The sequence below is a fragment of the Macrotis lagotis genome, chromosome 4, assembly GCF_037893015.1.
Source record: "Macrotis lagotis isolate mMagLag1 chromosome 4, bilby.v1.9.chrom.fasta, whole genome shotgun sequence".
Classification (NCBI taxonomy): Eukaryota; Metazoa; Chordata; class Mammalia; order Peramelemorphia; family Peramelidae; genus Macrotis; species Macrotis lagotis.
In genome coordinates, this window is record NC_133661.1 from 260,177,925 (window position 1) to 260,250,013 (window position 72,089).

The window sequence follows — 72,089 nt, forward strand, 5'->3', positions numbered from 1 at the left end:
TATGTACACATATAAAGATATGGATTAGATAGATAGAGATAGATATAGAGATAGAGATATAGAGATAGAGACAGAGATAGAGATAGACAGAGACAGAGATAGATGAAGATAGAGATAGAGATGATAGAGATAAAGATATATAGAGATAGAGATGATAGAGATAGAGATGATAGAGATAGAGATAGAGATGATAGAGATAGAGACAGAGATAGAGACAGAGACAGAGAGAGATAGAGATAGAGATAGAGAGAGAGAGAGAGAGATAGAGATAGAGATAGAGATAGAGATAGAGATAGAGATAGAGATAGAGATAGAGATAGAGATAGAGATAGAGATAGAGATACTACTCCAATCTGGTCTCTTTTAGCTTTAATAAATGAAAAATTTCTTTACATACCACTTTAAAACTTTGAATACCATAAACCTTCAGAGAAGTTGTTATATGATCTGAAAAATATGAATAGAAAAAGGGCTATAATTACTTGAAAAATCAAATGTTGAATTATGCAATATAATAACTGTCTTCAGACAGTATTTTGGTCTTGGATATTGAGCAGAATCTGAATTTAAAAGATTTTGGGGGGAAATAAATAGAGAAATTAATTCCCCTTTCTCGCCTGCCAGGTATTTCATTAGGCATTTATTTAGAGAAGGAAAATGACTGCCTAAGGAAATTAGAAAGGGTAAAAGAAAATAAAGAGGGTAGAAGAAGCTAAAATGGAGCAACTGAATTAATACAGTGATCTAGCTAATATTTATTTAAGCATAGAAAGTGGGAGATTATATCATATCTTAAACCAAAAATTAATTCATTACCTCTTATATTCATTACTACTGGACAAACCAAATAGAAAAAAGTGTCATGATTTTAAAAAAAACTAATGAATTAACATAATGTTATATTTTAAAATTTATCAAGTTCACTTTATTTTTTCCTTTGTTTATTATCTCTACAAAAATAATCAACCAATCAGCAAGCTTTTAGTAAATGCTTACTATATCCTAGCCACTGGATTATGCACTGCAAATACAAAAATAAAAATGAAATAATCTCTTCCTTCCAGGAATTTTTAGTACTTCGGTCATACTAGAGCTACTGAGTGTTTAATGATATTCATTTATTATCTTAAGTCATAAGATATTAATAAACACATTGACCTGAGAAATTGAAAAATTCCACCCATGCAAAAATCTACTAATGTAACTGTGAAGAATAAGAACATACACATTTTATAAAGACATTATCATTACCAAGATATGTCTCTTTATGTATTTTTGTCAGTTGTTATTGCCAAATGTTAATGAACTTTAATGACCAATCAGCATTTGTCCCTGTCTGCATTTTTTTCACTTTTCTTTCTCCATTTAAAAAAATACATAACATAAAAATAATTTACTTTGCTTGTGATCATTTATACAAACAGATTTGAATACTCTCTCATCTAAATACACTCAATAATCTTTCTAAAAAATAATAACAATAATTTTCAGGCTTTCCTCTAGGAAAATTACAAAACTCATACACCTACTTTTGATAGAATGCTTGGAACAGAAAACACCAGTAGACATTGTCATAATCAAGGACATGAATCTAATAAAATGAAGAAAGCATGAAATTCTAAAGTAGCAAATTAATCAGGAAAGAGAACAAACATTTTTATGGCAGGTACTGTAAAACTGTACCAGTTTTACAAATATTATTTCATTTGATCTTCATAGCAATCCTGGAAGGTAGTTACCATTATGATTTCATTTACAATTGAAAAAACTGAGGCAAACAGAGTTTAAATGACTTGCACAAAGTCACATAGCTAGTAAGCATCTGAAGCTAAATTTGAACTTGGGCCTTCTAGACTCCAAGACTCAGCATTTTATGTTTCTATGATGCCAAGTAGCTGCTTTTTGACAATTAAAGTTGATTAGCTGTTTTCAGTTGTATCTTACTCTTCATGACCCCATTTGGGATTTTCTTGGCAAACCTCCAGGAGTAGCTTGACATTTTTTTCTACAGCTTATTTTACAGATGAGGAAACTGAGGCAAACAGGTTTAAGTGACTAAATATTTGACTTTATAAGTGCATTAATATAATTCCTCATCTTGATAGATAAACTACCAAATTTTTATATATCCTATAGCTATTTTAATTAAACTTTCTCTATCACTAGGATTCATTGACAATATACAAAATGCTGACAATTCTGAGGATTGATTTTATATCCTACAAGTTTGCTGAAGTTGTTAATTTTTCCCAATAGTAATTCTCACAGATTCTCTAACATCTTATAGCACCTCTAATATCTCATTATATTTGCAAAAAATGATGATTTTGCTTCCTCATTGCTAAGGTCCTTTTCATTTCTTAAAATATGATCCTATAAAAGTATATTTCATATTTACTTTCACACACTCTTAACTTCTGCAATAAAAGTTGTTGAGATTTTTCAACCTGTAAAATGAGTACCTTGGTAAAAAATGCTATTTATTGGAGTAGGGAAATAATTCTAATCAATTTTATTTATGATGGTACAAATGTAGTTTGAGCTAAATACTTTTTCTCACAGTTTTATCTCAACTTTAACCAAATTCAATATATGAAAATTCAAATTAGTAAAAAATAAATGTAATTATGTTTTAAAAGATTCATCGTAGAATTCTTTTAAATAGTCTAAAAAAATCACAATTTCTTTGGGAATCAGTTTTCACATCTGGGAAAGCAGAAGATTAAACTGTGGAGATTTTTCCAATAAAATTAAAGCAAGAATGATCACTATCACAATTACTACTTGATAATAGTACTAAAAATGCTTTGTAGTTCACTCCTATCCAATTCTTTATCATTCTGTGGACCATCCTTGGCAAAATTACTGGCATGGGTTGCCATTTTCTTATCCAGTGGATTAAAGTAAACAGAGATTAAGTGACTTGTCCAGGGGTCACACAACTAGTTAAATGTCTGAGGTTAGATTTGAACTCAGGTCTTCTGGATTCAAGGCCCAGGGCTCTCTCCACTAGCTACCTCCTACTAGAAATGCTAGTTATAGAAATAAGGCAAGAAAAAGAAATTGAGATAAGACTAAGCAAAGAAGTAGCATGAGAATTAACTAAGAATTATTTGAAATAATTTACAATTTCAGCAGTTGTGGTGTCTAAAATTATTCCACATAATTCATCAGAAGTATTTTATATTATCAATGAAACAATAGAAAGAGAAATTCCAATTAAAATAACCATAAAATATATAAAATATTTGGGATTTTACTTACCAAGATTAGGAATTATATTAATATACCTACAAAACTGTTTGTGACCATAAAGACAGAGCCAAATAATAAGAGAAATATTAATTATTCATGGAAATGCCAAGCAAATACAATAATATGACAATACCATCTAGATTAGTCTGTTTATTTAGTGTCATATCAAGCAAACTACCAATGCATTACTTTATTGAACTAAAACAAATAGCAATCTATTTGAAAAAAAAGACCAAGAAATTCAAAGGAAATAATAAAAAAAAAGTGGGAAAGAATGTGGCCTGGAAGTATTAGATCTCAAACTATACTATAAAGCAATAATCATTGAAATAGTTTGGTAATGGCTAAAAAAATAGAGAGGTCACTCAAGGGAACACAATGCACAAAAGCAAATGAACCTCATGTTTGATAAGCCCAAAGGCCTCAGATAATGTTGTAAAGATTCACTAATGGGGTGGCTAGGTGGCTAGGATAGAGCACCAGCCCTGGAGTCAGGAGTCCCTGAGTTCAAATGCAGTCTCAAACATTTAATAATTACCTAGCTGTGTGGCCTTGGGCAAGCTATTTAACCCCATTTGCCTTGCAAAAACCTAAAAAAAAAAATAATAACCACCAAGATTCACTAATAGACAAAAACCTGAAAATAGTCCCATATAAATTATAAGGTAAGCTCCAAATGTATATGTGACCTATATTTATAAAAATGATACTTGATAAGCAAATTAAAGCAACAAGGAAGAAATTAACACTTAGCTCTATGGATAGAGGTCTTTCTATTACAAATCAAAAGACAGGATCAAAGAAAAGGATATGTGTCATTTTCTTAATGCAAAATTTAAAAGTTTTTGAACAAACAAGTCCAATGCAAGATTGGAAAGAAAGAAGTTAACTCAGAAGATAACTGCAGAAAGTTTCTCTGATTAAAGCCTCATTTCCAAAATATAAGGAGCTGATTCAAAATTAGAAAAATAAAAGCCATTCCTCCACTGATAAATTGGGCATAAAAGCATATAAACCAGAAATTAAGTGAAGAATTTCTAGTATTTTATAGCCATATAAAAATGCTCCACCTCACTGGAAACTGCAGAAATGCAAATTAAAGCAACTCTGAGGTTCTACCTCTCACTCAAAGAATTGGAAAAGCTAATCTGTTTGTGGATCGGTGAATTGATACAGAGATTATGAAAAGTAAATCAGAACTGTGATCAAATGATGCTAAATTAAGAATGAAATGAAAGAAAGAGAGAAAAACCCTTTGTATGCAAAAACTTCTTTTAAACAATTTTGAGGTCTTTTTGTGGTGTGAAAAAATCTAAACTAAGGGAATGTCCATCAGCTGGAGAATGGCTTAACAAATTGTGGTATATGAATAGTATGGATTATTTTACTGCAAAAAAAAAATAAGAAAAGCGATATAGACAGATTTGTCTAGCTGATACAGAATGAAATAAACAGAACCAAAAAGATTCAATTTATGCTATATTTTATAAGGTGTGAAATTGTAAAATTTGTAAAAATAAAGAATCTTGAAGACTTAAAAATTGATTGTAGAATGAATTAACTATGCTCATTTGTTATGTTTTGTTTTTCTTTTTTTCCAATGAGAAAGATAGAAATAAAAGCTCAACATTTAAAAAAATAAAATGGCCTAAAGAGAAAAACTATGTGCAGCTCTATCTCTTCCTCCCATTCAGATACATCACCTGAGATCCTATCAATTCTATCTTGTATTTTTGGTTGAGAGGAAGGGGATTTCTCACCTTCTCTTTGTAATGGCAACGAAAATATAGGACTATTCTAGGAAAGTCTGAGACCTTAAATCCCTTATTGCCTCTTCCTTTTTTTTTCTTTCCATGAGGATCACTGACACAATCCTAAGAAATGAATGTTTCTAGCTTTTTAAAATCAAAAGTTTGGGACTTTCTGAGTTACCACATAGGAGATGTTTCCTTAAACTATATTGCTTGTAGAAGAAGACAAAAACATTATTAGGAGAAATTGATAAGAGAATATTACAACTGAAAGTACTAAAGTCTAAGTCATGCACTGCCTGGCCAAAAATCTGGACTTGTATGTTGTGCAGTTAGAAAAACATCTGCTCAATAGTTACACATGTAGACCTCATATTAGATTGCTTTCTGTTATTGAGGGGAAGGGGAAGGATGAGGGGAGAAAAATATAAAACTCAAAACCTTTCCCAGAAAAAATGACTGGTGAAAACTACCACTGCATGTAGTTGAAAAAACAAATAAATTTAAAAATAAACTTTAAAACAATCTGCTCAGTACTCTCACAAAGTCAGACAGAAGACTCTAAGAGAGATGAACAAGTAGTAAAAATGACCTCAAAGGGAGGGACTAACTGAAGCCAAGTGTAAGAGTAAAATTCTTTATGGAGGATAATAATGAGAGTAATGGGTTATTGTTTTATGCTTAAAGTCTTTGTAAATGCTTACTTTTGAGTATTTTATATTTTAAGCATTTCTTTTGTGGTAGAGGAAATTGCTATACTGTCCAGGATGCCGTCTTTGGACAATGTCACTGAGTCATTTTTCAATTGTGACCAATTCTTCAAGAGTGCATTTGTGAGTTTTTTGGGAAAGATACTGGAGTGGCTTTCCATTTCCTCCTTCAGTTCATTATACAGATGAGGAAACTGAGGCAAACAGGATTACGTGACTTGCTTGCCCAAAGTCACACAACTAGGAAATCTCTGAGGATTTGAACTCGAGAAGATAAATCTTCCTGACTCTAGCCCAGAGTTCTATCCACTGCATCACTTAACTGCTCTTTTTCTACAACAAGCACTTTTTAATTTCTTTCGGAGGAGTCATTACATAGGAGCCATACCTAATCTTAATTGAAGAGATTTTCCCTAAATTCCAGGAAGGGGCCAACAACTCAGAGAAATAGAAATAAGCCTGACTACCTCTATTTAAACTAAGGTAAACGAAAGATAAAAATCTGGACTCTGTATGGGTATAAAGTAAGAGTCATTTTCTGGGAAGTCAGTCCCCCTGAACCAACAGTATTCTGCAGGTAACCCTTTTAAAAATGTTTTTTGTTGTCCTTGGTTTTTCTGCACTAACCTGAAATGAACTTCAGCATACCTGTCTGTGGGGGTCCAGCCTCCGCAGGGTCCTTGAACCTGACAGCAGGGATAGAGTCGGCAAAATGAGTTGAGTCAACAAGGGGGTAAAGGCAGGAGCAGGTTGACTGTCAGCTGCTTGGATTTATATAGTATTTTTATATTTTATATTTTATATTTTTATATTTTATATTTTATATTTTTATATTTTATATAGATTTTATATTTTATATAGATTTATATTTATAGTCTCAGAATCATGTATGTTTCAAGCAAGGTAAGATCATTTCCTTGGTTACAAAAGTGTACAATTTTCATCATCAATCATATAATTCATGCGGTTACAAGTTTTAATCATGTGATTACAAGTTTAATTAATAATCATATAGTTAATTGATTTCTTATCCCTACTCAGACCATGATGACCTCAACCTATCTGTTATGTTATTTATTACTACATTGTATAATTGTTGATTCATTTAAAGTTATTAAGCAATTCTTTTAATGGAAAGTTTTTTATATTTTCTGTGAAAGTAATATTTTTTGATACACTTCCTTAACAATCTATAGTGAGGGTCTTTATGCTTGTCCACCCATCCGTTAACTCTTACAATAACCAATTTTTCTTTCAGGCCTCATTGGTAGAAACCATGGTTTCTGTGACTTTTTTATTCTTTCCCATGAAACTAAGGCTGCTGGAGTTCACATATTGGTACTATTTTCTCACCATCTTTTTCATATATTCCTGTGTATGGTAAGGGGAGCAAAACTATTAATTTCCCTGGAATTCTATCTGACCCATCTTGTATCTGTTTTCTCTGTATATATTCTGACATCTCCTTGGAATTACCAGTGTTGGGTTTTCCAGAGATTTCATAATGTTGAAGCCTTTTGTATGCCTCAGGGAGAGGCAGTCCTGTTAAATTTGGACAGAGTTTACAATCTGTTTTATTCAAGGAATTTTTCTGAAATCCTTCCTTTATAGTTATTCCACTATTAGGGTGAGTAAATATTGCAATCAATAATAAACCTATAAATATGGGTATACATGGAATCCCTATATATATTGAAGAAGGAAATGTTGTTCCATCAGGCAGTGTGATTGCCTTGAGTCTTCTTGCTGCCACTGTGTCAAATGGCTTAGAGACCCTGGCTCCCAACACCTGTCCCAGTCTTACCCAACAGTTTTGGGAACATAGGGATCAATCACAAACAGTAGGACCAGTCAATGGTCCTAAGTGGTCCTTACTTGAAGGATTTCAGGGTACAGAGAATAATTAAAAGAGAGAATACAGAGGGAACAGTAGATACAAGAACTAGAGCAGGCAATTGTTCCTAATAATAATGGTCTACAGGTGAGTCTGGTTGAGGAAGGGAATTCAACAATCAAAGGAGTGTATGTTCTTTGGTACACACATCTCCAGATATCCAGTCTTTCTGAAAAAAAGATACAGAACATATCCCATGCAAAATATAACAAAAGCATTATTTAATAATAGCCTCCAAACACTCCTATTTGAATGTGACAATCTACCATGTTAAATATGCATTATTCAGACTGTGACACACATCAGTTAATGTAACTTGGAGAGTTTTAAAGAAAGATAATAAACTGAATCCAAAATTGAGAAGGTGGAGAAGATCAGCTTATACTCCATTTAGGAAATTATGAAGTGCTTTCAACAATACCAGACTGCTTACTGTTGCAAAAAAAAAAAACCCATCTCTTTAATGTTAGTATTTTCCTGGCAATACCATATGGTTGTAAATCATAAAACACAATGATTTCAAAAGCATAAAAATTACAAACAAACCAAAGGGTAATAGAAAAATCCATAGTAGACATAAGCAGACTGCAGCATGTTTCCAGCAACAACTTGTCAGTGAGAAATGGTGTAAAATAAATTACCAGCAGGATTTATACTACCAGAAAAGAAAATGGGTCAGTCACTTAATGAGAATGAGAGACAACAGATATATACCAAAGTGTTATATTGGTACCCCTAAGAAACTAAAAGAAAACACAAAAGGCTTTTTGATTATTTGTACTTACTTTATGTAGGATTTTGGGGGAAAACATAAACAGCAAACACATAGGATGTAGGCATACCTGGAGCTATGACCCATATCTGTGAAAGAAGAATTCACATCAACAAAATCTTGGATCTAGTAAAAACAAAACAAAATTTAAAAAGCAATAGAACAATGGCTGAGATTTATACTGAACTAAAGAAGTGATTGCTAAATAGAAGGATCTCATTTTATCATTTTAATCATTATTTTCTTTCCTTTTATGCATATAAAGGAGGATGTTAGAATTTGAATGTAAGAACATCTCCGGTTAGAATGAGATAGGTGCCAAAAGGGACACTCAGAGATAAACCTACCATCACCACTCACAAGTGCAATTCCCTTTTTAACTTTCTCCTTGGTTTCCAGATGGTCTAGTTGGTATGCCGTGGAATATACTTAGTGTAGCAAGACTGTTTCGATTTGACTTGCAGAGAAGCCAGAATAGATAGATATATCTGTAGGATCTTTTCCCCCTACTCTTTTCTAAGGGAGGCTGATTTTTGCCAAGAAAGGAAGGGGGTAGAGAGAGTCAACCCTCTGCCCTCCTCAGAGGAGAAGCTACTAGATTAGAATTATGTCTCTGTTCCCTTAAATGTAGTTTTCAGGTTCAAGTTAAGTTCCAATTTACTATTTCTTAAAGGGAGAAGGATGACTTCAAGCTTTACATCCAAGGCTTGACTCATTTCCCTGCATGGGTCTTTGGCAAAAGTTTTCTCGAGGCCAAAAACTCAAGCAGCCCAGATAAACTATAAGTAGTACATACGTACCTATTTGCGTATATGCCAACCTATCAAGCATATATGAAACCTGGGATTAAATTCATGGTAGACAATATTTTCCTGTGAAACAGAATTGATACAAAATCTCATTGATTTGAGTTTTACCATTTCAGAATCTGTGATAATTATGGCAATGGACAGCCTCAAGTTTTTCTAAATATCAATAAGAGAAAAATTAAATTAACAAACCAATAGTGAAATAAGCTTCCAGGGGGACTGTTTATTTTCTTTTAAAAATGAACTTCTCCCAAGTAAGTAACTTAATGGGATCCATTTCAATACAAATACTGTAACTTTAGTGTAAACTCAAAGGGCACTTTGGTATGCCAAATGTAAATCATTTTATCTGTTCATTATAGCAAGAACTATACTAAACATTTACTTAGAAGAATATATTTCTTTTAAAATGTTTTAAAAATCAGATCTCTCATTTATTCAAATCAGCTTTTCTCTCATTATTTCAAATTAGCAAAATTTCATTGTGTACTACAAAATTACTACTTTCCTGATAGAAATTTGTCTATTGTCCTATTACTTATCAAAAAGTTAGGCAGCTAGCTGCCATTCATTGTAATTAGTATTATGATAGTAAAAATGAAATCTTCAATAATAGGAAAATAAATCTTCATTTCCAGAATTCAAGAAAGAAAAAAATTTCTTCCTCAGCTAAAGGTATTGATCTACTCTCTTTACCTTACAATTATAGGCAAAACAAAGATTAATTATTATTTCAGAACAAGTAGGAAATTTACTGGATATTTTACTCAACTTGAATGTCAGGAAAATCTAAGTTGAAATCCTGACTCAGGTGTTTATTAACTATCTGAATCTGTGCAATGTATTTAAATGTGAATAATAATATGCACTTACCTCTTAAGATTATTGTGAAGATCAAATGAGATAACATGAATAAAGTGCTTTGTAAACCTTAAAGCTCAATATAAAAGTTATTATTTTCTTGAGATTCAATGACTTACAGTCATGATGGAGTCAGATCTCAAATCTGGTCTTTCAACTCATAATTTCGGTCCTCTTTATATTATACTATTATATTACATTATACTATTCTATTATGCTATATTATACTATTGTTCTCCAAAAGTCCAGAGGCTACAGCTCATGCATTTTATTTATAAGTGTAATCCATGAGCCGGGTGTCCTCTCCTACTCCTGGCTGACACACTGGATCTCATCCCAGGATCTTGATCATAAAGGATCGACTTCTCTTCCTTTAGCTTGTTCTTTGTCACCACCTGAATTAATCCAGGAAAGTGTCCAAAATGAAACCGCTATGGCTCATGCCTAGGGTGTTCCAAACATGGGTGGCAGGGTCCCAAATTCTGCACAGACTTTCAATGTACCATCTGGATATTGTGTATAGGACAGTGTTCATCCCACTGAAAAGGTACAAAATGCTAAGTAGTCTTAGAAATCCATAAACAAATATGTTGCCAGTGCTCAGAAACACATTTATTTTCTCATCCAGAAGAGAATTGAACTTGAGAATTCTGTTTGGGGCCACTCTCTATAATTTTTATAATTCTCTGACTGCATAGAGTCCACCACAGTTTACCCAAGATTCAATGTACCAGTCCTGACTTAGAAACACCTCTCCCCCCCCAAAAGGGTAATCAAGGTTGGAAGCTTGCTGAACAAGCAAACCCAACTTTCTTAAATACCCTCCAACATTTGTCATTTTCCTTTTCTGTTACATCAGTCAACCAGATAGGCATAGGGTGATTATCTCAGAGCTGTTTTAATTTGCATTTATCTAATCAATAGTGATTTAGAGCATTTTTTCATGTAGACCACTTTGATTTCTCTGTCCTAGAATCTGCCTATTCCTATCCTTTGACCATACATCAAATGGGGAATGGCAGTTATTTTTAAAAATTTGATTCAGTTCTCCACATATTAGAGAAATGAGACCTGTATCAGAGAAACTTCCTGTAAAATTTTTTTCACAATTACTGTGTTTTCCTACATCCTATTTTTCCCCTAATTATCCTACTCCCTCTCTCCTTTTACCCTGTCCATCTCAAAAGTATTTTGTTTCTGACTACTATCTTCTCCAACTAACCTTCCTTTCCATTTATCTTTCTCCCCTTCTCTTATCTCCCTATCTCCCTATAACCAATTGAGTATGTATGTTGTTTGTATGTATAAGTATGTCTCTTTGAGCCAATTCCAATTAGAGCAAGGTTCATGCACTCCCCCATCTTCCCTTTCAGACCTCTTTTATGTGAATTAATTTACCCCAATTCTACCATTCCTTTTCTCCTTCTTCCAGTGTATCCCTCTTCCTCACTCCATTTGATTTTTAGGATGATCGTCCCATCTTATTCTACTCACATCCATGCCCTTTGGTCAACCTGACCTAATAATGGTGAAATTCTTAGAAGTAACAAGTATCATGGATTGTATTTATTGAATTCCTTATGGCTTCTCTTTCCTGGTTACTTTTTTATGTTTCTGTTGTCTTATATTTGAAAATCAAATCTTCTACCCAATTCTGGTTTTTTTCATCAGTAATGCTAGAAAGTCCACTATTTCATTGAATATTCATTTTTTCCCTGAAGGATTACATTCAGTTTTGCTGGGTAGTTAATTCTTGGCTGTAATCCTAGCTCCTTTGACCTCTGGAATATCATTTTCCAAGTCTTCCAGTTCTTTAGAGGCTGCCTTTAGAAGCTGCTAAATCATGTTTACTGATTATAGCCCCATAATATTTGAATGGCTTCTTTCTGGTTATTTAAAAATGTTCTTCTTGACTTGGAAACTTTGAAATTTGGCTCAAATATTCCTGGGAGCTCTCATTTTTGGAATCTCTCTCAGGAGATAATAGGTGAATTCTTTGAATTTCTATTTTTCTCTGCTTCTAGGATATCGGATAGTTTTCCTTGATTAATTTCTTGCAGATTTCTTGTCTAAATTCTTTTTTATCATGGATTTGAAGTAATCCTGTAATTCTCAAATTATTTCTCCTAAATTTATTTTTTAGGTCAGTTGTTTTTTTCAGTGAGGTATTTTACATTTTCTTCTTTATTGTCATTCTTTTGATTTTTTTTAGTATCATACAAATTTTATTTATTTTCCCCAGTTAAATGGAAAAAACAAGTTTCAACTTTCACTTTTAAAATCTTGAGTGCCAAATTATCTCCCTTCCTCCCACCCCAATCCCCGGTATTAGGAAAGCAAGTAGGTAAGTTATTTTTATGGGTTAGAAATGTGTGATCATGAAAAACATTACCACAATTACCATGTTTTAAGAGTAAACATAATCTCCCCCAAGTAAAGAGAAACCTCAAGAAAAATGCAATTAAAAAGTAGGCATTATTCTGTATTCAGACACCATTAGCTTTGCCTTTAGTAATCTTTACCATAAGTCCTTCAGATTTGTTTTAGGTTACAGCATTGCTGAGAAAAGGAAAGTCATTCCTAGTAGATAGTCCTAGAACATTGTTGTTGCTTTGTATATAGTACATTTCCCAATGCATCAGTTAATGTTTTTTTTTAGGTTTTTGCAAGGCAAATGGGGTTAAGTGGCTTACCCAAGGCCACACAGCTAGGTAATTATTAAGTGTCTGACACGTATTTGAACCCAGGTACTCCTGACTCCAGGGCCAGTGCTTTATCCACTGCTCCACCTAGCAGCCCCAGCTAATATGTTTGTAACTGAGAGGATCCTCTTCATCATTTCTTTTTTTAATTTTCATTTAATTATTTATTTATTTATTTATTTACACATTACTAAAATAATCTTGTTGTAAAAGTAAACATGACCCCCTCTCTCCCCACAAAGACAGAAATAAAAATACAAGAACACAAAAATAAATAAATACAAAAATAAAAAACAAGAAATAGTGAGAGAAAAAGGGAAAAAAAGTTGTGCTTCAGTCTGTGTTCAGAACATCATCAACTCTGTCTCTGGGATGGATCACATTTTTATCATAAGTCCATCAAATAAATTGTTTCAATGTTGCAACTTTATTTCCCTCCATCAATTCCTCCCCATTCCCATTTATTCTATTCTCTCTCTCTCTCTCCTTTCACTTTGTCCCTCCTCCAAATTTGGGGAGCCTAGTGGTGGAGGGGAGTCTAGTGGTGCAGTGGAAACAGGAGAACCCGGGCCAAAAATTTACCTCAGAAACCCAACAATCACTCAGCTGTGTGACCCTGGGCAAACCACTCAGCTGCACTGCCATGCAAAAAAAAAAAAAAAAGAGGTATTGTATCTAACCATTCTCTCCCACAATCTTCCCTCTCCTCTATTACATATACCCCTGTCCCCTCCAACCCCTTTCTTCCATCTCCTTCCTCTCCTTTTTCCTCTTAGGGTAAGATTGATTTCTATACCCTGCTGAGTGTGCATGTTGTTTCCTCTCTGAGTCATTTCCGATGAGAATGTAGGCTAACTCATTCCCCCTCACCTTCCCTACTTCCACTCCATTGCAAAAGGGTTTTTTTTTCCTTGACTCTTTTATGGAAAATATCTTAGCCCATTCTACCTCTCCTTTCCCTTTCTCCTAGTTCATTTCTTTTTTGCCCATTGACTCCATCTTTATATTTTATACCTTCGTATTCAACTCCCTCTTGTGCCTTGTTTATATATGCTTCTTCTAACTGCTCTAATAAGTAAGAAAGTTCATATGAGTTAATAGTATCATCTTTCTATGCAAGAATACAAACAATTCACCATCATCAAATCCCTCATAATTTGCCCTTCTCCTCCTCCCTCTCTTGCTTCACCTGAGTCCTTTACTTGGAAATCTAACTTTCTGTTCAGCTCTGGTTGTTTCAAGAGGAAAGTCTGAAAGTCCCCTATGTCACTGAATGTACATCTTTTCCCCTGAAAGAGGATGTTCAGTTTTGCTGAGTAGTTGATTCTCAATTGTAATCCAATCTGTTGCCTTCCAAAATATTATATGCCAAGTCTTAATGCTGAATCCTATGTAATCCTGACTGTAGTGCCAGGATATTTGAAATGTTTCTTTCTGGCTGCTTGTAATATTTTCTCTTTGACTTGGGAGGTCTGGAATTTGACTGTAATATTCCTGGAAGTTTAATTTTTTTGGATGGGAGGGGATCTCTTTCAGAAGGTAATCAGTGGATTCCTCCAATTTCTATTTTACTCTGTGCTTCTAGAATATCAGGACAATTTTACTGGAGAAAATCTTTAAAAATGAAGTCAAGGCTCTTTTCCTGGTCATGACTTTCAGGTAGCCTAATAATTTTTAAATTATCTCTTCTGGATTTGTTTTCCAGGTCAGTTGTTTTTTACAATGAGATATTTCACATTTTCTTCTAGTTTTTTGTTCTTTTGGTTTTGTTTTATTGTTTCTTGATTTCTCACAAAGTCATCAGCTTCCCTTAGCTCCAATTTACATTGGAAGGAGTTGTTTTCTTCAGAAAACATTCTTGTCTCCTTTTCTATCTGGGATTCTTCTCCAATTAATCGTTTGGACTGCTTTTTTCCATTTGACCTAGACTGGTTTTAACATTGTTTTCTCCACCATTTTTTTGTATCTCCTTCACCAAGCTGCTGACTTAGTTTCATGTTTTTCCTGCATCTCTCTCATTTGCCTTAACAATTTTTCTTCTACCTCCTTTAATTGATTTTCAAAATCTTTTTTTGAGTTCTTTCATAACCTATTTTTCCTGTTTTTCTTGGAGGCTTTGGATATAGAAGCTTTGACTCTGTCATCTTTAAATGTGTGTTTTGATCCTTCATGGGACCAAAACAATTTTCTGTGATCAGACACTATTTTTTTTCTGTTTGCTCATTTCCCCAGCCTCTGGTCTGGTTTTAAAATGTTTCTCAAACTTTTGAATGTTTAGGGGACTCTCCCCAAGAACCTCAATTCCTTCAAGGTCTTATGAGAGGCTCCAATTGTTCTCCTGTTACCTCTGTCCTGGAGCCATGGAGGAGGGTTCCTGCTCCACTATGGCAATAGAAGGCCCCAGACTATGACCAGGGCCTGAATATTGGCAAAGTCTCCTCCCAGCCTCTTACCATCCATGGGCTGAGCATTCTAGAAATAGCTGTGGGGTGGCTCCACAGGCCTGCTTCTGTTTCCTTGAACCAGATCAGCACTGAGGCCTGAGACTCACTGGGCTCCATGTTCACTCTGACAGAGTTTCTCTGTTGTTCGTCCAAGTTGTCCCTAGGTTAGGAGGTCTAGAGACTGTTTCTGCTGTCATGAGCCCCAGTAACTTCCAGGGACCCAGATACCCTGCAGGATGTTCCTGGAAGATTGGAACTCATTCCCCCCAGTACAGCATAGCCATGCTGCACTAAGGTCCCTTCTGACCTCCATTCTCCTGAACAGAGCCTTCCCATATATTTTCCAAGTTATCTTGAGCTGGAAAATTGTTTCATTTGGTCTTTCTGTGTTCTGTCATTCTAGAATTTGGTTAGAGTCATAATTTTAAGCTATTTAGAGTGTTCTAGAAGAGAGCTCCTGGGAATTCCTGCCTCCACACTACCATCTTGGCTCCATACCCTTTTGATTTTATTGAATTGTTTCTTGATATCTCATGGACTCATTAACTTCCAATTCTAATTTTAAAGGAATTATTCTCTTCAATGAACTTTTATAACTGCTCTTCCATTTGACCAATTCTACTTTTTAAGGAGTTCTTTTCTTTAGAGAGTTTTTAAACATCTTTCACTATTAGGATAATTCTGCTTTTTAAAGCATTCTTCCTTCATTGGACTTTTGTGTCTCTTGTACCACTTGAACTATTCTTTTTTTATAAGGTGTCATTTTCTACAGCAATTTTTGTGCTCCTTTTACCAAGCTGTTTGTTCATTTTCCATAATTGTTTTGTATCACCATTTCCCCCCAATTTTTCCTCTACCTCTGTTATTAGATTTTATAAAACTTTTTTTGAGCTCTTCTAGGCATTCTTTTGGAGTCCAAGGTCAATTCACATTTTTTGAATATTTACATATAACAAATTTGACTTTGATATCTTCTGAATTTATGCTTTGTTCTTCCCTGCTACCATAGTAACTTTCTATGGTCAGAATCTTTTGTTGCTGTTGTTGTTTGCTCATTTTTCCAGCCTATTTCTTGATTTTTTTATATTAAAGTTGAGCTTTGCTCCCAGAATAGAAGGGGCACAAAACTTCAGGGTTTTTAATGCAGTTGCTTTCAGAACTTATTACAGGTGTCTGAGAGCTTTCAGTGCTTCCAAAGTGGCATGATCTAAGAAAATTCTCTTGTGTTTACTACTCTCCTGGCCTGTGCTCTGATCAATGAGTAACAACAATTGTCTTCCCTGGAACTATGACCAATCCCTTACATCCTGAACTGGCACAGCCTATGCTAGACAGCACTCCATTCCCAACATGGTGTGACAGCTCTTTTCTCACTTTCTAAATCATCTTGGGCTGGACATTTATTTCATCCTGTCCTTTTGTGGCTTCTTCCACTCCACAATTTGTTTTGAGGCATATATATAAGGTTGTTTGGAGAGAAATCCGGGAACACTCAGGCAAGTCTCTTGCTTTTCGATGCCATCTTGGCTCCACCTCCTTCTCCACAAGGGGAGATATTTAGAAAAAACTCTAAGTTCCTCTCCCCAAATGCCCAGAAACCTGAAAGTATTTGTCTTGGCAACAGATAAACTTTATACGCCTCAGTAGGCTCTGAAAGATTTCACATATTTTCTCAGTAAAATACTTCATGTTCATAAAGATGAGCCTGGATCCTCCTGAAAAGGTTAAATTAGAGTCAGCATTTTCTGTTGAAGAGGGCAGGTTTAATACATTTCTTAAAGTATTTCCATCCAAACTAATTTTTTTATCCTATGCTTGGGAGATAAATGCCACACTCTCCAGAAAATTCAGCTCTTTAGGATAGTGAGTGTTCTGGATATAGCCTTAAATAGCCAAGATTTTACTGATTAGTTTGCCTGAATCTTCCCATTTTTGTTTTGGCATTCTGTGGCCATAAATTAATAGGGGATATTAAGAGATCTTCATCCTGTGTGGAATTTTACCTTAACTTCTCCAAGTCATCTGGATGATAACAACTCTCATTTATATGATTTGCAAGTCACTTTATAAATATTATCTCATTTCATCCTCACAACATCCCTGGGAAGTAGATACTATTATTTTACAGATGTGGAGACACAGACAGATGGACTTGAGCATTTATATATCTGAGGTCCAAGTCACCTAGTGGCTTCTGTGAGTTTTGATGAATTTTGATTCTTTTTACAATTGTTCCATTTCTTTCCAAATATTTTTAAGTAATTAATTAGTTAACTATTTTAAACTATCTTCAAAGGATAGGCAACTCTCCTAGTCTTGAGGTCATTTTTTATTTTTTAAATATCCTTCTGCCTAAAAGTTCAATCCCCGAAATACTTTCAAAAGGTCTTTCAGAATACCAATAGTAATTTACTCACTGGAAGAATCTGACTGATCATGGATCATTATTCATCCTTGGAACTTACAGTCATAGTCATTTAGTAAATAAGGCTTTCTGAAATAGAATACATTAAGTACTAAAAATGCCAACCATGCCAAAACAATGACCTTTCAAGAAGCTTATATTAATTGAATAACTGGCAAGAAAAGCCCTCTTATCAGTCAGGATCTTGAATTCAACAGATTCTAAGGTTTTAAACTGTCACCTGGGAGTGAATAAAATCAATTTTGAGCCAAGAAAAGGTTAAGCATTACTACAATCAAAGCCAACTAGATGAGTTTTGATCTCTCTAAAATGCTCACTCTGTTTCCTTCCAGATTTTTATTTCTGTTTACCCTTTGCCTTCCAAGGACCTAATTTGTATATTCCATTTTGTTGTTGTTTAGTCATTTTTAATCATTTCCAACTCTTTGTGACCCCTTCTAGGGTTTTCTTGGCAGAAATACTAGAGTAGTTAGCCATTTCCTTTTCCAGCTCATTTTACAGATAAAAAAAATAAGGCAAACGGGGTTAAATGACTTACCCAAGGTCACATAACTAGTAAGTGTCAGAGAATGGATTTAAACTCAGATCTTCCTGACTCCAGGTCCAACACTTCTTTACCTAACTGCCTATTATATATGTTCAAACATCCTCACATAAGAACAAAAGGCAAAAACCATTCCTGGAATAGCTTCCAGCAATAATTTTCCATTCAGAATTTGGTTATGAATATAGTCCAAGAACTATTTTTGTCACATTGATAAATCTGAAAGTATTCTTTAATGTAGACTGTCTCTCACCACTGAATTCTGTCTTTGCTATCACTTTTCCTTTGGGTAAGTGATATTACTTTCAGTGTTTTTTAAAAGATGGAATTTGGTAGGCTTCTAGAGGCCTCCCTAGGGCCACAACAGCTTCTGGCCCTTTTCACCTCTCATCCTGCTTCTGCCACCCTTGGCCTCTAGACTGGACTACCAGACTTCTGAGGTCATACCTCTTCTAAAGACAAGCAGACTTACCAGAGCCCCTAATAGATACCACAGCAACAACTGACAGGAGATAGGTTCTTAAAAGACAAGCCTAAACTATAATCACCCATCAGATTCAAAGGGTTCTCTTCATCTACTAAAACTCTGCCAAGATTTATTCCTCATCATTTACTCTCAATCTTTTTTATTATCTCTATCCCAATGCTGCTGAAGCCCTAACTGCTGGTGGTGGTGGGGGACATCAGGCCTTCCTTAATATCCTTGTATCAGTCAGATAGCATGATAGATAGAGTACTGGACTTAGAATCAGGAAGACCTGATTTCAAATTTTACTTCTCATACTTGCTTTCTGTGTGACCCTGAACAAGTGATTTAACAGCTCTCAGCCTCATTTTATGAGTTAGGCTTGATGGTCTAAGGTCCCCTCAGACTTCTAAATTCTAAATACTCCTCTATTGTCATTGCAGATCCACCTATCTCTTCTCTTGTGAGCTCAGGAATTCCTACTACTTCCTTAACAATCTTCCTCTTTATCTTAAAATCTCTCTCTCTCTCTCTCTCTCTCTCTCTGTCTGTCTTCCTTGCTGACTCTCTGTCTCTTTGTCTTTCTTGCTGTCTGTCTTTCTGTCTTTCTGTTTCCATCTCTCTGTCTCTCTGTCTCTGTCTTTCTCTTTTGTTGTCTTTGTCTTTCTTGCTGTCTCTCTGTCTGTGTGTGTGTGTGTGTGTGTGTGTGTGTGTGTCTGTCTCCATCTTTCAGTTACTATCTCTATCCTGTCTCCTGCCTTCATACTAGGGAACTTCAAAAAACATTGAACACCTTAAATACCCTAATTTCTCAACTCCTAAATCCATTCATTTCTCCATTCTATCTCAACTACACAAAGAATGTTCATATCTTTCATCTGGCCATTGCACATGAGTGTTCTACTTCCAAGTTTATCTGATCACTAGCTTTTATCATTCCATCTTTTCTTTTGCCTTAGGATCCCCTAACCTTGTCTATGATCTCTAAGCCACCACCATTTATTCCTTTCCAGGCAGACATATTAGTTACAATTTCCTTCTTTCCCAATCTGCAATACTTAGTGAACTAGTTCTCTGTCCTACCCTCTACTCTCAAAATCCCTCACCTTCTATTCAGTTGCTTGAATTACTCCTAACACCTTCCTCCTTTGACCCTGCTCACATCCTACTAATTAGAGCTGAAGAAGGTATGAAAGTATGTTTATTGGGTCGACTACAAATTTATGTTATTCAATCTCAACTGGATCCTTATTACAATAAGGCAACATATTCCTTTTAATCATAATTAATTATCCCATTCACCATAGGAGTTGTTCCCTCAACTCTTCAAGCCTACTATAGCACCCTCTCTCTCAAATTAAATATTACCATATATTTCACTAAAAAGAAAAATTAAGACTATTTACCAAGAATTCCTATTTCTCCCTTTCTCATCTCATATCCCTCTAACATCATTTCCTACTATCTTTTCCTTCATTCTAGTCATTGATTAGAAGGAGAACCAACTCCTGGTCAAGGTCAGTTCCTATACAGGCACTCTTTTATGGGGGGGCAGTTTTTTCCAAGGCAATGGGGTTAAGTGACTTACTCAAGGTCACACAGCTAAGTAATTATCTCGTGTCTGAGTCTGGATTTGAACTCAGGTCCTTCTGACTCCAGGGCCAGTGCTCTATCCACTGTGCAGCCTAGTTACCCCCAATCTTACCCTTCTTAACCTAAAACTAACCCTTATTAATAACCTACTTCTGGTGACTCTTTCCTCTTTGAGTTTTGAAAACACTGTTATTTCTTCATTCTCCTTCTGTGTAAAGATTCTTTCTGTTTCCTTTGCTGTCTTTATCTACATCACATAAAATAACTGTGAGTATATTCCAAAATTCTTATCTAAGACCTCTTATTTTTTATCTCCATACCATCTCATCAAATCTTATCCTCTCTCATGTCTATGCAGATTATTTCTAGATATACCTACACAGTCTTGATCTCTTTGGAAGAAAATATAATGAATTCAGTTTTGTACATGTCAAATTTAAGATATCTATAGAACATCCAGTTCAAGATGTCTAAAGGGCAATTGGAAATACTAAACTTGGATGTCTCAAAAGAGGTGAAGGTTGGTTACATAGATTTAAGGATCATTGGCATAGGAGCAGCTAGGCGATGCAGCAGATAAGAGTACTGGCCCTGAGTCAGGAAGACCTGAGTTCAAATCTGATCTCAGACATTTAATAATTACCTAGCTGTGTGACCTTGGACAAGTCACTTAACCCCATTGCCATGCCAAAAAATCATTGGCATTGATATGATGATCAAATCCATAGGATCTGATGAGATCAACAAGCAAAATGATATAAGAGAAGAATAGAGCAGAGCCCTGGGAGTTAGTAGATATGATTTGGATGAAGATCCAGCAATGTATACAGAAAAAGACCTATCAAATAAATAGGAGGAAAACCAGCAGAGAATTGTGTCAGCAAAAACAACAAGAGGGAGACTGGGGTCAAAAACTGCAGAAAGGTCAAGCAAGATGATGGTTAAGAATTAGATTTGTCTATTAAGAGAGCAGGGGTAACTTTGGAAAGAGCAGTTCCTGTTGAACGATGAAGTTGAAAGCTAGCTTATAGACAATTAAAAAGAGGACACAAGTAAAGAAAGTGGAGGCAATGACCATTGATGGTCTTCTGCAACTACAAAACATATGTGAGAAGGGATAGACAGATCAAATGAAAGATTTTTGTTTTTGGAAAGAGGAATACATAAGCATGTTTATAGGTAGTAGGAAAGCAACCAGCCAGTAGACAGAAAGAAAATGAAACTAAGTGACAGAATGGGGTAATAATTTAAAACTTTTCATAATCTGACCTCCTTCTATGTTTACCAATCTCCACATATTTTACAATTCATACTTAAGGACTATTTGCTATTCTTTTTATCTTTTTATAAGATGCTCCATCTCCCAGCTTCCTGAATTTACATTGGCTATTCCCTTTTGCTCTCCCTTTTTAAATCTACCCCTTTTTTTGATTTGTGAATCAATCAGGTTTAACTGCCTTGTCCAGAGTTACACAACTAGTAAGTGGTCAAGTGTCTGAGTCTGGATTTGAACTCACTTCCTCCTATCTTCAGGACTAGGGCTCTATCCTCTATGCCACCTTATGGTCCCTTTTTTATCTGCCTCTTAGAATTCCTGACTTCCTTCAAGACTCAACTCAAATCAGATTTGAGGAGACTGGAGGAGACTTTCCCTGCTCCCTAGCTGCTGGTGCTTTCTCCTCTAGTATTACTTTATATATCTTGAATGTACCTTGTTTCCCTCATTAATATGTGAGCTCCTTGAAAGCAAGGGCTATTTTTTGCACACAATGGCTTGCATGTGGTGTTTAATAAGTACTCGGCTGAGTGATTGATTTGTCCAGGTTGCTATGTGTTTTCATGAAATGAAAGAAAACTGAAAACAACTCCTCTTTTTATAATTATTCAGATGGCTGCTATGCTTGAGAGGTAGAATAACTCCTGGGTAATTAACTAAATTTGTTCAACCTCTCTATGTCCAATTGACTAAATGGCATTTTAAAGTAATTTTAAGTCCTTTATTAGAGGCATCAGCTATCTCTCTCCCAATATCATGACCTATTTGATAACTAAATCATCACTTGCTCCTCCCTCTCCCAGGGAATCACTGACAATGAGGCTGAGTAGGGAAAAATTTAGGAATTTTACTCTCTACAAACTTGCTATTGTATAGCTTGATAATATTTCCCCTGTTCAATGTTAAATGATACTTTGAACTTAAACAACCACCTCCAGGACAGAGTCCAACACTACCAAACCCCTGTCAAAGCAGAATATTTTATGAATGTGCTCCTGTTCAAGCCGATCACAGTTTGAAAGCAAGTTCTCAGATTAAAATCATCCCTAAATGAAATGTTTCCTTAGGTAAAAATGGTTCAGGATTTTATTTGGCTTGATTTCAAAGTCAATTAAATTTCATGTAAAAAGAAAAACTAAGTTCATCATATTTGCCCCTGGGCCTAAGATATTTCTTATCTTGTCACTTAGCAGAAAAAAAAATACTGCACAAGATCAGCCCACTTCACAGATTTATTGTGTATGATTATGTCTCTTTTACAGAAGAGGAAACTGAGGCTCTGAGAAGTTGTGATTTACTTATGTACCCTACCTAGTAAGTGTGAGAGGTGGGATTTGAACCTTAGGCTCTTGGGGTCAAGTCTAGTACCCTGTACTATCTTGTCCCTGAGGATGGAATTCATGTAGTCAACATCAGACAAATTTTGTCTCATTATTCAAAGTAAAATAACTTTCAGTAGTTGTTGCTCATTTGTTTCAGTCATGTTTTACTCTTCTTGACCCAATTTATGGTTTTCTTGCAAAGACTGTGGGGTATGTACGACATAGAAACAATGTAAAGACTGACAAATCGCTTTCTGTGGGGGTGGGAAGTAAAATTGGGGGAAAAACTATAAAACTCAAAATAAATAAAATCTTTAAATTCAAAGATTGTGGGATGACTTGCCATTTCCTTCTCCTGCTTATTTTATAGATGAGAAAACTGAGGCAAACAGGGCTAAGTGACTTGCCCAGGGTCATATATCTAGCAAGTGTCTTAATTCAAATTTGAACACAGGAAGCTGAGTCTTCCTAACTCCAGGCCCAGTATTCTTATTGACTGCACCACCTAGCTGCAATAACTTATTGAATAATAAAGAATCTGTTTTTAGTCTTCACAACATCCATTTAAGAATCATGCTGACAGTGCACATTGAGGGTCTGCTATGGACACTTTTTTTGTAGTTATCTAATTCCATTAGAAACTACTACAGAGTAAGACCCAGCTAGAATCATAAGATCATAGATTTAGAATTCAAAGGAATCCTTTTGTCCAACGTCTCACATCACAAGTGACAAAACTGAGGCCCAGGCCCAAGTTATTTGCCCAAAGTTCATGTAGGTACTAAGAGAGCTAGTATTTTATAGCTAAATCCTGGGACTCCAAATTTAGCTTTCTTTCCCCTTCTAAAAGCTTACTAGGTAGAATGAAATAAAAAAGATGCATTAAGATAATGGATTGCCAGTAACGTTAACTGCAACTCAATTCCATTCATTGCATCATTATGGTTTGGTTTCTTGAAGTCTATGTTTTTGAAATACAAGTTATTAACAAAAACAAGGAAGCTAGAAAGACTTTTACTATGTACTCAGTAAAGCATCATGTGCCTGTTGTTCAAGGACTGGCTTTACCAAGGGAAAAGATGCTTTCCCCATAGAGGGTTAGAACACCAGGGGATGATTTTTTTTGTCATAACAATTTAGGAGTCATCTTCAGGCATATAAAAGGGTTGTGATCTGCTTCAATAGTAAGAGAACCTATATAAATGGAGTCAAGGATCCTAGAAGAATTGAAAGAAGATGATGGATATACAACTTTAGCTTTCCCTTCTGCCCTTCTACTTTGCTTGTGGTATATATATATATATATATATATATATATATATATATATATATATATATATATATATATATATTATGTCAAAAGACTCCCTGATAGGGTTAAAGGCCCTTAGTACAATGTAGAAAAGGACATCCCAGCACCATCTGTCAGCCACAAAATTCTATTAAGTTGTCAGCATGATAGATGGCAAATCTAAAGTATAGGGACGTGAGAAAACCTTCCGTGAGACATTGGCATTAAAACAAATCCAGCGAAAAAATAAAAAGGGGATTCAGGGTAAACATATAAACCATCCTTCATGACAAAGTTTTCACTTGCAGAGGATAAAAGGAAACAGCAAAATCATAATCTAAGAGCACCTGAATCCAAGGGAGTGGTGGTGAAACCAAGAGCTCAGTCAGAAACCCCACCATGCTGCTGCTCAATGTGACACGTAAGTGTGTATCTCTCTATGTGTGAGAGTGTGTTTGAGTTCTTCGACATTTCCCTGTGAATCTTCAGAAATCTGAGAGCTACATGTGATTTGCTTCCCAAAATCTCTAGGATCCAATCAGCATACCTCATTCTAGGGCTTGCAGCAGGAAAATTATTTAAATAGCAGAATGGGAAACAATTTGGTTGTTGCTCTTCAGCCATAGATTAGCTCATGAAAGCTCATTCAGTAGTTCATTGCCTTGCATTTGACATCAGCTGTAAAGAGAATGCCAGACTGTTTCTGAATATCTGTGTGTTAAGATGATTTCAAATGGATCATTTTGGAGTTGTTGGTTTATGACTGAAACCAATGAAAATATTCATTAGACTAGTCAGGACCACAGAGCCAAGAGATTAAAAAGTCATCAGCACAGCAAAGGGACTTGAAGCTGTAAACGTATGAATAATTTCAGAAAGAATCTCCAAAGAGAAGCTTCACAATTATATTTTGCAGGCACTTTAACATAGATAAGCAAAATGAGAATATTGGGACTACCTGTATTCAATCTTAATTTTAAGGTTTATTGCAGTTATAAGTCAGTACTCATTCAAAAATCAGTATTCAAAAGTATTTATTTACTAATCTGTATCTTTTATCAACCAACCAAAGGACTCATTAGTTAAAAGAGGGAAACAGCAAATTTAGTGAAACAGCATTATAGCATAATAATAAGGATTTCTCCTACATACAGTGGGTACATTTTCCACAGGTTTGCATGCTGGCTGTATGGGAGAACACACTCAAAAACCATCTGTGGCAGTATAGGACTGGAATACTTGTAACAGAAGTTTAGAGCATTGTATGGATCCCTGGTTAAGTAGAAAGCCCAACAGAAGGAATACATGGACTTTGACATACTAGTAGGATGTGCAAAATGAAGGTATCTGACAGCTGACAGCAGAACTATGGTTCAAATTAGAAATCAGGTCAGATAGGTCTAGGGGTCGTCTCTTTCTTCTTTGCCTATTCTTGCTCAGTTTCCTTTCCTAGATCTTCATCTAGATCATATCTGCTCATTATGAGTGTCCACCCATGATTTGTCCTGGGTCCTCTCTTATCCCTCAATACCATCTCACTTGGTAATCTCATCAGCTGTTATGGGTTAATAATCACTTTAACAAATGGTTCCCATATTTATATTTTCAGCCCTAATTGATCTCTTGATCTTCTATCCAGTACGATAAACTACCTTTTAGACTTACCAAACTGGATGCCCCAAGTTCATCTCAAGCTCAACATGTCCAAAATAGAACTTATTGTTTTCCTCACTAAAGTTCTACTCTCCCAAACTTTCCAATTAATTATAAGTACACCACCATTCTTCCATTTACACAACCTTCTTCAGAACAGCTAGGTAGCACAGTGGATAGAGTATTGACCCTTGAGTCAGGAGGACTTGAGTTCAAATCCAGTCTCAGTCATGAAATAATTACTTAGCTGAGTGAACTTGGGCAAGTCTCTTAATCCCATTGCCTTGCAAAAAAAATGAATAAACAGAGTTATCTTCAATTTACACTTATCCCACATATTCAATTTGTCTTTTCTGCCTAAACAATTTCTTATCCTTTTCTATCCAATAATATAAGCCACCAATCTGATTCATGGCCTCAGCACTTCACACTGAGACTAATAAGTCTTCTAGTTCTCTCTGCATAAAGTCTTTCTGCTCGGTGATGATGATGATGATGATGTTCAATTGGCTTTAGATCTGTCCAACCCTTCATGATGCTATTTGGGATTTTTTTGTCAAAGATAATATAATAGTCTTCTATTTCCTTCTCCAAGTTATTTTATAGGTGAGCAAACTGAGGCAAATAGAGTTAAATGATTTGTCAAGGGTCACATTTAAGGCTAGATTTAAACTCATTTATGGGTCTTCTTCAATCAAGGCTTGACACTCTATCCACTGCACCATAATTCATCTCTAAAGTGATGTTCCTGAAGGATAGGTTTGACCGGGGGCGGCTAGGTTGCACAATGGATAGAGCACCTGCCTTGGAGTCAGGAGTACCTGGGTTCAAATCCAGTCTCCGACACTTAATAATTACCTAGCTGTGTGGCCTTGGGCAAGCCACTTAACCCCATTGCCTAGCAAAAAAAACCTAAAAAAAAAGGATAGATTTGACCAAGTCACCCTCCTTACTCATTAAACTTCGCTGACACTCCATCACTCCAGGATCACATACAAAATACACACTTTAGCATTCAAGGATCTTTGTGATCTGATCCTCTCCTACCTTTCTAATCTTCTTTCACTCTACAATCTAGCAACATTCAGCCACTCATTATCCCTCTCAAATACGCTATCTCCTGATGCGATGCTTTTTTAATGGATGTCTGCCATGCCTGGAATGCCTCTTTCCTTACTTCTACATCTATACTTCCTTGGTTTTCTTCAAGACTCAGTTCAATGGCACCTGTGTAAGAGGTCTTTCTTTGTCTTCTTCCTCCATAAAACCCACACATATAGCATGCACTCACACATACACAAACACACAAACACACACATTTCTTGCCTTTCCTCTGTGATTACATTCCATTTATACTGGATATTTCTTGTATATTCATTGTTATTTTCATAGTCTCCCCATTAAAATGTGAGCTCCTTGAGGTCAAGCACCATATTTTTTCCCTTTCTTTTTTCCATTCTTCTTAGCATAGTTGCTAACATATAGTAAATGCTGAATAAATGTTTGTTGACTGACTGCATAGAAATTATCCTTGATCCCCTGAAAGTGAATGAGACCCTTTTCCATAATGTCTCAGTCTCCTTATTTGTAAAATGGAATTATGTTCCTAGTCTGACTCCCAGAATTATTGTAAGGACCCAATAAAACATATGTGAAAACTTGGAAATGCTATTCAAATGTCAGTTATTATTTTCTTTTAAGTGCTGAGCTTTAGTTTTTGAGAAGATGGCAAAGAATACCCAGTACCTTTTAATAGCTTTGGTAGAGGTAGATTTAGGCTAAACACACTCAAGAGACAGATTAGTCCAACAGACCATCATCATTAAGCAGAAAAGGGTGCTCAGTTCAGGTAGCAACATCTTTTTACCTTCGAGTTGCTAACATTATGCAAGCTCCAAGGCAAACAAATTTTAGAAAGGAATTAGACCATGGCTATAGGCATGAATATTCACCTAAAAATATCTGAACATTTGCTTCTATTTCTTCTGCCAAAATTTTCTTGACCAGCTGTTTTGTTGCCCCCAAACTAAGGCTGCTTTCTGCTTTATCTGTAAGCTGGGATGTGAAGGTGCTGAACTTGTAAATGTTCATGGTTTTTCTCTAAGCTCATCTAAGCTCACAGATTGTTCCCCTTTTAATATGTCAACATGCCAATTCAGCAATTTCTCTCCATATTAGAACCACATAGATATATTTATAATTTATCTGTATATATTTATATATATTTATTTATCCATGTGTATTTATATATATATATATATCTGTGCATATGTATATATGCATATATATACACACATACACATATACATAAATATATTTGGGGGAAAACTCATATTTGCAACTCATTTGGAATGTATAGTCTTAGAAAATTGCTCATTTCTTTATGATTGATAATTTCTTTTTTCCTGCTCATCAAAGAGTGCTGATGAGGTATTATACTTCATGTAAACTTTCATTTTTTTCCTTCAAGTTTTTTTCAGAACAAAGCATTGTCCTATGATTTGTGGCTCTGATTTTTTTAGGTTTTCACAAGGCAATGGAGTTAAGTGGCTTGCCCAAGGCCACACAGCTAGGTAATTATTAAGTGTCTGAGGCCAGATTTGAACTCAGGTACTCCTGACTCCAGGGCTAGTGTTCTATCCACTGTGCCACCTAGCCGCCACATGGCTCTGAATTCTTAAAAAATATTATCTGTTCTTCCTCCTGATTTCTTTCCAAAGTTTCCTCATATCTCCTCCCATCATTCTATGTATTTTTTTAAAAAATATTTTATTTTTCCCAATTACATGTTAATTTTTTAAATTTTGGCTTTTTAAAATTTTAAATCCAAATTCTAACCCTTCTTTCCTCTTTCCTTCTCCCCTCCTTGTCACAGTAAATGATCTGAGGATTTTCAATTATGTAAAAATTCAAATAAAGAAACAAAAAAAAGAATAAAAGAGGAAAAAGAAAAGAAAAATAGTATGATTCAGTTTTTTCCCCAGACATTATCAGTTCTTCTCTGGAGGAGATAGATTGCGTGTTTTCTAATTAATCCTTTAGGATTGTCTTAGATCAGTGTATTAATGAGAATAGCTCAGCTATTCTTGCACACTATTGTTGTCATTGCATACAATGTTCTCCTGGTTCTGCTCACTTCACCTGTTCATGTAAGTCTTTCCAGGTTTTTCTTAAATCATCTTGCTTGTCATTTCTTCTAGCACAATAATATTCCATCCCAATAATATATAACAACTTGTTTAGCTATTCCTCAGTTGAGGGTCATTTCCTCAACTTCCAATTCTTACAAAAAGAGAGATCATCAATTCATTTGCTTTGGTGATTCTTCCTTTATTCAAAATGGAAGTCGTGTATTTTGGAGTGAAAAGACCATGGAATTTAGAGTTGGAAGACCTAAGTATGGGTCCCAATTGGGTCATCTTACCTGTAAGTTGTTTTGTAAGGGTGGGATTTTCTCGTTTGCATGTAACTGAACATTACTTTGGTCCTATATCCTCAACAGGACAAAAATTCACCAATATCTATTAACAGATTTTGAAGGACTTCATTCCTCTCATTCCTGAGGAATGGTTAGAAGAAAGAGTAGCCCTGAGAGACTAGAAAGGAGAGAAATGAAATCCATGAGACAGAGCAAAGTCAAGGGAAAAATAAAGATGAGATCACTTGCTGGAATACTGGGGGATTACAAAATAGTGGTTACTAAACCATGGACTCAGAATGGGAGCAGAGGTATCCCAAGGAGAAGGTGAGCTGACATTGCCAGGATAGAAAATGCTGAGATATCCAGACAACGACTGTCACCGACCTATTCAGAAGTCACACAGAACAAATGCAGAGTGGCTGGAGATATTCATGCTGCAGAAAATAGAAGCAGTGAATAGACACTTCCCCATTGTTTGCCTCAATTCTGTGCATGTGAGTGTGTGTATGTGTGTGTGTGTTTGCTTGTGTAAGAGGGAAAAAAAGAGAGGGTAAAGGAGGAGAGGTAGAAAGAGAGAGTATGTGAAACTGAGAGAAAATAGCTTTTCCCACTCCTGGCTTCTTAAGAGTTTATTTTCTCTTTCGCTGCTGGTTTAAAACAAGCTAGTGTAAGAAATTTTTAATATGTGACAATTGTATTAGCAATCTTTGTGTTTCATTACTCAAGTGAAAAAGAACTCATAAATAGAGCATTTACAGGAGAAAAATAGTAAATGTTAAGTTTTTACTCACACACACACGCATATATATATATACCCACACATGCATGCATGTATGTTTACCAGTGCAAAACAGACAGATTTTCTTTCTTATTGTTAAGACCTTCCCAGTTTTATTGATCAAAGAGAATTATTGCCCAATAATTTGGGGAAAGAATTATAATAATTATTTCTTAGATAAGCATTGATTTGAGTCTTGCTGCTGGTTCCATTCCCATTTTAACATACTAATATCCTGAAAACTAGATTCTTTCCTTCTACGTCTATTGTTTTGTGACTGAATCCTAAAGCATGGAAGGATTATACGAATTATGTTGTAAATTGAGCCAACACATGTGGTTTGTGGGAATTTATAAATGGAGCTAGAATTAGTCTTTCTAGTCACCTTCCCATTTTTGAGAAATTTTTGAAAGGACAACCATTTCCCCACTATCATGTCTGAAGGGAGAACCTGAGAAAGAATAATGCTACACATAGGAGGATGGGGTAACCAAGAAGTAACTAGTCTTCTCATTAACACAAATTTCCACAGTATTTATAGATGTGTAAAATGATAAAATTGTACTAGATGATACAAAATGTTGCTTCCAGGTCTGAAAATCCTGAATTTTCTTCCTTTTTTTCAAAACTGGAGCCTTGAAGTAGAAGAATGGATTAAGGTATAGGTTTGGGCAAAGACCAAGACTCAAAATATGGGAAAAGACCAGTATTTGGTTTATCCAAATACTACATAGGGAAAACTTCCTAAGAAGACAAATCTAAAGATAGTTCCAAAAGTACCATGACAAAAAGTACAAACAAAACCCAAAATAAAATGTCAAATTTCCTCCTGTCCCTTTAGGTTTTACATTTGAGCCTAACACCTCCCCCTTTACATACATCCCTGCCCCAGAATATAGAACCAATTTTGAATCTCAGAGATTGTAAAGACTCATCAGTTATTCAACAGTCCAGTATCAAGGCACCTTTCTTCTGCTTTGATTTAAGCATTCTAATTTCCCCACTAAATAATTTTCTTGTATACCAACTCCCATGACATACATGATAATAAAAAAGAAGAAAATTATTGCTAGAGGTTCTTCATACAAATAAATAGGTAAGAATTATGAGGTGAAGTAATAGATTGAGGATTCTTGTCAGTGAGATATGGATATTCAGAGTTAGGGAAACCAGTGACTAGAGTAGCAGAATTGTAAAAGCTATCCTGTTGATGAAGTTCTTTATTGCCCATATAGAAGTCTAAAAGAGAACAAGAGTGGCAAACATCTGGATACTGCTGTGGCTACTTATCTGCAAATATTAATACTTGCTAATCTTAAGAAGTTGGAAATAAATCCTCAAAGACAGAAATTCAGTTGCTTGAAATCCTGGGGTGGGGGGCAATGCAGGATGCTAGACACTAAGAAATAAGGACATAGGACATAAAAAGTTACTAAGGATCCACCAGTAAAGGGATTCAGTCACAAAAGAATAGAAGTAGAAGGCAAGAATCTAGTTATCAGGACATTAGTAAGCTAAAATGGGAATGGAACCAATAACAAGATTCAAATCAATGCTGATCTGAGAAATAACTATTATAAGATTCTTTCTATTCCTTCTACCTAAGAACAAGGTTCAAAGAATAGAATACTAACCCTGGAACCAGGAAGACCTGAGTTCAAATCTGGTCTCAGACACTAGCTATGTGACCCTTTGCAAGCCACATAACACTGTTTGCCTCAGTTTCCTTATTTATAAAATGAGCTGGAGAAAGAAGTAACAAGCTACTCCAGAATCTTTCCTAAGAAAACTTAAATAAGTTTCCAAAGATGTAGATACAATTGAAAAATGACTGAATGGCAAGAACAAGGAATATGATATATTCCTAAGGACTAAGGTAGAAATGAGCCTAACTGTTGTGGCCAACTTGGGGCCCTAACAGTGACGACCTCCCTCCCAAAGGGGAGCTGAGAATAAGGAGTCAAGCCACACTGCCTTATGCCTCCAGCTCAGTTTTATTACTGCTTAGCTTCTACATGTATGCTGTTAGGTCTTCCGGGGTAGAACAAAGAAAAATGAAGGAATGGGGGGACCAAGCAGGTCTATGTGCAGCATCTTGAGGTACAGGATAAGGGGGTACATTAGGGGGAGGTGGTAAAACACAGTTGTGTCCTGTGCCCTTGGTCTATGGGGCGGAATGACCAGCTCCCAAGGACTCCGGTCCAGCGCACCTTATCTCTCAGGGAGGCATGCCAGCTCCTGAGACTGTCCAGGTGGTGGGGCCATTAGAAATGACCTGTGTTATGGCCGTTAGAATAGCCTGTGTTCCTACACTTAATAGCTGAAAAGAGCAAATAGGAGGAATTCAATAGACTGTTATATATGTAGTGATTAATTTCGTGGTCAGATCTGGGACAATATGCAAAATGTTGTGAAGATACTTTATTTTCAAGACTTTAATTTTAACTTTTACAATTGCCTCATGATCAATATGAAATAGAAATTCAGATGAAAAATACATACTTTGGTTCAAAAAAGAGGATTAAGAGTCCTTAAATTAAAAATAGGCAATTAGTGCCATTAATCAATTTCTTCTGCATTGAAATCCAGGTAAAATAGTGTAGTAGAAAACATTAACTTTAGAGGTAGAAGACCTAGTTCTTAAAATTGTATGACTTTGGACAAAAGCATTTAACTTTTCAGACCTGTTGTAAACTTGGATACTGATGGAATTAGGGAGATTAACTTTAACTCCTCATCCTCCCATTTTGTAAAGAAGGACCTTTGTGATCAAAAAAATGATGCAGCATAGCTGGGGTGATTTGAGTTAACCTCACCCCTTCATGTGAACCTTTTGGACAAAGAGGTTATAAAGTCAAGTCCAAGACTCTAGAAGCTTTTTGCTTTTAGCTTCATTGTTGATGGCTCTTAGTTGCTTTTATCTTCCTATGAATGGATTTTTAATGACTTTAGGAACTGCTTTTACCAAGAAATATATGAATTATTTTTATTATTAAACAGGATATTTATTTGAACTCTCAGGATCTGGGTGAGCCACTGCACAGAACCATAAGCAGATACAGAACCATAAGCAGCAGGATGGGTTCTCATTTTCCTCATTTGTAAAAATAAGGGAATGGTAGGTTAAATGACCTTGAGGTCCCTTTTAGTTATAAATCTCTTGTCATATATATGATTAATGGTGGTAGAGCAAGGATCAACTGTTCAAATAGTTTCTTTCCACTGAATTTTAAATTTTAATATTTGGGAAAGGATATAGGAAGTATATATATAAATGAATATGTAAATGGAGGAATAAATTTAGATCATAGATTAACTATGTGTTTTAAAACATAACTACAGCACATACAATAAAATCCCAGGATAATCTGAGCAGCCTACAATGTGTCATCTCCCGTCCCCCAGATTACTTTAGGACTTTAAAAAATCTCTACTATCAATAATGTGGACACCTACCATCAACATAGATCTGAGCCCCTCCATAATATATCAGGTATTTTCAGATGATTTGACTGAAAAAAAAAAAAACTCATCCCCATCTTTTGGGAAGGAGTCTTGCTGAGCTAAGCTAGGTTGCTTTGTGATCAATGACAAGCTGTGCTCACATTCCAAACATTTGCTCATTTGCTCATAGACTTTGAAAATTCAAAATAAGCTCCATGCTGCACAATGAGACATGCCTAACTTTAATCCCCATTTCACCAGCATCATCAAAAATGAACTGTTGTTTAGTTGTAATATTGGCTATCATACAGAGGAAAAGCAATAGCAGCAAGAACCTGAATACTGTATCAATTAATATTAATAGGGGCAGTTATTATTATCAAGAAGCAGTTAGGTGGCACAATAGAGCACTGTCACTGGAGACAAGAAGACTCATCTTGAGTTCAAATCTGACCTCAGTTATTCATTATGGTAACCTGGTCCAGTCCCTTAATACTGTATGCCTCAGTTTCCTCATCTGTAAAATGAGCTGGAAAATGAAATGGCAAACCACTCTAGTGTCTTTGCCAAGAAAATCCTAAATGGGTTCATGAAGAGTTGGACACAACTAAAATGACTGAACAAAAATTATCCATAGCTAATGTTACCTAACATAAAACTTGTTATTAAGAAGGGCAGCTAGGTAGCATGGTGAATAGTACACTGATCTTGAAGTGAGGAGGATGGGGGTTCAAATTCAGCCTCAGACACTTGACACTGACTAACCATGTGACCTTTGGCAAGTCACTTAATCCCGATTGCCAAGCATATAGGGTCATTTCCATTTGTCCTGATTCATATCTGACCACTGGACCCAGATGACCCTGGAGGAGAAAGTGAGACTGGTGACTTAGCACAGCACCCCCTCACTCAAATCCAATTCAGGTGCTTGTCATGGCATCACCTCCCTAATATTAAAAATGAAGGACAAACATTTTTAAGAACAGAAATACTCCTAAATAGGCAGTTTAGAATAAGTATCCAAAGAAAGGATTTTCTAAATCTCTATGATAAATTTACTTGACCACATCATTTATTTCAATTACTCCTTTGAATAAAATATGGCATGAATTTTATAAGAACTCATTTCTAAATGCCATAATCAACTGGTTAACAGATTGAAAAATATTTCTACAAAAGAAAATTAGAAATATGGCCTTTACAGCTCAGGTTATTAAGTTGAATAAGTAAAACCATACAGTAATTGAATAAAAACTAACAATGAATATTTAGCAGCTGTACATTCTGATGTATTTCTGCAGAAATCAGTCACATGGATATATATCCTATAAGAAGCTGAGTTGGTTTTCTGGAAATATAGAGGCTGTGAATTATTTATCTCACCACATAATTGTACCAGAATATCTGGAAGAGATAAGTAATGGCAGTAAAATTTCACTTTTGTCCACTTATAGGAAAGAAGAAAAAGGAACCACCTTAGCTGACATGCTTTGAGTCAATTAATCAATAAGCATTTATTAAGTTGCTACTATGTACCAAATACCATGCTGGGTTTACAAATACAAGCAATGAAACAATCCCTACTCTCCTGAAGCATTTTGATAGAGAAGAACTATATAAATAAGTTCAACATTTGATTCACTCAATTGGAGTCTAGAGTTCATGATCCACAAATAGAATTCAGGCAGTCCATGAACATAGATGGGAAAAAAATACATTTTATCTTTTCTAACTTCTGACTAAAATTTAACATTTCTTTCAATTAGAAATGTAAGGAACAAACATTATTCTGAAGAATCCATAAGGCTTCATCAGAGTGCCTTGGTGGCCCATCTCACACACACATAAACACCTTCCTGCTATAGTTACTATTATCATATTTTTAAGAGCCAAATGGAAGGTTGTGGAAAAGAAAATTAGGAATAATGATTGTTAACTGTCTTCCTATGAAATTTTCTGTCTAGGAAATCAAGGAGAATGATTTTTATGATTGTGTTGTGATAATATACAAGATAAACTGAAAACAAACAGATAAAAATGTAAATAGAAAATTCTTTCTTATAAGAATTTTTATTTTGGTAAGCAGAAATATTATGAACAATATACTATGGAGAGTTTATAAGGAGTTGGCAGTATGCATACATTGTATTCTGGAAAGATTGTTTCCTGTGATGACTAAAGAGAAAAACACAGAAAAAGGACAAATATAATATCCTAAGATAATATTCCTCATCTTGAAGAGAAACATAAAAAAAAGATTCTTGTTTTTAGAATGAATTACATGGTCAAATTGTGATTACAGAAGTGAAGAGAAGTTATTTGCTATCATACTGAGGATTGAGGTGACTCTTGCTGTGATCTTTCTTGAAAATAATTATGTCTTTGTTTTGTTATTGATTTCATTTGTCAATTAATTATAATATCACATTTACTTAAATATTATTTAATAGATAATTAGAAAGAAGTCAAAATTTTATTATGTAATAATAATGTATTCAACATATCCTCAGATTATAAAGAACTTGGGGATAATAAGATTAAATATGGGAATGAGTTGTAACAAAATAAGTGGTAATTTACAAGTGAGGTTGATGGAACTTTTCATTCTTTCTGTAGAAGTACATGCAGAATATTTATATAGTAATTGGATACAATATATTTGTGAAGGGAAGATACAAATAGCTGAGCATACTAGGCAAGGCTTCATGTAGAAGGTGGTGCTTAAACTATATCTTTGAGAAAGACAGGGACCATGTGAGATAGAGGTAAGCAGGGAGAGCATTCCAGACAGTGGAGGGAAAGACATTTTCTTTCTATTCTTCAAATTGATATCTGAAACATTACATATAAAGATCAATTAATAAACATTTATTAAATGGCTACTTTGTGGCATTCATCTTGTTAAGCACTGAGGAAACAAAAAGAAGCAAAACATAGTCCCTGCCTCCAAGGAGCTTACAATCTAATGGAGAAGACAACAAACAAACAAACATATACTAGATGAACTATATGGAGGATAAAAACAAAATCAAGTCATTAGAATTAAGAGGGATTGGGGAAGACTTCCTGTAGAAGGTAAGATTTTGTTTGAGACTTAAAGGAAACCATGGAGGTCAGTTTTCAAAACAACAAACTAAGTGTTCTAGTGATGCTGAGAAGATTCCCTGGAGCAGAGAGATTAAATGTCTTGTTCCTGGAACAACTCAAGAAGCCAGCATCAGTAGAACAGTACATGTTGGAAAGTTTAATATGAAGCTGGAAAAGGAGGAAGGGGTTAGATTATGAAGGAATCCGAATGCCAGAACATTTTGTATTTGCTCCAGGAAACAATAGAAATCCACTGGAGTTTCTTGAATTAGGAATTTGACATGATGGGGACCATTAGGAAAATCACTTTGGTGACTAATTGGAGGATGAACTGGTATGGGGAGAGACCTGAGGCAGGCAGCCCTACCAATTGAGACTTGAAGTGATGCACTAGAATGGTAACAATGTCAGAGAGAGGACAAACATAGGAACAAGTACGGTAAAGTGATTACTGGTACTCTCTTGCTTATCATAGCCCTACAACACTAATTAATAGAAGTGGGAACTTTAGGGATTTTTTGTAATTAAAAAATTTTCTTTCTTTTGTTTGAGATTTTAATACCATTCTATTTCCTACCTTTTTAATAGAATTTTCCACAATTACTTCTACAAACATTAGAGATATCCTCATTTAATTTTTTAATTTTTTATTTCATTTTTTCCTTTAATTCTCTGCTTAGAAATAATTTAGTTCAACTTTTCTTGGTACTATTTTAGGGAAGGATAGTGGTTTGGAGATTTTATATTTTTGATACAATAATCATTAGCCACTTGTTCCTAGCTGAATTTTTAAGGCAGTGTTATTTAGTATTGATACCTGGAGTACAAATAAAATGCTTCTATTATTCTGTTGTTGTTGCTTTGCATATTTTTTCCTGTCTTTTGCTTGGAGTCTTTTTTATTGTCATTGTGATTTATCAGGTGTCTCTTTTACATGTTGACATTATAAATAAATCTTTCAAAAATATGGAAACTGAACAAGAAATTTTGATGTTCTGGGTCAGATCTAACTCAGGCCCATTCAGGAATTGAGGTTTAAAATTAGAATGCAATAAAGCACTTGTAGATTTTAAATGTAATTTAAGCATTTTTACTTCTGGTAAAACCAAAAATTATACAATTCACAATTAAATTCAAACAAAATACTGCTTCCCTCTATTACTTCCTTCTATCCCCAAAATTCTTCAAAGCAACTAAGAATATTGCTAGGAATTTTGCTAAAACCTGCAGGGTGTTAATTCCAAATAGGATGAGTTTTGATATCCTTAGTCTTCAACATCAACCAAAATCTGAGAACAACCTTATTGATTCTTAGAGAGAAAACATTAGTATTGCATAAGACCAAAAAAAAAATGTCCTGCCACAACTGGACATTAAGTTTATTTTTTTTAGGGTTTTTTTTGCAAGGAAAATGGGATTAAGTGACTTGCCCAAGGCCACACAGCTAGGTAATTATTAAGTGTCTGAGACTGGATTTGAACCTAGGTACTCCTGACTCCAGGGCCAGTGCTTTATCCACTAGACCACCTAGCCACCCCTGGACATTAAGTTTAATAGAGAACTAATGATATTTGGAGTTAATATCATTTAACTTGAATGTGATGTTATGGTATTACAAAAATATAGGAAAAATATATAAAAAATATTAGAGGACTAAAGAACAACAGAGCAGAAGAAGACCAAAAACAATCAATCAATATTTATTAAGCCCCTGCAATTAAGTGCTAGGGATAGAAAAGGAGGCACAAGATAGTCTTCCCCCTCAAGGATCTTCCAAACTAGTAGGGGTGAGAACATGAAAACAAATATAGACAAAGCAAGCTATATATACAAGATAACTAACAGATAATTAACAGAGGATAGGGACTAGAATTCTGAGGACTTGAGAAATTATTTCTGTAAAAGATGAGATTTTAGATGAGACTTGCAGAAAGTTAGGGATTTGGAAGGGATTGTTGAGAAGGGAGAGAGTTTGCCCTGTGAAATTATTAGACTCATTTTGGTCCATCAAAAAAATTCCTAATAGGTCTGACTTTTCACTTAAAAAGCATGAAGATGAATGAATGTTGGCACTTAGCAATTGGAGATGCTTTTGGATAGTCAATCAACTTAGTGTACATTTCTAACAATTTTTTAAGTAATAAGACTTACATGTGACAAGTAAAAATTAAATGAGAATACTGCAATTTTCAGAGAAGAGGGCAGCTATAATTCTTTTGTATCTTGTTTAGGGGGGAGCTCTCCATTTTGCTCAATTTTTGAACTAGAAACTTTGTGATTCAGAATTTAAAGTTGGGGCAATATTCTTTTTTATTTTTATATGACTCTTAAGCAATTCTGTGAGGAAAATTCACAACTACTGAATTACTTACTATTCTGCCTCCATAGAAAGTTTAAATTGCAAAGCAGCAAAGGATATTACCCTGTGATATGCAATGACATTCATTAAACACCAGTATCTGATACTTCAGGTTAGGAGTGGAATGGAGAAGTGTGACTAACCACTTAAGTTAAAAGCTGCTTTGAAATATGGAAGACCTCATTATATTGTAAATCTTTTTAATGCATATGGTATAGTAGCAATTTAATTCTGAATTATGCAACTATTTGCTCTCTAGTAAATTTGTAGATGATGTAAAAAATTTTTAATTCCTGACAATAACCTCCCCCACCCCAAGGGACTGTGGGATGGCTTGAAAAATTACTTGAAAAATCTCTATCTGAGGAGAAGTTCTTTGAGAAACCCTAACAAATGAATAGAGGGTAACTCAGAAAAAGAAACTGAGATTTAGATCATAATTTGAAGCTTTATGAGTATAATAAGTTAAAATAAAAAGATGAACATTTTCCACTACTATCATGTATTATGCTATGGATGCAAATTTTCTGGTGCTAATGTCACCTTGAGAATAACTTAGCTGTGCTTTAAGTTGTAAGTAATAGAACTTGCTGTTTGAAGTAAAATCTCTTGGGATTGTAAATTTGATTTGATCTCCATTCAAATACAGAGTGAGGAGAAGTGTTTTTGCTGCTGAGTCAACAAGCTATCCTGTAAGAGAAGATGCCAATAACTGCCCACAAGAAGTAGTGCCTGCTAATTCTAAATGTTGTATCAATTCAACATGGAAGTGGACTGCTGGGAAAGTTGGGAATGGCATCTGTGTGTAATAGCAAATTATAGGACCATTCTGTTTTCCCATTGTGCTATTTATCCTTTGAACAGGAGTTCCTCAGTCATTAGACTATGGGGTTTGGCAACCTTTGAATGTTTGGAGTTCTAATGCATTAACTGATTAATCCAAAAAAGTACCTCTGAGAGCAAATAGAATTGAAAAAGTTTTTTAATCAAACCTATAATTAGTCAAAACAGGACTTTCAAACCTAAGTCTTATTATAATCTGATAAAATTAAAACAATATCTCTCTTCCACAACAATATTGCAATTTCTCATAAAAATCTTGGTGTCATTACTGCCATGCACCTTGAATGTACAGTAATGGGACTAGAGGAGTGGGGGGAGGAGAGCTTTAATATTTATATTTCCACTGCTTTGCATTTGTTGATGCCTATATATTATTTAATGATGCTGTCATCTTATCCTGGCAACTGAAACCTAGTAAAGTTTTTTGTTTAAGGGGTGGATTAATACTCTATGGCTAATTAGATCTCATGATCTGGACAATAGCTAATCTTCATCCGTTTGGCTTTTTCCTGTATAGATGGATAGCTAGTCCAGATTTTTTTGAATGGTCACAGACCTTTTTCTAGAAGTCTGCAGTCATTTTGAGTTTGATGCATCCAGCATAATGTCATCCAAAAATAGAAGCATCCAGAATATGTCACCCATAAGAAATTCCTTCAATGTTGGTATATCCTGCAAAAGAGTGACATCTTTGGTGAGCACTTACTTACTTGTTTGTCTTCCTTGTCTATGACCAAAGGGTCATTTTGAATGAAGTTAATTCTATTGTTATATCTTTCAAGAAATCCTTAATAATATTTAATTATGTCTGGGAGATACCTTGTTGGTTGTTCCACTGAATCAAAAGATTTTTTAATCATGAATTTTAACAAATATTTATAAACAAGATAAATTTCTCACACAAAAAACAGAAAAAGTGATCCTATATGAAACCATAAACTTCTATGACATATGGAGGTTTAAATATATATTAAACTTATATTTAAATTTAATATTTATATTAAATTATTAAATTTATATCAAAACAATATATTAAATATATATTAAATTTAAATGATAATTCCAACACCACTCCAACTGTACATATTTTCTTCTGAACTTTCCATTTTTAAGCAAATCTGTCCACATGTTGACCACATCTGAGATTATAAATCTTGCTTGATATATCTAAACCTACCTTTTCTCTGCAAAAAAGGTAGAAAACAAGACTTCTAATCAGTTTTCTGGAGTAACGAGTAGTCATTGCATTGATCAGAGTTCATGTTTTTCCTAGTTGTTTTACATTACATTATTTTATAAATTGTTTTACTGATTCTGTTAACTTTGCTCTGCAGTAATTCACATAAATATTATTAAACTTTTCTGAATTCACTCTTTTCATCATTTCTTATAGTGTAATAAGATTCCACTATGTGAAAGTCCAAAATTTCTCCCACCCCTGCCAAGTAGGCTAAGCTATTCCTTTTCTTAATAGCTAAGGGAGCTGTCTCCATTCACCTAGCTATTGCTATGACTTTCTATTAGACAAAGCTCATGATGATGAGAATTTGTCTTCACTTAAAGGCATAAAAATGTCTGTCCATGTAAAGTCAAAGACCATCAAACTTTTGGATGTCCTAAAGCCTTGGGGCCATTTTTAGGGGGGGAAAAGAAATTATTTTAATAGAACATATTTTAAATTACTAAAAAAATTATACACTAAAATGATACTTTGAAATTTTATTTATATCCACTAAAATACAAACCCCAGAAATCCCAGATATCGAAGAACTTTAATTACTTATTCCAAACTATAGTTATTTAATATTTCATAAATTAAAAGCATCACATACTCATTATTAAATTCTAGATAAAAGACACAAGACTTTATCACCTGCCAAAAATATTATAATTCAATTTTACTAAATTTAAATACCAACATTTCAAGTCCCTTAACAAAAAAAAATTATTCCTTTGAACAACTAGTCAGTTTATGGAAAGAAAAGAAGGAAAAAGCACCAATCAAAATCAATTAGTTCATTTATGTCAATATTCAAAATGACAACTGCTTATTTTTTTAAAGTGCACATTTACAAATACTTTTTTAATAGTTCTGATAAGTTTGTCTAAATTGTTATGGTTCCATTTTCTATTTATATACCTTAAATAATGTGGGAAAATATTATTTATTATACATTAATATTGTTTGAAGCTTGCTTTATGAGGCCAGAAATTATCTAACCCAAAGCTTACCCTAAGTTATGTGAACCTCAGAGACCCTTCATGGAAGCTGGTAGCAAGAAATGCTTGTATTACTACCCAGGTTTTATTTGGGATCCAATCAGATCTCGGGTCTACCCCAAAACCTTGTGTTTTGCCTTCCCTAAAAGCTTTTTGATTGTGCTTCAATTTAATTGAAATTTTATATTTATAGGTAGCTAGGTAGTGCAGTGGATAGAGAGTACCAGCCCTGGAGTCAGAAGGACCTGAGTTCAGATTCGACCTCAGATACTTAATAATTTCCTAGCTATGTGACCTTGAGCAAGTCACTTAACCTTATTGCTTTAAATAAATAAATTTTTTTAAAGTGTATATTTACCTGTTGATATAGGTTTCAAGAACCTTATCTGGAAGCCACACTTTCTTGGAAAGTGCTAACTGCTATGTATTAATCAATCAGTTATGTGACCTTAAACCTTTGTTTGAATTCTATATAATGTAAACCTCACAGAGGTGTGAGGAGGAGTCACTTCTTTTTTTCTGATGCACTCATCTGCTGAATAAACTAAATATTTTTTTCTAAAAACCTTTTTAGGTTTCAGGGTTTATTATTAACTAACAATAATAGTATCTTAGAGTCATAGCCACCACATTCTGTCCTCCTAACCATCTGGTTAAAGATAAACAAAGATGTGTCTTCCTGAGCTAAATATTATATCCTTATTAAGTAGCCTTTGGACACTATAATCCTACCTGTTTTATCTGTTGAATATCCTAATGGTGTCTCATTTCATTCCTTTATCAGAATAACAAATAAATATAGTTCAACTCTACTACATTCATATGCCATAATTTATTTAGCCACTTTCCAAATGATGGGTACTCATTTTGTTTATGGTTCTCTGCTGCATCAAAAATTTCTACAATAAATATTTTTGTACACAAGGCTCTTTTCTTGGTCTTTGTTTTCTTTAGGGGATAGCACTTCTAATAATTTAGCTGAGTCAAAAAACATGCACAATTCAGAGACTTAGGGGTATACTTCCAAATTATTTTAAAGAATGGTTGGTTCCAAATTGCTAGTATCATAAATGAAAAAAAAAGGTGAACTCACCACCGATGAGGAGGAAATTAAAATAATAATTTGGAATTATTTTGCCCAACTCTATACCAATAAATTTAATAATCTAAGTGAAATGAATGAATACTTACAAAAATATAAGTTACCCAGGTTAAATGAAGAGGAAATTAAATAACTAAATAACTCTATCTCAGAAAAATAAATTCAGCAAGCTATTATTGAACTCCTTAAGAAAAATTTCCAGGGCTGGATGGATTCACAGTGAATTCTATCAAACGTTTATGGAACAATTGGTTCCAATTCTATATAAATTCATTGGGAAAAATAGGTGGAGATGGAACTGCCTAACTCTTTTTATGACACCGATATGGTGCTGATAAGTAAACCAGGAAGAGTCACAACAGAGAAAGAAAATTATAGACCTATCTCCCTGATGAATATAGATACAAAAATCTTAAGATCTTAGCAAAATGATTACAAGTTATCGCTAGGATAAAACATTATGGACCAAGGAGGATTTATCCCAGGAATGCAGAGTTGGTTCAACATTAGGAAAACTGTTAGTATAATTAATTAAATCAATAACAAACCTATCAGAAATCATATGATTATATCAATAGGTGCTGGAAAAGCTTTTGATAAAATACAGCACCCATTCCTATTAAAAAACGCTAGAGGGGTGCGGCTAGGTGACGCAGTGGATAAAGCACCGGCCCTGGAGTCAGGAGTACCTGGGTTCAAATCTGGCCTCAAAAACTTAATAATTACCTAGCTGTGTGGCCTTGGGCAAGTCACTTAACTCCATTTCCCTTGCAAAAATCTAAAAAAAAAAAACCAAAACACTAGAGAGTGTAGGACTAAATGGATTGTTCCTTAGAATAATAAATAGTATCTATCTGAAACCATCAACAAGCATTATATGCAATGAGGTTAAGCTAGAGGCATTCCCAATAAGATCAGGGGTGAAACAAGAATAACCATTATCACCACTACTATTCAATATTATGTTAAAAATGTTAGCTTCAACAATAAAAGAAGAAAAAAATTGAAGGAATTAAAATTGGGAAGGAAGAGACAAAGCTCTCACTCTTTGCAGTGATAGCATACCTAGAGAATACAAAAAAATCATCTAAAAATTACTAGAAATAATTATCAACTTTAGCAAAGTTGCAGAATATAAAATAAGCTTTCATAAATCCTCAACATTTCTATATATAACTAGCAAGATACAGCAGTTAGAAAGAGAAATCCCATTCAAATTAACATCAGACAATATAAAATACTTGGAAGTCTACCTGCCAAGGCAGACTCAGAAACTTTTGAAAACAATTAGAAAATACTTCTCACACAAATAAAATCATATTTAAATAACTGGGCAAATATCAACTGCTCATGGATAGACCAAGCTAATAATAATAAAAATCATAATTCTACCTAAATTAAACTATTCATTTTAGGGCCCTACCAATCAAAATTTCAAAAAATTACTTAAACGAATTAGAAAAAATTATAAGTAAATTCATATGGAGAAATAAAAAGTTGAGAATTTCCAGGGGTTTAATGAAAAAAAGTGCAAAAGGAGGTGGCTTAGACCTACCAGATCTAAAATTACATTATGAAGACTCAGTCATCAAAACTGTCTGGTATTAGCTAAGAAAAAGAGTGGTAGATCAGTGGAATAGACTAGGTGCAATAGCAGGAAATGATTATAGTAATCTGTTGTTTGATAGACCCAATGAGTCCACCTTCTGGGATAAAAACTCTTTCTTCGATAAAAACTGTTGGAAAAATTGGAAGTTAGTATGGCAGAAATGTGGATTAAACCAATATCTCACACCCTATACCAAGATAAGATCAAAATAGATACGAGATTTAGACATAAAAACAATATTATAAGCAAACTAGAAGATCAAGAAATAGTTTGCCTGTTAGATCTGTGGAAAGGGGAGCAGTTTATGACCAAGGAAGAGATGGAGAACATCATTAAAAACACACTAGATAATTCTAATTATATTAAATTAAAAAGCTTTTGCACAGACAAAACCACTGTAACCAAGATCAAAAGAAATGTAGTAATTGGGAAACAGTTTTTACAACTAATATTTCTGACAAAGGACTCATTTCTACAATATACAGAGAACTGAGTCAAATTTAAAAAAAAAAAAAAAGCCATTCCCCAATTGGCAAATGGTCAAGGGATATGCAAAGGCAATTTACAGATGAGGAAATCAAAGCAATCCATTTTCATATGGAAAATTGCTCTTAATCGCTATTTATTAGAGAAATGCAAATTATAGCATCTCTGAGGTACCACCTCACACCTCTCAGACTAGCCAATATGACCAGAAAGGACAATGATCAACGTTGGAAAGGATATGGGAAATCTGGGACACTAATACATTGTTGGTGGAGCTGTGAACTCATCCAACCTTTCTGGAGAGCAATTTGGAATTACTACGAAAGGGAAATAAAAATGTTAATGCCCTTTGATCCAGCAATGCCACTACTGGGTCTATACCCTGAAGAGATTATGAAAAAGGGTAAAAACATAACTTGTACAAAAAATATTCATAGCAGCCCTGTTTGTTGTGGCAAAGAATTGGAAATTAAGTGAATGCCCTTCCATTTGGGAATGGCTTAACAAACTGTGGTATATGTACATTATGGAACATAGTTCTATTGGAAAACAGGATAGATGGGAATTCAAGAAAGCCTGGAAGGATTTGTATGAACTGATACTGAGCAAGATGAGCAGAACCAGAAGAACATTATACACCCTAACAACAATATGGAGGTAATGATCAACCTTAATGGACTTGGTCATTCCATCAGTGTAACAATCAGGGACAATTTGGGGGTATCTATGATGGAGAATACCATCTGTATCCAGAGAAAGAATTACAGAGTTTGAACAAAGACCAAAAGACTATTACCTTTAATTTTTAAGAAAAATCCTTTATCTATTTTTTAAGGTTTTTGCAAGGCAAATGGGGTTAAGTGGCTTGCCCAAGGCCACACAGCTAATTATCAAGTATCTGAGACCAGATTTGAACCCAGGTACTCCTGACTCCTGGGCCAGTGCTTTATCCACTGTGCCACCTAGCCGCCCCCAAAACCCATTACTTTATTATGTTATTTTGCTCTCTTATACTTTATTTTTTTCCTTAAGGATATGATTTCTCTCTCATCACATTCAACTTAGATCAATGTATACCACGGAAACAATGTAAAGACCAACAGACTGCCTTCTATGAGGGCTGGAAGGAGGAAGCGAGATTAGGGGGGAAAATTGTAAAATTCAAAATAAATAAATACATTAAATCAAAAAAAAGAATGGTTGGTTCCTCCTCTTTACATGTTAAGATGACCAAAAAAAAATCAAAACATATGACCATGTTCTGATTCAGAGAGAAGTACCCTGTATAATATCACCCCTCATTTCACAAAATCTTCACTGGTTGCAGACAGATCATGTTACTTTTACTCAAAAGATGGGGTTCCCACTGACTAGGTTCCCATTACATTTAGCTGTATGACCAGTTCATTGATCTACTCTTTCTCTATTTTGTTGAGGAAATAAACTTTCCCTAAGGAATGTTTTAGCTGTATTCCTAAAGTTTTGGGCTGACTCATCACTTTCATTTTTAAAATTTTTTTTATGATTTGTTCTTTGACCGACAAATTATTTAGAATTAAATCATTTAGTTCCCATTTAATTTCAAATCCTTTTCTCAAATGCCCTTTGTTAATTAAAATTTTAATTAGATTTTGTTTAGTAATGGTTATATTTAATATATCTGCTTTTTCACATTTGTGTATGAGGTCTTTCTACCCCTAGATCATGGTCAATTTTTGTAAAGGTGTCATGCTCAGTTGAGAAATATGGATATCTCTTTCTATTTACATTGAATAATTGTTAGCAATTTACTGTTCTAAAATTCTATTCAGATCTTTAATTTTTCTTTTATTTATCTTTTGGTTAGATTTGTCAAGCTCTAAAAAGGCACATTGAGGCCCCTATTACAATTTTGCTTTATATTTCTCATTGAAATTGGTTAATTTGTTCTTCAATACCGCCATATATGTATTCACAATAAGTATTGATCTTATTCTATTTAAGCACAATGTAATTTCCCTGCTAATCTCTTTTAACCATATTATATTTTGTTTTGTATGAAATATGATTGCTACCCCTGCTTTTTTAAATTTTGCTGAAGACATTATTTTAACTGTGTGAATCTTTGTTTTAAATATTAGAAAGAAGGGTGAGAAGAAGCTTCTATTGGAGATAAGCTCATATTTCTAGTAGCATTGGTAAACCCTATAGAGACCTTATAGAAATTGTAGCCTGGAGAAGAATCTCCCATAATCACTGGTTCATCAGGATAAAAGCTTTAATGAACTTAATTATGGAAATCAATTTTATCCCAACCACCTCTGGATATGCAGCCTAGAAAGTTACATAAGTTTCCAGGCAGTTACAATTAAGGCCACAGAATTCAAGCCGTGTTGTTTGTGGTGACAAAGAATTGGAAATTGAGTGAAAGTCCATCAATTGGGGAATGGCTGAACAAATTGTGGTATATGTATGATATGTAACATTATTGCTCTATTAGAAACCAGGAGGGATGGGAATTCAGGAAAGCCTGGAAGGATTTGCATGAACTGATGAAGGAGATGACCAGAACCAAAACACAGTACACCATAACAGCAACATGGAGATGATGATCAACCTTAATGAACTTGCTCATTCCATCAATGCAACCATCAGGGACAATTTGGGGGTATCTACAAAAGAAGGAACTGTGGAGTTTAAACAAAGACAAAAGACTACTAAACCATTATCTTATTATAATTTCACTGTCTCTTATATTTTATTTTTTTCCTTAAGGATATGATTTCTCCCTCAACCCATTCAATTTAGATCAATGTATTGCATGGAAACAATGTGGGGGGTTGGAGGAGGGAAGTGAGATTGGGGGGAAATTGTAAAATTCAAAAATAAATAAATCTTTAAAAAAACAGGATTCAAGCTGTGGTTACTATCTGATGTTGAAAGCAATTTTAATAGGAATAGAGGATGGGTACTAGACCTGTGATTTCATTAGTATAAGGAAAAAATAACTTTTTCAAAATATTGGTAGATTGTTTTGGATCTTACTCTTTATTGAGCATTCAAAACAACTATCAAGGCTCTGGATATATAGATAAAAATGATACCTTCCCAGACCTCAAGAAATTACATTAAAGACTGGAGAGGGAACAATAAACAGGTGATAATAAGATAGATAGATAGATAGATAGATAGATAGATAGATAGATAGATAGATAGCAAGGTAGTTTGAGAAGAAAGAGAGAACAAAGCATGAAGAGGAACAGGAAAGATATCACAAAGGAGGCAGTATGAGTTGGTACTTGTAGGAAACTAAGGATTCTAAGACACAAAGGTTAAGTTAAATAATCGAGAACAAGCTATGCTAAGGTTAATGAACAGGTTAAAGACCAGGTTCAGGGAACTCCTTTGTCTGGGATATAGAATAAAATAATAATAAAAACAACTAAATTACATATTAGCTTAAAGTTGGCAAAGTGTTTTAAAGATGCCACTTCCATCCCTATTTTAAAGAAGAAGAAACTGAGGTAGATAAGGTAATAGTTTGTTTATTAAGTGACTAATCCACACAACTAATAAGATCATCTTTGAACTCATATTTTCCTGACTTATCTAGTTCTCTATATAATAAGTTCAGAGAGACAAGATAGAATCTTATGATGAAGAACTTTAAATTCTTGCACGAGTTTATATCTTATTCTACAGACAATTAGGAGGTACAAAAGATTTTTGAGAATGGAGTACTGTGGGTAGACATGTCTTGGGAGGATGGTTTTTGGCAGCTATGAGAAGCCTGAATAAAGAAAATGTTGAGAGCAGAAAGACCATTTGGACTACTTTCCAATATTTTAGGTAAGGAGTGGTACGTGATGGGAGAGAATGAGCATAAAGTGTTTAGAGCTAGTTATTATTATTATTATTATCATCATCATCATCATCATCATCATTTCACTTATGAGGAAACTGAGGTTCAGAGTGACTTGGCCAAGGATATAGTAAATAACAGAGTCAGGATTTTTATTCAGGTCTTCTAACTCTAAATATAGTGAACTTTCCAATACTCTAGGATGATCCTCCTGTTATAATGTCACAGTAACTGTGATGGGACCAATATTTACCAGTTTCCCTGACCCAGCTTCTTCCCCCTCTTCCCCACTCCAACTTCAAACATATGCTAAGCAATTCCTTCCTCCTTCAACAAGGATTGCAAAAAAGGAGGCAAAGTTGTTCCAGAAGACCTGGTTGGCCCTGGATTGCTGATACTGATTACTGGTCACCTAAGATCATAAAATATTCTAGGCATGTGAATTTGGGGCCCCTCATCCTGGATGAATACCTGAAGACAACATTCCTCTGACCATATCCTACACTGATTACCAGATACATGGAGACAAAGAGGCCACAGTCAGAGAAATTAAGTGTCACTATAGTCATTTTGAATATCCTTGCTCTGTAAGAAAAAAGTAAACCTTTTTTGGTTACTTGTTCAATGAGTCATAAGTATCTCATTTCCTCTCACCATTGAACTTGAACAAAGTTCAAGAATGAAGAGAATGAGATATTAAAACCAAACCCAATAGTTACAAAAATTATTAACAAATAATAATAGAAGCTGATGTAACAGGGATCTAGTCAAAGTGGCCCCAGTCCTTGGAGCTGACTATATTTCCAATTGGTAAGTATGTTTCCTGATGGGCCTGAAATGATGGAGGGGCCCTGCTTGATTCAGGACAAGAACTTAGTATTGTGACTATTTTGTGTTGGTTTTTTGTGTGAAGAGTTCTATAACTGGTGCTGAGATGGAAGTGAATTATATACAAAAAGCATGAGCAGCAAAGTCTCTCAGTCTCTCTGTCTCTCTTCTCTATGTCTCTGTGTCTCTGGCTTTCTCTCTGGCTCTTTCTCTGTCTCCCTCTGTCTCTATCTCTCCCTCTCTGTCTCTTTGTCTTTCTCTCTCTCTCTCTCTCTCTCTCTCTCTCTCTCTCTCTCTCTCAACATGTTTATAGTTTGGAGGAATCTAAGTTTTAAACCTTTGGGTGCAGAGAGGGGTAGTAAGTTCTACTGCCCAATTTCTCAGCCAAGTCACCATAAAGTTAAGAACACAAGGTCAAATGCTTCTGTCTCTGTTGTGTTTCTCCTTTCCTGATCTTGATCTGAGTATTTGAGATGGACTAAGTCACAACCTTATGAGCTTCAAAAGAGTAGAAGATGCAGAAGAACACAAACTGTATAGTTCATTGTAAAGTCTGCCAGAAGCTATAATGACTGAGACGACTATCTACTTGATCCAATTCAGGTGAGCAGATGAGACAGTGTACTACAAAAAAAAAGGAACAGTTCATCAATCCATCAGTTATGCGACACTAGGAATAAATTTGATGGGAAAATGTTTAGTAGCAGGCACTTTGAGTTCATTGTGCTAAGAGATCAAGGTAGTAAAGGAGAATGTACTCCCAATTTCAAAAAGTTGTATACATTAGGTCATGCTATATTTTCTCAGAAAATACATCTTTCAAAAAGCTTTGCGTTATCATTTGACTAATTTATATTGAGAGTTCAGATAAATTGATGTGGAAAATAAAATCACTGATTAGATTAGATTAGAGAAATCTTATTTTTGGATGATATTAAGAGGTTTACAGACAATGGGAGCTTGTGAATAATAGTATCAGAAAAACCACATAAATCCCTTAGGGGTCCTCCTAGAAGCCTGAAGGTAGAAGAACACATATCAAGTCCTGTGGATTAAACCTTCAATACTAGTTCCCGAAAACTTGACTATTTCTAAAATTGAGATGATACAGGAAAGATCAGTATGTGACTATAGGGAAACTTTTCTCTGCCAAGGACCATTTGGATATTGTAGAGGGCCAGCCCCAGAGAGTGATAATTCACATATCCTTAGTTGATATTCTTCATCAAAGGTATGTATGGATTATTGCTCATTGTATGGATCAGTTGGCTTCCCAGTGAACCCTGACCTAGGATAATCTGTAGCTCCAGGATGGTTGTAAAAGGTTTCTTTGATAGAGCAGCATGCATTTTTCTAAGAACAAATATTGTGAATTTATCCAGGAAATTGTAAAACTGGGTCTCTTTTAACTGGTCATTCCTGAGATAAGTTTTTGCTATAAAAAGTCTGAGTTTCCAAAAATAAAGCTGGTAGATTTTTCACTTCCCAAACTTTTGTGTTTGGATATGTTTGTCTACCCAACCTGACTTTGAGAAATTCATGTCCAGACCCACACCAGAGCTATTACGGGCGATAGCTGGTCCCTGAACAGGGAATAATGGAGGAATGGACTGACAGATGGATAGATGGACAGAGGGACAATCGGACCTGGAGGGGAATCAATCTTGAAAGGAAAGATAAAGCCTGGACACCTGCGAGTCAAAAGAGCACTCATAAAGGGACAGCAGGCAATTAAGGTAAATAATTTTTTCATCATGTCTAAAACAGAGAACATTAAAATGGGACAGGGATAGTCTAAGGACAGAGGACATTATTTGAAAGTGCTAAAGCAGATAGTTAAAGAAAGAGGCTTGTTAATAACAACAAAACAATTGGAAGAATTTGTTGAATGTGTACAAAAAATGTTGTCCTTTGTTTCCAGAAGGAGCATTAAGCGTTGAAAAAATGGGAAACTGTGGAGAAACAGATAAATGAACATTTTAAACAGAAAGGTCAGGTGGCATTTCCTATAGGAGTCTTATCATTGGGGAATATTTTAAAAATCTGCCTGACTCCACCTGGAGATGTTCCTTTGGCTCAGAGTATATTAAAAGTTGATGCAGATGTTCAAGCTATTCAGCAGGAAAATAAGAATAAAAAAGAGTGGTGGCTTTTTCCTCCAATGCCACCTCTGGACCCATGCCTGCCTCAGGGTGGAAGGAGGGGTGTGGAGACCAAGGCCACTGGGCCCTATCTTCCCAGGAGAATCCTCCTCCCAGTTCCCACTTTAGGAACTTGTACTAGAGAGTCTCCGGGATGCCGGGCCCCACCCCCTCAGACTGCCAGAGCTGCTGCTGCAACTCGGCTTCTGGAGGTGGTGGCTCTCCTGCCAGCATCACCTCCTCCTAACTCTAATAGCCCACCTTCTGTTCCTTTATGGTCTAAAGAAAATGTTCCCAAAGATAAGGGGCATATGAATATTGTTCAAATAGCCACTTGAGAAGCAATAGATAAGGGAGAGAAGATTCCATGGGACATGAGAATCATTGTTCTCTTTTCTCGGACTTGAGAGACCTTATCCAAAGATTCCAGGGATTGTTTTGAGAGAATACTATAATTTAGATTTTAAAACATTTAGAGAATTTAAATCAGCAACAAGCATGTGTGATAGCATCAGTCCATATGTTATGAAATAGAAACATTAGGTAAACAAATATTAGCCCCAGAAGATTGGACCACAATAGCAAAAACTACTCTTACACCAGATTACTTAATATGGAAAACTGAATTTTTTGAGAATTATACTAGTCAGGCTAAAAGAAATGAAGCAGCAGGGTTAAGAATAACATTTGAAATGCTCTCTAACACTGGTCCATGGGCAGGAGTAAATAATCAAATTGGGTATTTTTTACAGGCACATGAACAGGCATGGCTAAAACTGCCTGAAAAAGAAGGAGGCAATGGGAGTGAGAGATCAGACAGCTTGTTTGCTCATGGCTTGCTTATCTAGATCTTGGAGTTAACTGAGAGGAATTAAGAAAAAGCACTAGATGAGAGAGAGAGAATTGTTTTATGAAGACTTGATAAAATAAAATAAAATGTTAAATTTTTAAAAATTCTGTTTAATTTCAAAAAGACAAGATAATCAGGTTCATTTTAAAATACATAATTTGATTATTACAAAAAATAATGGGATGATTGAGAATTTAAAAAAAGAGAGAGAGAGAGGCTCCCCTCCAAGAAAAGATTTAGGGCTGTTGAAGTTATTTGGTTTACTCTAAGCTGATAGGGTACAGGGGATATAACAATTAGGCCAAGGGATTTTTGAGTGACTGTTTACCTTCTAAAAAGTCATAGTTATTTATGGTTAAAATCAAGAAGTGTTAGATATGAAAACCTTTGAATGGAAAAATGTATTGTGAAAAATGGCAGGTTCTCTGCATTTTTCTCTGGTTTCTTGGAAGATTTGTCTCCTTTGGTTGTGTTATCCTGTTGGGTTTTTTTGTCTTTGTATAATGTTTAAAGGGATCTGCTAGTGTGAGAGTAAAGTGGGTTTTCCCCCAATTTTGGGGGCCTCTCTGCTTCTAAATGCTCTGACTCCATTTATGTATCTATATGTGTTAGCTTTAAAATACAAGAGAGAGAGAGATAGAAGCTCTCAGTTGGCTCTCAGGCCTGCTGTTCTCTGGGTTCTGACTGGTTAATCTTCTTTCCATTCTCTCTTTTCAAAATTAGATCTTTTTTTCCCAAAACTCATGTTTGGTGCCAAAACAGGTGATTTTCCTGAGAATCATGTTGTTTTTGGAAGAGAGGGGGGTTCTATTATTTTCTCTGATTTTCTAGTGTCTCTTTTCTGGTCTGATACTGATTTGGCAAATTACTGCTCTTAATCACCATGATAAACATATATAATATATTATATATATATTATGTGAAATTAAAATAATTGGGGGTGAGCAAGGAATAATAAACAGTAAAGGTAAATAATTAGTGCATATTACCTTGATATCTCAAAATGTGAGGAATCTCCAATTCCCAGAACATCATCTTGTCAGTGAGGAGAGAAAGTTCTTTTAAGTTAGAGCACTGAGAAGTTAGAATAGCAATGATACAGATAAGAAGGATTTACAAACTTTTATATCTTGAAAAAGAAAATAATTTAAGATAATTTTGAATATGAATTTGGAATTTATAAGATTATTAAGAGAACTTTAAAGAAAATCTTGTAAACATAAAAAGGGATTTTAAAAACATTTGGCATCAAGAAATTTTTATGTATTACAGAATTTTAGGGAGTAAAGGGAATATACATTAAATTGAAATGTGGTATGTTTAATAAGTAAACTTTGTATAAGAACAGATTCAGACAATTTTTTGAAATTTTAATATTGTGTTACAATAACAAACAATGGATGAATTGAAGTATCATCCATCATGTTTGTGAAGATTTGTTATAAGAAAACTAGAGAATACCTTGCCAACAAGGTTTTATTTTTTACATTTGCTTCTATTTTTTCTATTTTTTGATTTTGTTTAACTGACTCTTGCTGTCTCATGGAGTCATTAGTTTCTGTAGACTCCATTCTTTTTTGGGGGGGAGGAGTTTTCTTCATTAACCTTTTGCAACTCCTTTTCCAATTGGTCAATTCTACTTTTGAAAGAGCTATCCATTTGACCAATTGAGGTTTTGAGAGAATTAATTTCTTTTTGCATTTGCCCATTTGAGGATCTGACAGAATTATTCTCATTTTGTATTTGTCCAATTGAGGATCTGAGAGATTTATTCTCATTTTGTATTGGTCCAATTGATGATCTAAGAGATTTATTCTCCTTTTGTATTTGTCCAATTGTACTTTCTAAGGTTTTATTTTCTTGTTGCAAGGTATTAATTGTCTCTCCCAAATTTTTAAGCTCCTTCCTTATTTCTTCAAGGAAGTCTTTCTGTGCTGAAGACCAGATTGTATTCTCCTCAGAGGTTCCAGTTCTCTCTGAGTTAGGGTCTTTCCCTTCCAAGAATTTTTCTATGGACCTGCCTTTCCGTTGACCCTTCTTCATTTTGCTAAGACCTTGAGTTTGGGTGGGCGGGGCTGGTTCACCTGGGCTTGGGATCGCTAAAGGCTTTACTCACTGAGTGCAATTTCTCTGGCTGGCCAGTAGGAGGTGCTGGTTTCCCTCTCTGGTGTGTCTGTGACCTTGGTTGAGAGACCTTTGTTTGAGGGGAGGAGTTTGAGCTATTGAATTCTTTTGCCTTCAGTCAATGGTGGGCTTTACCCTGGCCTGAGGTCATTCCTCAGCTGGGCTGGGTTCTTCTGCTCACACACCTGGGCCTGAGGCAGAAGTAGTTTGCATTTGTTTGCTCTGGGAAGAGGTCTGAATGAGTTCCTCAGATCAGAGGAGCCCAGGGATGGTGTCCACAGCTCTCCTGCACCAGAACTCTGCCCCCAGCCCTGTCCACAAGCTCCCGGGGGACAGCACCAACACCAGTTCCTAGTTGACTCACGCCCCTGCCATCTAGCCCCACTGCTGACCCAGCAGGTCCGGTTCTCAGGCCCTCAGACTCCTGGATCCAATTCAGCTATTAATCTGGTTGATCCGGGGCTGATCCTCCCTCTTAGTCCATTTGGCCAATGCTGCTGCCTGAGACAAATCCTGAGGTAGATGTTATTTCTCCTGGCTTTTCTTTCTGGGTTTTGTGGGTCAGATTTCTTCTAAGAGGTTTGTTTCCTGTGATAGATGGGAAGAGATCAGGAGACTTTAGAACTGTGCCTGTCTTCTCTCCGCCATCTTGTCCAGAAATCAAGGTTATATTTCTTAAGGTCTTTTGGCTCAGAGATTGTGAAAAGCTGTGCTCTTCCACCTACTGCTACTTAAAGGGAATATTTACATGTAAGATCAAAGTAACTTATTTAATATCTGTTATTTAAGAGGAAATTACATATGTATCCTGTAACCCAGGCATTGGTAAAAGTTTTACATTGAATTTTTTGAAATTTTATATATATATATATATATATATTTATATATATATATATATATATAAAACTAAATTCATAGAGAATCTTATTTTTTTGAAAATAGGAGTGTATTTGAACAAGAGGAAAATACGCTTATAAAACAGATGTGAAAGAAATTTATGTGTAACATTTAGTTATAAGGTTAACTTCAAGAGAATGAGATGTTAGCATGGAAATATGTTTCATGTAGGTAAAGAATTTAATGTTTAATTTTAAAAAAGCAAAAATGGTAACCTTAGAAGAAGGTTGTATAAGAAATTGGGAATTTATAGCTTAACTGCAATTATTTCCAATAATACCAAATAAATGTGAGAGGCTTTGAAAAATGATTGAGAGATTGAAAATTATGCAACCCATAGTTAGGCAATTTACTGATGAGCAAATGCTAAAAAGTTATATGACCTAGTTTTATCAGTATAAGCTATTTTACTTTAATGATGTCAAAGCCTGGAGTTAATGATTGATTGCTCTGTAGAGGTAATAAGGGAAAATATCTGAAGTTATGACACTCTAGGTTTCCAGAAATTTTTAAACAATGTGATGGACCTTATTCTAGACCTGTAGGTCCAAGCATAAATGCAATTAAAAATATTTTTAATCAAAAGAAAAGAATGAATTATATGACCATTTAATGGTATTAATAGAACAGCCATAAACCCTTAACATTTTTACAGATAGTAAGTATAGTTATCATGTGGTCAGATACATAGAAACAACTTTTATTAAACATCGCACTGATGAAAAATTATATCAAGTCTTTAAAGAGTTACAAGAAGTTATAAGAGATATACTGAATTGCCTGGGCCTATATATGAAGGCAATTATAGGGCTGATCAATTAACCCTTCTACTTCTTATAAGTTTAGTAGAACAGCAAGCTAGGCAGTGTCACAAAAAAATTCACTAGAATGCCTCTTTATTAAGGAAAGAATTTAAAATCATCAGAGAGCAAGCAAGGAATATAGTAATATCCTGTCAACAATGAATTCCATATTGACCTACCCCTACAAATTATTCTAAGAATCCTAGAGGCCAAGTTCCTAATGAATTGTGTCAGATGGATGTGATTCATTTATACATCTTTTGGAAAAATGAATTTCATTCATGCTACTGTAGATACATTTGGTTCATGTGCAATGGCAACAGTACAAAGTTCAGAGGCCACACAGGGTGTGAATGATCATTTATTCCATTGTTTTGCTATTGCAGTGATACCAAAATCCATAAAAACAGATAATAGTCCTGGATATACTTCTGTGGCATTTAAAAAATTCTGCCTATATTACAATATACAACATATTACAGCTATTCCCTATAACCCTACTGGTCAAACTTTAGTAGAAAAGAAAACATAAAGATCTTAAGAGATTTCTGGAAGTGCAAAAGAAGGGGGAATATATAGGGACTAAGGGGAAACAAGGAAGGAGAGTAGATCTCACCTTATTTAGCATGACTTTTTTAACATTGAATGATGAACAATTAACACCTGAGGAAAGATTTTTTAAGGATATGTAACATTAAGAGAAGGGCATGGTTAAATGGAAGGATCCTAAGACATCAACAATGAAAATGACTGGATCCATTATTAACTTGGGGTTGAGGGTATGCTCCTGTTTTGTCCACAGATGGAGAAACTATCTGGGTACCAGAAAGATACATCAGACCATGCAGACCAGATGAATCAAGTAATACAGAAGATGAATAATTTACACTTAAGAAATCAAAAAGGAAAAGATGAGAGGAAAATACATGGACTTGCGGGACAATTTATGATGCTTACATTGCTCTAAGAACAATTTGGGGACTGTAAAAGGCATTGAATATTGGACTTATGTTCAAAACCCTCCATGGTCACTGTTCTATAATGAGGAGAGAGTATGGTTGAAATTGTATTAATTAGGGAAGCTGCAGATTATTTGGGATATAACAAAGTTCCTACTGGAGATATCAAAGAAGAAATGCTGAGAAGAAAAGTTAGGCATGATTTCTCTTTTTTTAAATACTGTGACACCTATATGTTTTTGTAAAATGTGTACTGTTGAACCATGTGTTAAATTAAGTAAAACTAATCATTCAACTCATCCAAATATTTAAAACAGGGGAGCATTTAGAACTTTAGAAATATCAGGAATTCCATTTGTAGAAAGTATTGAAGAAAGAAAGATAATTCCTACAGAATCTTCTTGTTTAAATTTACATGCTTGGGATTTCAAAAATGAATACTTTCCACCCTGGGTTGCCTGTCATACCCCAGATAGAAGAATTTATGATCATTCTATTTTGCTGCAAGTATGGAATTCTCCTGATAGAGTTTTCCATGGGGTATTCCAGGCTATATTAAACCAATTATATACCCAGAAATAGGGTTAGCTAATTAAGAGATATGGAAGGCTATGGCAGCTATAGATGAGATAAAGTATATACAATGGAATAAGATGTTGGACAAAATATCTTATGCAGAAAAGAAATTGTCTGTGACTGCATGCACAGCACCAGATATTGCCTTCATGATCGGATCTTTCAAAGATGTCAATATATTATCAGAGAAAAAAGGTGGATATAAGGTTAACTATTACAATTGCACTATTCAAGCATGTATAAATAAGGAAGTGGAGGATAATAATGTTGTTTTCATGATAGGACAACCAAAATTTGCTATAATACCAACCCAGGTAGAAGTCTAGTATATGTCTCCTGCTGATGAGTTCTTAGAAAAAAACATGAAAGAGAATTAGGCAGAAGAGATATGTTAGTTGCATTGTGTGTCATAGCAGCCATTATAGCAGCTACTTTGGTGATTATTTCTGTACAAGTAGGGAATAAAGAAAAAATTGGAAGCTAAATATATTCTAGAATTATCAGAAGATGCTCAGGAGAGAATTAATGAAGATTTTTATCATTTGATTAATGCATTACAAACCTCTATAATGAACAATTGCAATGTGTTTATAGATTTTCTGCTATTTGTGTTATTCCTATAAAATATAATACCTCACCTATTCCATGGGATAATATAAAGGTTATTTGAATGGAATATGGTATAATGATTCTATAACTATGGATATGAATCAATTGTATAAAATTGTCAATGATATTGCATTGGCACCTAGAATGAAAATGGATTCAAGTATTGATAATTTGTTTGACTTTGTTAATGGGTTTCATCCTTTTCATTTTATGAACCTATTAGTGAGCATGCTTCCTTGTATCTTTGCATTATTATTGACATTGCGTATTATACCCATTTGTATTAAATGCCTTTTGTCACTGGGACAATGTCCTGACACACCAACTAAAGCTTCAGCACGCCTAAGAAGGAGGAATCTGTAGAGGGCCAGCCCCAGGGAGTGAGATTCACATATCCTTGGTGATCTTCATCAAAGGTATGTATGGATTATCGCTCATTGTATGGATCAGTTGGCTCCCCAGGGAATCCTAACCTAGGATAATCTGTGGCTCCAGGATGGTTGTAAAAGGTTTCTTTGATAGAGAAGCATGCATTTTTCTAAGAATAAATATTGTGAATTTAGCCAGGAAATTGTAAAACTGGGTCTCTTTTAACTGGTCATTCCTGAGATAAGTTTTTGCTATAAAAAGTCTGAGTTTCCAAAAATAAAGTTGGTAGATTTTCACTTCCCATCCTTTTGTGTTTGGATATGTTTGTCTACCTGACCTGACTCTCAGAAATTCATGTCCAGACCCACACCAGAGCTATTGTGGGCAATAGAATATTTATCACATCATGTACCTGCTATATATTATACACCTGCACATATTTGTTTAAACATCTAATTAATTCTCCCCTAAAAAGCTCCCAGATTTATTGAATTTGTTGAATTTAGAATCCCTCCTGTTATTGCCATGTCAGCATCCAACCAAATGGTCCACAAGCTGTATGGTTCCTGCCCCAGCTGTATAAGCATTAAATAAAACCTTTCACAAATTTTATAGTGATCCCTCTCTCCCTTGAACTCCCAGGCTCTATCTCTACTACCACTAATTTGACATTTAGCCTATGGCTTCTTGGCAGTCATTTACCATTTTATTTATGCTTCTTCCACTAAAATCTTCCTCTTATTAGTCATTGTGATTTAAGGAGAGAACCTGAAATTCTTGAAGAGTTAGTCATGAGCTACTGTGTTTCTTCTTTCCTGATCTTAGCCGAATGGAATTTGAAATCAAGTCATATAGACAGTTCAAGTCAAAACTTTGTGGTCTTCACAAAGTAGGAGAAATGATCAGAGGACAAACTTTAATAAGATGCCAATCTAGAAAAGCTTTGAAGGCAGCCCAAATGATAGATGTATATCTGCTTTCTAAGGATAATTAGCTAAAAAAAAAGTGTAAAGATTTGTTCCCAACAGTTTAGAAACCAGATATTTTTGATGTTTGGGGCCATTCAACTAATGAATACTATCTACCAAGGTCCCATCTGCATTGTTGGAAGGAAAAATAAGAATTTGAATGATGTGAACTCCTAAGATCCCCTCTTGATAAACTTCAATTTGCAGCATCTTCTCAACCCAATTACAAGTCACCTGAAGTCAAGGACAACATCTTTTACTCAACATTTAGCACAATGTCCTGCAAATAATAATGGTTTTATTGCTCCTGATGCTGCTGGTAAGCATGGTCAGATTTTTCTAGTCTTTACTGGGAAAGTTTTCTGGCTAATATCCTCCAAGGAGTCTTCTAGTTAGAAACTACACTGTTTATTTTCTCCATCTCCCCACATACTTCCCAACACTGCTAATGAGAGTCAGGCACAATTAATAAGGGGAGAAACAACTTTCAAAAGATTAAGGCAATAATGAAAACATATTTGCAACCTGCTGCTAGAAGACAAGCTAGAAAATGAAACAGCATATGGAGACACCATAGGCTATCTGTGTAGAATAGGAGAGCCTTTTTAAGCTGAACTATTACTCCATTTTTCTTCCTGTTTAAAAGATATCCTTACTTGTTTCATTTAAAAAAGGAAATATATTATACAAATGCTTTTTTTCATTTCATAAATTAAAAATAAATTTAAAAAAAATTTAATATGCATACTAAACAATTCACAATATGGGAAGGGAGATAAATAGCCAATATGTACGTAATTGGGAAGGAAGGAAAAATAGCAAATTCCTCCAGTCTGTGGTTAGAACTCTTTCTATTGAGATCTGAGTCTGTGTCCTGGTTACTTCTGAGAAAATATTTAACTCAAGACTAAAAGGTTTCTTACTTTGGTAAGAAATAATAAACTTTCAAAGGGACCTTGGTCCTGCCCCCTCTTCTACCAGTTGCTGTAATTTAAAAAGGTGACACAATTTCCAGCTCTTCTCTTTTATCCTTTCCATTTATCTTTATCCATTTGGACCCTCCTTGCCCTCAAGAGATTTCCTCTAAGGGAACTCAAGAAAAAATGCTACCATTTCCCTAGTACCCGCAACAACAAAAAAAGTTAAAGAAAAGTCTCATCCAGCTGAGATGAACCCAGCCTTGGACTTCTGACTGCCTTTATTATTTTTGTGTTTTTCTTTATTGAGCACAGATGACTGAATGGTGAGTCTAAAATGATTTCCAGTTTCTGAGGCATCCTCATGACTTAGAAATATTAGTGATCCCTTACTTGAAACTGATTGGTCGCAGCTACAGTTTCTACCTTGGAGACAATGCCTACCTTCAGGAGAATGAGTTAACCTTAGGACTGACTTGCCAAAAATCACAGACCTGAAAAGAATTGTCTCAACAGATCAGAGCTAAATCTGCTCCAGTGTCTTACTGATAATCATACTTTGTCAAGGCCTAACCTTGGAGTACTCTTGCTATCTGCTCCTTTGATTCTATTTCTGTATTGTTGAATATAACTAAAGAGATTCACAATACTGTATTTCCTGGACCAACTAAAATTTTTTATCTGATTTCAACAGGGCTCTCATTTCAGCAAGGTAAATATTCTATTCTTCTCTAACTGATTTGCTATCTTACTCTTCTCAACAACTGTTCCAAAGCTCATCTCTCTTCAAGACTCCCACCATACCTAGAAACCTTACTTTTACTCTCTTAACTGAGGATTTACACTCGTATTTCACCAAAAAGTTAAGAACATTTTCCAACTTTGATCCAGCAATACCACTACTGGGTCTACACCCTGAAGAGATAATGGAAAAGGGTAAAAACATCACTTGTACAAAATATTCATAGCAGCCCTGTTTGTGGTGGCAAAGAATTGGAAATTGAGTGAATGTCCATCAATTAGGTAATGGCTTAATAAATTGTGGTATATGTATGTCATTGAACACTATTCTATTAGAAACCAGGAGGGATTGGATTTCAGGAAAGCCTGGAAGGATTTGTATGAACTGATGCTGAGCAAGATGAGCAGAACCAGAAGAACATTGTATACCCTAACAGCAACTCGGGGTGATGATCAACCTTAATGGACTTGCTCGTTCCATCAGCACAATAATCAGGCACAATTTTGGGGTATCTGCAATGGAGAATACCATCTGTAGCCAGAGAAAGAATTGTGGAGTTTGAACAAAGACCAAAGACTATTACCTTTAATTTTTTAAAAAACGTTATCTTATTATGTAATTTTGCTTTCTCTTATACTTCATGTTTTTTCCTCAAGGATATGATTTCTCTTTCATCATATTAAACTTAGAACAATGTCTATCATGGAAACAATGTAAAGACTACAGACTGCCTTCTGTGGGGGATGAGGGGAGGGAAGCAAGATTAGGGGACAAATTGTAAAATTCAAAATAAATAAATACATTTTTTTTAAAAAAAAAGAACATTTTCCAAGAAGAGTTCCCCCACCTCTCCCCTCCCTCATCTCACATAATTCTTTCTCCATTTTCATACCAGTCTCAGATGAAGAGATAAAGTAAGCTTCTTTATATTCATGCTCATCCCATCCTATTCCACTTTCTCTGGCAAATTTCCTCCCTTTTTGTTAAACTCCTTGACAAAATTATCTACAATTGCTGCCTCCATTTTTTCTCTCTCAATCACTTCTAAACCTTCTGTAACCTCCCTTTTGACCTCATTATTCAATATTAACTTCTCTCTTGAGCAGTTAATATGTAATGATCTATATGATATAATAAATCATAATCACAAAAAAAATCTAGTGATCTTTTCTCAATTCTGATCCTCCTTGAACCCTTTTCTGAATTTTACATTGTTGTTCATATATTCCTGAAAAATATTCTCTCTTCTCTAGGTTTTTTTGGTTATATCATTCTCTTTGGTTTCTCCTGTCTTTACAACTATTCCCTCATAATATTCTTTGTTGGGTCCTTACCCATGATATTACCACTAACCATGGGTGTCACCCAAATCTCTGTTCTGAGCCCTCTTTCCTTTCATTATATAGTCTCCCATTTGATGATGTAATCAGTTTAAATAGGTTCAATTATCAACTTTCTGCAAATGATTTCCAGATCTACATATTCAGCCATAGTTTCTCTCCAGCTTCCTCTTAGACATCTAAAAATGCATGTTCTGTTGACATCTCAAACTTAACAGTTCTCAAAAGAGAACTCATTCTCTTTCCCAAAACACTCTCCCTTATTCCAAACTTCTCTATTACTATAGATAGGGTTCTCTGGATAAGGGGAGGAAGAACAATATATTTGGAAATGAAGGTGACATGATAACAAAAGATAGCAAAAAAAATTGAAACTTTTTTAAGATGAGTCTTTGTTGACTTGTGATGGAAAATATATCCAGAGAAGGAACTGTGGAGTTTAAATGCAGACCAACACTTACTATCTTCAGTCTTTGAAAGTTGTCTTAAGTATTATGTCAGTTTTTTCTCTCATGTTTATTTTTCTTCCATTTAAATTTTTTTTAGGTTTTTTTTTTGTAAGGCAAATGGGGTTAAGTGGCTTGCCCAAGGCCACACAGCTAGGTAATTAGTGTTTGAGACCAGATTTGAACCCAGGTACTCCTGACTCCAGGGCTGGTGCTTTATCCACTGCGCCACCTAGCCGCCCCCTTCCATTTGAATTTGATTCTACTTTCACAACATAATTAATATGGATCTATGTTTAGCATAGTTACACATGTAGAATCTATATTAGATTGCTTTCTGTCAGGGGAAGGGAAGAGGAAGGGAGAAAAATGTAGAACTCAAAACCTTGCCAAAAAAAATGATTGGTGAAAACTATCATTGCATGTAGTTGGGAAAATAAATAAATAAATAAAGATATTTAAATTGAAAAAAAAAGATGAGGGTGTATTTGAGATCATTAAAAGAGATTTGCAATTTTTGTGGCAATCCAGCCCATTCCCTTCCTCCTTTCAAATTCTTGACCTTATTTGTTTATCACATTCATTATCCACCACACACACACACACACACACACACCTAAAGACTATGCATTAGGGGCAACTAGGTGTAGTGGATAAAGCACCAGCCCTGGAGTCAGGAGTACCTGGGTTCAAATCCGGTCTCAGACACTTAATAATTGCCTAGCTGTGTGGCCTTGGGCAAGTCACTAAACCCCATTGACTTGCAAAAACTAAAAAAAAAAACCATGCATTAGAAATACTTAATTGCATTTCATACTATGCATAATAGCCCTTCTTCATCAACCTTAGTATTTACTAAATGGATAGTTAAACCAAACTCTTCAAGGATGTTCTTTAATATTCTAATGCTACTAGCACTATATTGTCTAATCAAATCAATAAGTATATATTAAGCACTTACCATAAATAAGGCACAATGTTAAATATTGGCAATGAGTTTACAATCTAATGGATGATGACTATACATAAAAGGAAGTTGAAGCAGTAAGGTAAAGCAAATCAAAAGAGCCAGGAGTGCATCCTGGAGATGCACTAGAAACATGGCAGCCAATCAGACAGAGAGGGTATTTTCTTTCTACTTATATTTGTATTCCCAGAAATTAGCAGTCTCTCAATGCAAATTAAGCATTTAATGAATACTTATTTAATGATTGACTGACTGACTAGTAGATTGTTGAATCATGATTAGAATTCAGGCTCCTGATCCCCAGGTCACTGCCCAATAGCTTTATTTGTTCATTCGGTAAGCATTTATAAAATACCACTATATATATAAAGTATTAAGTTATTTATGCATTGAAGAGAGGATATAAAAATGAATAAAGTTTGAATCCTGCCTCCAAGAAATTGAAATTTTAAGAGAGGAGATAAGACACATCTAAAAATAAGTACACAACAGAGATAAGAGTAAAATGTTATAGAAGTTCAGTAAAGCAAAAATTTATTATGTCCAGAATAAAATATACCCTCTGGTGATTTCTATTCTATATATTTCAGAGGAAGCAAGCTAGGGAGTCAAGGCGGAAAGATAATTTTCAATTTATAAAATTATTATTTTCATAATGGAAAGCCAATATTTCTTAATTTGCTAAATTTTAATGCCTTCTTTTCTGATACTGATTAGCTAGATGAGAGCCTCTAATCAATGTCACCAAATATTAACCAGTATCCTTCACTGAAAAGGAATCACTGATGGTGGGCTGGCCAGCTGGCTAAGTGAGAAATGAAGAATACATCTCATCATAAATGCAAAAATACAAATATAAATATGGTAAAAATGAAATTATTCCTTTCCATATTGCTCCAGAAAGAAATCATTCACAGGGAGTGACAGAAATTAGTAGCCCCCATTTTCTCTTTTAAAGATTACATTTTGTCAGTTTTCCAGTTAGATCTCAAATTGTGAAAAGCTATTTCCTCCAGTCCCAAGACCTCCCTCCAATTATTCCACAGCTGTTTTCACTATCAACTAAAAAAAGCATCCTGCTATATCCTCACACATTAAATGAAGCAAAAAGCAAGCAGAAGAGATGCAACAAACATCCAAAAAGATTTTTGAAATGTCCCCATTTTGTGACAACATTTCTTGTTATTCAGTCATTTTCAGCAGTGTCCAACTCTTCATGACTCTATTTTGGGAATTCTTGGTAGAGATACTGGAGAGGTTTGCCACTTCCTTCTCCAACTCATTTTATAGATGAGGCAAACAGGTTTAAGTGACTTGCCCAAGCCACTGCAACATCTAGCTGCCCCTGTGACAACACAGTCATCATTAATGTAATGTTCCCAATATTCCAGTCCTATCATGCTTTTTTTTCTATTAAATAGAGTTAAGCCATCAGCTATGGAATTCTCTTCAAATGATGAAGAAGATGCAAAAGAATAGAAGTCAAAACACAATGTTTGCTCATTAGTTTTTTAATTCAATTTTTTAATCAGCAAAAATCTGCCTTGTCTCCTCCCTCCCACAACTGACAAAAGAAAACAAAATCCCTGTGACAAATAATATATAGTCAAGCAAATAAAATTTCCAAATTGACCTTGTACAAAAATTATTCATTTATTTTTAAATCTCATTCCCAAAATTAATCCTATTACTGTGCTAGAATGACTAAAACTTTTTCCATCTCTTGGAGAAATAGCCATCTCACTAACTCACCTCTTCACCAGTCTCTGATTCTCATGATTTGAAAATGAAAATGAAAATGAAGAGTTTATAAGGAGTGCAATGGATAAAGCACTGGTCCCGTAGTCAAAAGGTCCTAAGTTCAAATCTGGTTTCAGATATTTATTAGGTAAGTGACCCTGAATAAGTCACTTAACCCTGATTGCCTCCAAAAAGAAAATGAATATACTACATTGCTAGATTCTTATTTTTTAGTTTATTACTTTTATTTTAAATTTAAGAATAAAACAGATATTTCCATACCAGTAGAATTAAAAAAGATGATGCACAGGAAACTGCAAATCAATTATGTATAATTTGGTATTCCTTTTAAATAAATATATATTAGAGTTATCATGTAAATATCCTTTCCCCTTTTCCTTCTCTCCTTGCTGCCCTGGATGAGGTTATATGTGTATATATACATACACATATGTATTATGTAAAATAATTCTATACATACTTCTATTTACTATTTATTTCTGTAGATGCAGATAGTATCTTTATGTGTTCTTTGAAGTTAATTTGGGTATTTGTAATAATCAAAATGACCTACTCATTTTAAATTGTTCTTAAAACAATATTCTCTTGGTTCTGTACCTTTCACTCTTCATTATTTCATACAAGTCTGTCCTATTTTAAAAATTTTAAAAAAATTTATGTCAGGTTTTATGTCAGGTTCTCACACATTCAATGCAGTGTTCACTTCAGAAATTCTTAGCACTATCTCTAGTACTTGTTTTCAAGAGCTTCTCTTATGAGAACAATGATACTTATGTCACTAGTACTTTATTTTTTTCCTAGTCCATAATTTCATCCATGTAGGGACCTTCTGGTGGGTAAACTTCAACCACTGATATAGATCAATAATTTTACATAATCATCTTCTAGAGTTACCCAAGGAGCCAAACCCAATTAGTATATTAGCAACAGGATTTGAACCTAGGTCTTTCTGACTCCTAGTTCATCCTTTAGCCATTACCATGCTATTTCTATTTTAGAAAAATTCACCATCTATTTGAAAGGAATGAAGGGAGGGAAGGAAGAAGGAAGAGCAAAAGCATACAACACAGCAAGTTCTGGATCATTGCAACATACAAATGATATTAAAATTCCACTATCTCAGAGAAATTTGAATAAAATAAAAAAATGATAAAAATCCAATGAAAACCACCACTTGATTTCTAAATCTAATATGGAATCCAACATGTGGGTGGTTAGTTCAAATGCTTGACAATGAGAACAAAGAATAGAGCAGAATCCTGCATTTTACTGGGAAACCAGTAATATGATATAGGTAATATGAATGAACCAACTTGATCCCAGCAGCATGGTGTACATGCCATGATTACTATTCTGTTTCTCTTCTTTTTAAAAAATGTTTGAACAATAAATTTAATGACAAGATTTTTCAAAGTTTCCAAGTCTTTAAGAACAGTCCCAAACTAAAAATTGGCAAATAACTATCAACAAGTATCAATAATTATTGTAGTATAATCTCTCTTTGCCACTGTGAAGCACAAAGGAGATCATGGAAAGATAAGATGCTCGCTACTCTGAAGAATGATATAGACAAGCTGAAGAAACTAATATCTGAAGCAGTTTTTAAATTGGGCAGATAATATAAGCATCTTAGGAGTTTAGAAGAAAGATAGAATATGAAGGACTAGAGAAATTAAGGAAGTGATCAAGAACTTGATCTTGAAAGACAAGTGATTTTGGTAGTGGGGGAAAGGCCTGCATTTTCCCTTTCTTGACAAAAGTAATGCAAACCACCTGTGGCTCCAAGATCTGTAGCAGCTTCCTTGGATAAGGACCTTTCCTGACTAAACCACCTCTCAACAGATAGGTTAAACCAGGTTGAGGGTAACCAGGCTTCAAATCATCATTAAATTAGGAAGATATTTATACCAAGCATGTGAAGACTTTCCACTAGTATAAAGGACAAGTGACAACCATTTGTTCCAACAGTCACAAAGGCAACTGAAGCAGATGCTGCAGAGCACTTAGATCTAGGTTAGGCATGGAAGACTCCAAGGTCAACCAATGCATCAAAGGGCATCACCAATCTTCTTGGCTTTTGACTTTGATTACTGAAAGAGTGGAAGACTTTGTGTAACTGCCTCACTTAAATCTAATTCATCCAAAAATCAAGATTTTACCCAACACATCAAGAAGTCATTGATTCTATTCAAAAAGAAGCACAATAAAAATAACAACACTGCAAATCACCATTTCAATGTAAATGAACCATTAAATTTAACCCTTCTTTTCCCCTTCCTTTAGCTTCAATCTTGAGCAAAGTCAACAAAACAAAACTCCAATTCTGACACCTTAGAGAAATAATTGATTAGCAGATTAGAGAATTTTTGTCCTCTCAGATGAAACAGAAAAAAAAAATTTCCCTAAAGGCAAGGAGCTGATCAATTATAAATTAGCATGACTGGGTTTTTTTTAATCCCCTGAGTCCCTATGGGCAATGAGAAGTCTGCTTAAATACTCCCTTTCTCTACCTGCTGACTCTTACTCCTTTTTTGCCTTGACTTATAACTGTGGATGAAATAAGATATTTTTGCAGACATGTACCCTAAGTAACCTGTGAGTCTTCTTTCCTTGATAGTTTTAGAGGCTTGCCCATACATAAAGAGATTGAATAAATCTGTGGCATGTTTCCTTTCCCACTCTCTCTTCTGGTGATAGATTTGAGGTGAGAGAGCTTCATTTGAAATCTCTTATTGGAGCTCAGGAAAATTCTGTCCACTGACTCCCCATTTCTTCAAAGCTTGACTTCTGTTTCATTATTGTACATGTAAACCTATATATCGAATTGCTTGCTGTCCTGGGGAGAGGGGGAAAAGGAGAAATATTTGGAACTCAAAATTTACCCCCCAAAAAATGAATGTTGACTTCTGTTTGTTTCTGAGACTTTGGGAATTGTTTGTTTGCTTTTTCCTGGTCAGTAAAAAATCTTCATTCCTGTTATTCTGCCTCTGTTCTGAGTCCTACTGACTTGAAACCTGTTCTTGTTTGTCTAATACAAACAAGAGTTTGGAATCCCATAAAATGGAATCCATTTTATTACCTTCATTTAACTGTTTTTGAAGGGTTGGTCTGTTTAAGCATCTGTCTATCCCCAGAGACTGCGTATATGCTTCTTTTAGTTGGAGGCAGTCTTTCATGTAGGAATGAATTTTTTTGTCCATCTCCCCACTCCCTCTTCCAGTCATCCTTGCCTCTCCAGCTTTCTATTTGGTCTTTTTTTTTTTCCTCCCAGCTCAGTTAAACCTATCCCCTAACAGGGAAGCTGAATCTTCTCCAGCAATGTGTCTGTTAGTTTATAGTCATTGCCTTCCCTACAAGAGTCTCTGAAGAGCTTATTTAGTGGCTGATCTGCTTAAATAAATTTCAATAAGGGAACTTCAGTTTCCCTGTATCATTTATTATTCTCTTGAGATTTAATTGATAAAATAGTTCACTTGATATTTAATTTGATTTAAATTTTGCTTTGTTTTTACTGAAAGGAGAGGGGAGAAAGAGGAACGAAAGTAGAAAAGTGTTTTGTTAACTTGTGTCTGTTAAAAGATAATGAATTGGGGGCAGCTAAGGTGTTGTAGTGGATAAAGCACCGGCCCTGGAGTCAGGAGTATCTGGGTTCAAACCCGGTCCCAGACAATTAATAATTATCTAGCTGTGTGGCCTTGGACAAGCCACTTAACCCGATTTGCCTTGGAAAAACCTAAAAAAAAAAAAAAAGATAATGAATTGAATTTTAACTCTATCTTAACTGGGCAGAAATCTTTCTTATCACCCGATTTTTAAAATTAAGATTTGTAAAGGTTAAGAAAAAATTTTTTAAATCATATTAAATCTAATTGATTTTTCTTATAAATTTCTTATAAATAAAAATGATTCTAATGACAGAACTTTAGACATGGGTCTTAAGCAGACATCTAGTCCAACTTTTCTGTGAAAGGAATCCCCACTATACCAAACATACCCAACAAACATTTGTCTCTCTTCTTGAACACCTCCATAAAGCAGGAGCACACTACCTTTGAAAGTCTAATAACAGACATGTTCAGTTTCACCATGTATCTTTAAATCCATGACAATAAAAATACAGGAGTGAAATAATTTTCTTCTAAAAATCAACCATTTCCTAGTCATATGTATCAAATGTATCAGATGATTATCCTAAATTTAGGGAAGATGATGGGGGATCTAGAATCAGTTTATCTGACTATAGCTAATAAACTTTAGTCCATAAACCTGCTTGAAGGACCATAAGGGCTTGGATTTTTTTTTTTTTTTTGCAAAACACCTCTATACTATCTTTTCTTCTATCCTTTATCTATGGATACAAAGAACAGAGAGAGATGATTATAAATGAAACAATAAATTATATTGGTTGGTTTAAACTTCCTTTTATAAGTCCAGAAATGGAGCAGATGGATTTTACTGTAAATAGAATACCAGCCCTGAAGTCCAGAGAATCTGAGTTCAATATTTAATTGTGTGACCCTGGGAAAGTCACTTAAACTTGATTGCCCTCCTGAATCAATCAATCCAATAGCACTTCTTAGGCTGTTCTATCTGTGCAGGAAACCTATAAAAAGATGAAATAAGTAACCCATGTTCGAACAATAAGAATTTTTTTAAATCAACCTACAAACTATTTTTCTTGTTTTTATTTTTTTTCCTTCTTCTAAATTGGGTCTCCCTATCTCACTTTAAACTGAAAATGCAGCAGCCACTCCTAGGTCCCTTTAAAAACTAAGCTGGTTCACTCCACATTAGGAAGCCTGGTGGCCCCCCAGCTCCAAGGGACTCATTATACTGATGCCAAACAGTGATTTTATGTTAAAGGAATAGACTTGTTATGTTAAGCCTCCAAGAGTAGAACAGAAGCAATATTAGAAGTAAAAAAGAGGAAAATGGAGCTTTGATATTAGGAAAAAGTTTCCAGAAATTAGAGTTATTCAAAAGTGGAATGAAGGGAGTTGAGATCAGCAATGGCAATGGTGGAAAAATATGGAAGTAACTTTTGTGATGGACTTATCATAAAGAATGTGATCCACCCACGACAGAGCTGGTGGTGTTGGAACACAGACTGAAGCACATTTTTTATTATTATTATTTTGGGGGGTTGCAGGGCAAATGGGGCTGGGTGGCCTGCCTGGGGCCGCACAGCTAGGTGATTGTTGGGTGTCTAGGGCCAGATTTGGGCTTGGGTGCTCCTGGCTCCAGGGCCGGTGCTCCATCCACTACACCACCTGGCCATACCTACAATTATTATTATTATTTTTTAAATTTAATTTTAATTTTTTCTTGTTACTTTATCTCTCATGAGGGTTTATATTTTGGGGAGGGGAGTATTATGTTTCCTCTTAAACAAGAATATTTTAGTAATATAAAAAAGATTATTTGTGCAAAATAAGAATAGATAAATAAATGGGGGAAAAGGTGGAATGAACTGCCTTGGATGGGGGGAGGGAAGGTTGGCTTTTTTCTTCTTGGGGGTTTATAATCAGAGCCTGGATGACTAACTTGTCAGCTATGTTATAGTGGAGATTCCTTTTATATATCAAGTTAATTCAACAAGAACTATGTGCTGGCAGCTAAGTGGCACATTAGATAGAGTTTTGGACCTAGAATCAAAAAGATCTGTGTTTAAATCCAATCTCAGATGCTTACTAGCAGTATGAACCTAGGAAAGTCACTTACCTTGTTTGCCTCAGTTTTTTCACCTATAAAATAAGCTGGAGAAGGAAATGACAAATCACTCCAGAATCTTTGCCAAGAAAACCCCAAATGGTATCAAAAAGAATCAAATATGG